The 72,089-nt window shown below is 44.8% G+C and overlaps 2 pseudogenes; one reads left to right on the top strand and one right to left on the bottom strand.

Annotated features, from left to right (window-relative positions):
- Positions 1-34,998: 34,998 nt before the first annotated feature.
- Positions 34,999-36,123, bottom strand: LOC147087305 (uncharacterized; annotated as a pseudogene).
- A 2,286-nt stretch (positions 36,124-38,409) lies between these two features.
- LOC147087306 (uncharacterized) lies at positions 38,410-39,300 on the top strand (annotated as a pseudogene).
- Positions 39,301-72,089: the final 32,789 nt, after the last annotated feature.

Consider the following 72,089-nt stretch of genomic DNA (forward strand, 5'->3'; position numbering starts at 1 on the left):
GACTTCTCACAACTTGCTCTTAACTATTCTAGCTTATTCTAATTTATTGGCCCGTCTCCCCATCCATTTGATTAGGTGCCGTAGTTAGCCTACCAGGAATGTCATTGTGGATCCTTTCGCTACTACTGAGAGCAAGGGTTAGCAGCCTTAACCAAGGAGTTTGGCTAACATTGTAGACTGATTCATACCACTTCCGTTCCCCCATCTTTTGGATTTCTGATTCCATCTCCTTATTCCACTGTGTCCTTTGAACTAAGTGAGCTTCCGAGGTGCTAGTTCTTTCTAAGATTGATTTGAGGTATAGAGACACTGGGGGAAGCAGGTGGCCGAACTGGGTTACAGCATCGAGCGCTTCGTTCTGTATGGAGACGTTAACTCTCAGTTCTGTGATGTTATGAGCTGAGATGTGGAGTAGCAAATACTATCAAGAATAGATAATAATAATAACATATGGACTTTACTTCTGTAAATGAAATGTATTCTGTGATTTGAGTGGAGTGGAATATAATGAATGGAAAGATCCCACAGTAGCATTTGCTCTGAAAACACTCCAGAAACATTCCCCAATAGAGCCCAGTCCAGAAAAACATCAAATGGATTATTCTGAAAAAGCAATGAAATAAATATAATATATATATACTTTGTTTTTACAAAAGTCTTGTCTTGTCTGGGTTGGGAATTAAAGGGAGAGCAACGTCCCAAAGCAGGATATGCTGTGACACTTCCCACAAACATTCCCCGATAAAGTCCAGTCCAGCAAAACATCATTTGGCCTGTTGTATATATGTTGCTTTGATTTTTACAAGTCTTGAAAGAAAGGCAGAGTAAGATCCCACAGCAGTGCGGTCTGGAATTAAATCAGTGTGATCTAATGGCGTACACTTTCTGCTTTAACAGACATGAGATGCAGTACCAATGCACACGGCAGGTAACTTGACCACAGACAATCCCTGCATACACACCAGCTCTTGCTCTCCGTCTCTCTCTCTCTCTCACACACACACACAGGCCAGTCTTAAAATTTCCACACAACACTGTCAGCAATGAAATCAAGTTGATTTCCCTCATTGCTCTGCTTTGTTTGGCAGTTTAAAAGTAAAAAAAACACTTTTCAGTTTCTTATCTTTCATGGTGCAGCCTACAGAATTAGGCTTTCTATTCTGCATCGAAAGCCAAATACTGTGGATGTTGGAAATCTGAAATTAAAACAGGAAATGCTGCAAACACTCAACAGGTCAGGCAGCTTCTGTGGAGAGAGAGAGCGAAACAGAGTTAATTCAGCTCGATGACCTTTTGTCAGATTCTGGCAAGGTTGTGACGACAGGTCATCGAACTGAAACGTTAACCATGTTTCTCCCTCTCCCCACAGACGCTGCCTGACCTGCTGAGTGTTTCCAGCATTTTCTGTTTTGATTTGTGTTCTGCTTGTTTGGCCTAGAAATTCAGTCTAGCCACTTTTGGGGCGGTAAAGTCGGGTGGGCGGTAAAGTTAGCGCCCGCCGGAAAGTGTAGGCCACTTCGCCGAAATTCAGTAGCTTTGGCCAAGGAGTTTGGGCGAGCGCTGAAACTGGCGTTGCACCCCTATCTTTAGGCGCTAAGCCGGCGGTGCAGACTGATAACGCCGAGGCCGGGCGCAGCACAGGTGCGGTCATGTTTTCATTGACAGCAGACACCCTGACGCCGGCCAGCTCTTAAAGGGGGAAGGGTCGACTTTGTCTGCTGCCACGCCCTGGATAGTGGAGCCCTGCAGCTAGGCCTGAACACTGCTGGTGGACCCAAATAGCGCCTGAAGCCATGCAGAAGGCCCGTGAACGAGTGCAGCGTTTTGCAGAGCCTGCTTTGAGGGTGCTGCTTAGGGGGTTGGAAAAGAAAAGAGAGATCTTGTGCCCGGACAGTGGCAGTACAGGAGAGCCTGGAGGGAAATCACCCTGAGGGTGTCAGCCAACAGCGATGTCCCCAGGACTGGTGAGCAATGCCGCAAGAAGTACAACGACCTCACTCGGTTGGTCAGGGTGAGTACCCTTTCCAGTGTCCTCCTCATCCTTGCATGTGCACCTCACATTATGGGCAAAGGGACCTCAAAGGCCTAATGGCCAGCCCTCCTCCAGCAGCTATGGCACTGGCATGATCATCAATAGCACTTTCTGCACTTCACACACTGGCCAAGCTATTCGACCATGGGAGGCAGTGCACACAACAACAGGGCACCACACTGGCCAAGCTATTCGACCATGGGAGGCAGTGCACACAACAACAGGGCACCATACTGTACTTAGAGGCCATCCTTTCTCTTGCAGGCCAAGCTGGCACAGAATCTGAGGAGCCGGACTGTCACCGGGGGAGGCCGTGCCCAGTTCCAGGAGCTCAGTGACCTGCAGGAGCGTGTGGCTCGACTCATGCCTGCCCGGGTGGTTGGCCCCGTTGCTGTTGGAGATGCCGACACTGTGCTGGGCCCCAATGGTAAGGACATGAACGTTTGCACCTCTCTCGTTCCCCTTGCGCTTTAGATCTACATCCTTTGCCACTGTCCGACCAATGCCCATAATGCCACCAATCATGCCTCCCTCGCTGATGCCCTGTCCTCACTCTAAAGCTAGTCTTGTGCCTTCCTGCTTTCAGCTGGTGAGGAGGAGGTCCCTGAAGCTGAGAGTGCCAGTCCCTCGGAAGAGGAGGACGACGAGGACCAAGAGGACGGCGGCACATCGGGGGAACCCTCATCCGCGCCAGGGGATGGCAATGGAGGGGACACGTCTTGCCTGGAGGAGAGCCAGGGGGAAGTGTTGCAGGGGGTTGTAGCTCCTGGGCCCAGTGGCGTCCAGGCACGCGGGAAGGGTCGGGCAGCATGGCTGCCTTCTCCCCAGAGGGGGGAAGTGTTGCAGGGGGGTGTAGTTGCTGGGCGCAGTGGCGACCAGGCACGCGGGAAGGGTCGGTCAGCACGGCGGCCTTCTCCCCAGAGGGGGGAAGTGTTGCAGGGGAGGGCAGTTGCTGGACCCAGTGGCGTCCAGACACGGGGGAAGGGTCGGGCAGCTCGGCGGCCTTCTCCCCAGAGGGAGAGTCCGGCCTCCAGTCCGGAGACGGTCCTCGCCCAGGAGGTGCGCCTCCTTGATGAACTGTCCGCGGCCTCGGAGCGGCGCCACAACGAGTTCATGGGGGTTGTGGGACAGTTGCCTCAGGCCATTGAGCCCCTGGCTCATAGTGTGGCCGATTTCGGGGACTCACAGGCCAGGGGTGTTGACCAACTCGCGGTAGCACAGGACGCGAGTCGAGAGTTCATGAGTGGTGCCGTGCAGACACTTGCTGATCTGATGCGGGCACAGACCAGGGCAGCTCGGGCACTCACTTCTGCCACACTCACAGTGTCACGGAAGCATCACCGGGGCACCCGCCGCCCTGCTGCGGCACAGCGGTCTGACCTTCACCAGATTGCTGCGCTTGCTGCAGTGCCAGCCCGGCAGAGTGCCAGTGTCTCTAGCGACCAGCGAGCACCTGGCATCAGCCAGCTTGCCCTCATTGATGCAGCCGCCACTGCCACTCCCCCAGCCAAGCTGCGACGAGCTGCTGGAGAGACTGATGCTGCCCAGCCACAGCTGCAGCAGGCTGCAGCCGGCCCCTCCAGGGCCGGACCTCATCTAGGCCGACCCCCAAGGGCATCTGCCGTCACGCATTGTGCCCCTCAGGAGCCTTCCCCCAGCCTTGCAACACCCACAGGGCCCAGGTTGAGGTGGAGCAACAGGTCGGGCAGGGGCCGAAGAAGCCTGCACAAGGACTCCCCCTGTCGGCACACCAAGTAGAGTGTGTTGCCAACTGTTTATTTATATGGGGGTGTTTGTGTTCTGTATGGGGGGGGGCTTATTTTGCTAACGCCGAAGATGAAGGCTACTGTTTTTTTATATGGGGGTGTTTGTATTCTGTATGGGGGTGTTTGTCTTGGTTAGGCCGAGGATGAAGACCAATTGGATGGACAAGTTTTGTCATTCCTCCCCAGGTTGTGGGAGTGAGATATGTTTTTGACTGTTTTTTGGGGGTATTGTCTGTTTTTCTGTTTCATGTGGGAAGGGCCCTGAGTTTGTTAAATAAAGCTTTTTATTTATTCAGCTTGTCCAGGTGTCATGTTTCAAGTGGTTGTTGCGTTAACCGGCTGAGGGCTTGCGGAGCAGCTGCGTTCAGGTGCGTTCATTGCCACAAGCCATTCCCTGACAGGGGGCCTAGAAGTGTCCTTCAATAAGCCGCCGGCGGACGGCCCTTGGACCTTGTGGCTCCCTCCTGGGCTGGTACTCCTCCTCCTCCTCATGGTCCTCCTGCTCGTCCTCCTGAGGTGGTGGTCCAACGTGAGGTGGCAGTGCCTGAGTCCTGCGGATAGCCAGGTTGTGCAGCATGCAGCAAACGACGACGAACTGGGAGACTCTATCCGGCGAATACTGTAGAGATCCGCCGGATCGATCCAGGCAGCGGAACCGTTGCTTGAGGATGCCAATCGCTTGCTCTATGATGTTCCTTGTGGCTTGATGGCTTTCGTTGTATGCCTCCTCCGCAGGGGTCCTGGGTGCGCGGAGCGGGGTCATGAGCCGTGTACACAAAGGGTAGCCCTTGTCCCCAATAAGCCATCCCCTTGGTGGAGGCTGTGCCTCGAACATGTCAGCCACAGTAGTCTGGCGCAGGATAAATGCATCGTGGAAGCTTCCTGGAAAGCGGGCATTCACAGCTAGGATGCACTGCCTGTGGTCACACACCAGCTGTACATTGAGGGAATGGTAGCCCTTCCAGTTGCGGTAATCCTCGGCATTGTCGATAGATGCCCGCATAGCCACATGCATGCAGTCAATGGCGCCCTGCACCATGGGGAAGTCGGCGATCCTGGCAAATCCGACTGCACGCTGCTCCTGCCTCTCTAGGGTCATGGGGAAGGAGATGAATTGGTGTCTCCTTGCGAAAAGGGCATCGGTGACCTGCCGGATGCAGCGATGCACGGCGAACTGGGAAATGTTCGCTATGTCCCCAGCAGCGGCTTGGAATGAGCCACTTGCATAAAAGTTCAGAGCCACCGTGACCTTCACTTCCACCGACAGAGACGTCCTGCACATCAGCTGTGGACGCAGATCTCTGTGAAGCAGCTGGCAGATCTCTGCAACCACCTCCCTTCTGAAGCGCAGCCTCTTAACACAATGCGCGGCAGTCATGGTGAGATAGGACACCTGCTGCCGGTATTCCCTGAGTGGGTAAGGCCTACGTTGCCGACGCCTGATGGCCGCTCTGTGTCTAGGCATGGCTGGCCCTCTCACACAGCGTCTGCGAGCCCTTCGCACATAATGCTGGAACTGAGGGTTGGAACCCCATGCAGCCCCCATAATAAACTTGCAAACAGTGAAATCAAAATGAGTGAAATTTCCAAGCTCTGGCCACAAGCCAAAAATACCTCTCCTATGTTGTCCCAAATCAGGAAGGTCTGTTCCTTGGTCTCTGTCCAGAAATGCAAAGCACTAAAGTCATTGCAGCAAAATGGCTGGCCTTTATAGTTCAGTCTAAGTGCCCTTTAATTAGCGCTCCCCGAGGCCCGCAGGGCCTCTGCTGCGTTCCACTTCACAGTTCTTAACAGCGCCACGCCCACATTGGGCGGGCGCCACTGAATTTCCGGTTTGGGGCGCACAAACAGCGTTGCACGATGAAATGACGTCATAAGCTGCGTGCGCAGCTGAGCGGGCGCAAACACTTTGCGCCGGCGCTAAATGTCAACTGAAGTTGGGCGTAGGCGCAGATCGGCCTGCGCCCGGGCACTATGTGCCTAATGCTGGAAATCTACCCCTCTTATGGCGCTAACGGCTGGCGGACGCAACTGAATTTCTCGGCCCATGTGTCTCTTGTAATGATCAATAAAATGTCATTCTATATTGGACACTAGGTGGAGCAGTAGAGCTGTGTATAGCTGTATGTATAAGACTACACTACCCAGCTGTATGTATATTAAGACTACATTACCCATGAGGCACTAGGCTACCCACAAGGCAACAGTCAAGATGGAAGCCTCTACAGATACTGTACCTTGTCCACATGTGCTCAATAAAGTAACTAGCAAAAGCTAGCTGTGTTCAGAATAAGAATGTCTATTTATTAATGAACATAAGATCTCTCATTGCCTCCCTGCCTTGTCTTGATTTGAGTGGAGTGGAATAAATAGAATGAAAAGATCGCAGAGCAGCTTTTACTGACAGAGAGTCCACAAAGACATTTTTCAGTATCTCACTAACTGACTACCTGTCTTGAAGTGAAGTGAAATGAAATAAAATGCAATAAAGTGATACACAGCAGCATTACATGTGGACCAGGCCATAATGAAATCAATAAGGTTTAATACAACAACAGCAGGTAATAAGACAGCAGACCACATCTCACACAAACACCAGCTTTAGCCCTCTCTCTCTCACACACACACACACACACACTCACAGCCTGGCCAGCCTCCAGAGAGATGACTGCTGTGTTGGAAGATTAAAACGAAAAAGACACTTTTCAGTGTCTTATCATTTCACTTTGTGGCCTACAGAAACAGGCTTTCTATTCAGCAATTTGCCTGTTGATTGCATGTCTCACTCACTCTCACTGACTTTCGGTCTGTCTCTCTCTCACTCACAGTCTCCCTCCCACCCACGTTGAACTAAAATTTACAGTAACATGACAACACACACTCACACAGACTCTGCAATTTGAAGACTTCTTCTTCATAGGCAGTCCCTCAGAACCGAGGATGGCTTGCTTCCACATTAAAAATGAGTTCTCAGGTGACTGATTAGTCCAATGTGGGACCTACAGTCTCTGTCGCAGATGGGGCAGGCGGTGGTTGAAGGGGCGTGTGGGTGGGGTGCTTGTGTTGAAGGGGCGGGTGGGTGAGGACTACTTGGATTGAAGGTGTTAAATCTGTGAATCTTAAGGTATGGTGTCCGTTAGTAAATAGACAGAGACTGCAGAGGAACAATCAACAGGTGTTTACTGGATGAGGGTTGCTCGAAAACTAACAGTACAGATCCCTACTCAGGGTTTATATACAGGTGTGGTCACTGCCGGTACTACAGTATACAGGAGCTGTAAAAGTAGTTCTCCCCTTAAACGTACATACACAACAGAAGGGGCGGGTGGGTGGGGCAGATGATGGTTGAAGGGGCGGGTGGGTGGGGTTCTTGGGTTGATGTGCGCCCCTTGCACTGCCTGTGCTTGGCTTCCACTTGCGCCCGGTGAAGAGACTCGAGGTGTTCGGCATCTTCCCGGATGCATCTCCTCCACCTTGTGCGGTCTTGGGCCAGGGATTCCCAGGTTTCGGTGGTGATGTTACATTTTTTCAAGGAGGTTTTGAGGGTGTCCTTGAAGCGTTTCCTCTGCCCACCTGGGGCTCTCTTGCAATGCCGGTGCTCCAAGTAGAGCACTTGTTCTGGGAGTCTCGTATCGGGCATGCGGACAATGTGGCCCATCCATCGGAGCTGATCGAGTGTGGTCAAAGCTTCGATGCCAGGGATGTTGGCCTGAGCAAGACCACTGATGTTGGTTCACCTATCCTTCCAATGGATTTGCAGGATCTTGCGGAGGCAGCATTGGTGGTACCTCTCCAGTGCTTTGAGGTGCCTGCTGTACATGGTACATGTCTCTGAGGCATACAGCAGTGCGGGTATCACTGCTGCTCTGTAGGCCATGAGGTTAGTGCTGGGTTTGAGGTCCTGATCTTGAAACACTCTCTTCCTCAGTTGACCACAGGCTGCACTGGCACACTGAAGGCGGTGTTGGACTTCGTCGTCAACGTCTGCCCTTGTTGACAGTAGGCTCCTGAGGTATGGAAAGTGGTCCACATTGTCCAAGGCCTTGTCATGGATTTTGATAATCGGGGGGCAGTGCTGTGTGGCGGGGGCAGGTTGGTAGAGGACCTCCGTCTTACTGATGTTTAGTGTAAGGCCCATGCTATCGTATGCTTTGGTGAAGGTGTTGACGATGGTTTGGAGTTCGACCTTAGAGTGTGTGCAGACACAAGCGTTGACTGCATACTGTAATTCGACGACAGTGAATGAGATGACCTTGGACCTGGACTGGAGGTGACGGAGATTGAACAGTTTCCCGTTTGTTCTCTAAATTCGCTCCACTCCAGTGGGGAGCTTACATCAGGGTGAGATGGAGCATTGCAGCTAGGGAGATCGAGAAAAGCATTGGTGCCGTAACCCAAACACGCACTCACTTAGAGACACACTCAGACAAACTCTGCAATTTGCAGAAACTCACATCCATTTTGGAAATGGTGCAGCCTGGGAGTGGCTGAGTCTCGTGACCCTGTGTCTGGGCCTCTGACCTCACAATGGGAGATGACGCAATCAGCTCGAGCTGGAAACCCTTAAATTAAATTAAAATCAAATCATCAGCTGGAAATGGTGACACAATGAGGGCAGTGACATCATCACTTGGAATGGTCACACAATGGGAGCAGTGACGTCATCACTTGGAGTGGTCACACAATGGGAGCAGTGACGTCATCACTTGGAATGGTCACACAATGGGAGCAGTGACGTCACCACTTGAAATGGTATCACAATGGGAGCAGTGACATCATCACTTGGGATGTTCACACAATGGGAGCAGTGACGTCATCACTTGGAATGGTCACACAAAGGGAGCAGTGACGCCATCACTTGGAATGATCAAACAATGGGAGCAGTGATGTCATCACTTGGAATGGTCACACAATGGGAGCAGTGACATCATCACTTGGAATGGTCACACAATGGGAGCAGTGATGTCATCACTTGGAATGTTCACACAATGGGAGCAGTGATGTCATCACTTGGAATGTTCACACAATGGGAACAGTGACGTCATCACTTGGAATGTTCACACAATGGGAGCAGTGATGTCATCACTTGGAATGTTCACACAATGGGAGCAGTGATGTCATCACTTGGAATGTTCACACAATGGGAGCAGTGACCTCATCACTTGGAATGGTCACACAATGGGAGCAGTGACGTCACCACTTGGAATGGTCACACAATGGGAGCAGTGACGTCATCACTTGGAATGGTCACACAATGGGAGCAGTGACAGCATCACTTGGAATGGACACACAATGGGAGCAGTGACATCATCACTTGGAATGGTCACACAATGGGAGCAGTGATGTCATCACTTGGAATGGCCACACAATGGGAGCAGTGATGTCATCACTTGGAATGGTCACACAATGGGAGCAGTGACATCATCACTTGGAATGGTCACACAATGGGAGCAGTGATGTCATCACTTGGAATGTTCACACAATGGGAGCAGTGATGTCATCACTTGGAATGGTCCCACAATGGGAGCAGTGACGTCACCACTTGGAATGGTCACACAATGGGAGCAGTGACATCATCACTTGGAATGGTCACACAATGGGAGCAGTGACGTCATCACTTGGAATGGTCACACAATGGGAGCAGTGACAGCATCACTTGGAATGGTCACACAATGGGAGCAGTGACATCATCACTTGGAATGGTCACACAATGGGATCAGTGATGTCATCACTTGGAATGGTCACACAATGGGAGCAGTGATGTCATCACTTGGAATGGTCGCACAATGGGAGCAGTGACAGCATCACTTGGAATGGTCACACTGTCACACTCAGTCTGGGTCTTGTTCCCTGCAGTAACTCCAGCTGTTTCCTTCCGTTTAAACGGAACTGATTCTCCCCCAGCCTGAAACAGATTAAAGATTAAACAGGAATTAAGAGATTGAACATCAGTGTAAATAACCGCGAGACTGGGGTTAATATTTCAATATTAATTACAGACAAATATTACCCAGAAAAGTGACTGAATCCCATTGATATTTAATTGATTATATTAAACATTAACACAACCACTCACCAGATGTACTCCAGACTCTGGCAGGTCAGTGTGAGGCGGCGGATAGCGGGGACAGATCGGTCTGTGAAGGAGTTTGATCCCAGGTTCAGAATCATCAGTGAGCGGTTTGTACTGAGAGCGGAGGAGAGATTCTCAGCACTAGAATCTGTGAGACCGACACCATCCAGGCTGGGGATCAGAGAGAGAAATAACAGGAATCAGAGTAAATCCCCAGAGTTTATTAATAACACTGTTACTGATACTGATAATAATGTCCAGTATCAGACATCCAGTTATTATAAACACAATCTCACACAGACTGGTACTTACCGCAGTCTCTGTATTTTACAGTCTGGGTTCCTCAGAGCCACAGACAGTTGTTTCACTCCTGAATCTCCCAGTTTATTATTACTCAGGATCAGGTCCGTCAGTGAGTGGTTTGTACTGAGAGCGGAGGCGAGATCCTCGGCACAAGAATCTGTGAGACCGACACCATCCAGCCTGGGGATCAGAGAGAGAAATAACAGGAATCAGAGTAAATCCCCAAAGTTTAATAATAACACTATTACTGATGCAAATAATGTTCAGTGTCAGACATCCAGTTATTATAAACACAATCTCACACAATCTGGTACTCACCGCAGGTTCTGTATTTTAGAGTCCGGGTTCCTCAGAGCCACAGACAGTAGTTTCACTCCTGAATCTCCCAGTTTATTATAACCCATGTTCAGATCCGTCAGTGAGCAGTTTGTACAGAGAGCGGAGGCGAGATCCTCGGCACAAGAATCTGTGAGACCGATACCAAACAGACTGGGGATCATAGAGAGAAATAACAGGAATCAGAGTAAATCCCCAGAGTTTATTAATAACACTATTACTGATACAAATAACAATGTAGAGTGTCAGACATCCAGTTATTATAAACACAATCTCACACAGTCTGGTACTTACCCCAGTGTCTGTATTTTACAGTCCGGGTTTCCCAGAGCCACAGACACTAGCTCCACTCCTGAATCTCCCAGTTTATTATTACCCAGGTTCAGATCCGTCAGTGAGCGGTTTGTACTGAGAGCGGAGGCGAGATCCTGGGAACAAGAATCTGTGAGACCGACAGCCCACAGCCTGTGGATCAGAGAGAGAAATAACAGGAATCAGAGTAAATCCCCAGATTTTATTAATAACTCTATTACTGATACTAATAACAATGTACAGTGTCAGGCATCCAATTATTACAAACACAATTTCACACAGTCTGGTACTTACCGCAGTCTCTGTATTTTACAGTCCGCATTCCCCAGAGCCACAGACAGTAGTTTCACTCCTGAATCTCCCAATTTACTGTCACTCAGTCTAAACACAAACAGAGAGAGAGAAACAAACTGAATTGGAGCCCGGAGTTTAATGATATCAGCAAATAGAGATGGTATTTGCCTGTTCGATTATGATGCCTTAATAGCATGTTTGCAGGTATTGATTGCTTGCGCCTGACCAGCAGAGGTCATGTGATCGAGACAAGCAAGGCAGTGGAGTTTAGTTTCAGTTTCGTTCTAAATGCATCACAAGCATAATGTCTCCTGGAAATGGTATATAAAGAGTGGAACAGACTTTAGATTAAAAGTCATTCTCTTTCATAAATGTCTCGTCATTGAACCCACAAAGAAATCAATACACGGAGCTGATGTAATTTTCTCTCTGGGATATTGCAGCAATCACTGAAAGTATTCAGGACATTAATCACCCGGTTTCCCCCCGCGATTTCCCACATGGGCGGGTAGGGGTCGGTTCGGGTGGGACTGGGGTCGGTGGCGGGTCGGGGTCGGGTGGAGGGAGGTGCAGGGGTTGGTGGTGGGTGGCGGGTCGGGTGGAGGGAGGGGCCGGGGTTGGTGGTGGGTGGCGGGTCGGGTGGAGGGAGGGACCGGGGTCGGTGGTGGGTCGGGGGGTCGAGGTCGGGTGGAGGAAGGTGCCGGGGTCGGTGGTGGGTCGGGGGGTCGAGGTCGGGTGGAGGGAGGGGCCGGGGTCGGTGGTGGGTCGGGGGGTCGAGGTCGGGTGGAGGGAGGTGCCGGGGTCGGTGGTGGGTCGGGGGGTCGAGGTCGGGTGGAGGGAGGTGCCGGGGTCGGTGGTGGGTCGGGGGGTCGAGGTCGGGTGGAGGGAGGTGCCGGGGTCGGTGGTGGGTCGGGGGGTCGAGGTCGGGTGGAGGGAGGGGCCGGGGTCGGTGGTGGGTCGGGGGGTCGAGGTCGGGTGGAGGGAGGGGCCGGGGTCGGTGGTGGGTCGGGGGGGCGGGGAAGGGTATGGTCGTGTCGGGTGGGGTCGGGTGAGGTCGGGGTCGGCTGAGGGCCGGATGGGGCTGGGAGAGGTCGGGTGGGACCGGGGTCGGGTAAGGTCGGGGACCCACTCGACCCACCACGGATGGTGCCCGCTGACCCCTGTGAAATTCCCCCCTCACTGGAAATGTATCTCACTCTGTCCAACAGCCCATATATTCAGGGACTGTCCATTAATGTATTTATTAAATAAAGTGCTGTCTGTGTGAAGCCTTTAAATGTCCCTCAGTCTGTCTCAATCCCTGATGATCGGAATTACCTTCCTGGAGCTCAGTGACCCGCCTCGTCATGTTTGGAGAAACTTATCTCATTTCTGCTGCACCTTAGATCCCGGGCTTTATGGGAATAAAGTGATTTTCCCAGAATTAAATGATAAAGCGGTGATTCCCTGTACTTTATACTCTGAGCAATATATTAATCTGTATAATATCCCGGGGTGAGTAATATTGTGAAACGCTAACTGCTGCTGTAAAATCTGTCCCCCAGGATTTTATATAACAAGGAGAATTTATTCTGAATTAAAACAGGAAATGCTGGAAATACCCAGCAGGTCAGGCAGCATCTATAGAGAGAGAAACAGAGTTAATGTTTCAGGTCAAGGACCCTTCATCAGAACTGGAACAAGTTACAGATGTAACGGATGTTTAAGCAAGTGTAGGGGCCGGGAAAGGTGGGGGGAGCGGAGGAAAGATCAAAAGGGAAGGTCGGTGATAGGGTGGAAGACAGGAGAGATTGAAAGACAAAAGGGATGATGGTGCAAGCAAAAGGAGATGGTAATGGGACAAGTTAAGTAACAAAAGATGAATCTAGTTGAGGTGTAAATGTCAATGACAGAATCATCAACAGCTGTCATACGAGAGAAAAACAAGGAAAAGGAAAAACAATAATGAAACAAATAAACTAGGGGCTGAGTTTATAGTCTGAAATTGTTGAACTCGATGTTGAGTCCAGAAGGTTGTAAAGTGCCTAATTGAAAGATGAGGTGCTGATCCTCGATCTTATGTTGTACTTTGTTGGAAGAGTGTAAGAGGCCGAGAATGGAGAGATCAGAGTGGGAGTTGAGCAGAGAATTAAAGCGATAGGTGACCAGAAGCTCGGGGTCACACTTACAGACTGAGCGAAGGTGTTCCACAAAGCAATCACCCAATCTGCATATTTCTGCCCAATGTAGAGGAGACTGCATCGTGAGCAGTGAATACAGTATATTAAATTGCAAGAGGTACAATAAATCGCTGTTTTACCTGGAAGGAGAGTTTTGGGCATTGGACAATGAGAAGGGAAGAGGTAAAAGGGCAGGTGTTGCATCTCCTGTGCTTGCACAGGAATGTGCTCTGGGAAGGGGAATGTGTGTTGGGGTGATTGAGGAGTGGACCAGGTTGTCGTGGAGGGAGCGGTCCCTTCGGAATGCTGAAAGGGGAGGTGAGGGGAAGATGTGTTTGGTGGTGGGATCACGCTGGACATGATGGAAATGGCGGAGGATGATCCGTTGAATGCAGAGGCTGGTGGGTGAAAGGTGAGGACAAGGTGAACCCTATCATAGTTCTGGGTGGGCTGGGAAGGGGAGAGAGCAGAAGTGCAGGAAATAGAAAGGACATGGTCAAGAGCCATGTCAACCACGGTAGAGGGGAGTACTCAGTTGAGGAAAAAGGAAGACATGTCGGAAGCACTGGTGTGGAAGGTGGCATCATCGGAGCAGATGCGACAGGGACAGAAAACCTGGGAGAATGGACCAGCATCCTTACAGGAAGCGAGTTGGGAGGAAGTGTATTCCAGGTAGTTGTGGGAGTCAGAGGGCTTAGAGTGAATGTTTGTCAATAGCAGCAATAGAGTATATCCTGCCCCGTTACAAGTTTTAAATCTCCTTGCACACCTAGTTTATAGGGGAGGGGAGTCTCTCACTTTATTCCCATTAACTGGCTCTACATTTATTTCAGGTGTAACTGACCCGACAGTTTTTTGGGGGAATTTTCGGAAGTTCCCTCCCCTAGTGTGGCCTCACACAGGGGGTGGATTATGGGGAATTCCCGGGTTCACTTCCCCCGGTTTACCCAGGAGCTGCCCGCTGTGTGAGTGGCCCCACCGCTGGCCGGTGTGTGTCTGCACTCTGGTTAGATTGGAACATTTTCACCGGCAGGTTTAAGATCCTGAATATTAATCTTTACTCAATGTTCAGGACTGTGAATAATTGTAAACATTTACAGCTGAAAGAATTCCCGATTCCCCAATATTCCCAATCCAGGAAACTACCCCCTCGACAGGACACAGCCTGCACGGTATTGGAGTAAATATCGAACTGTTAGTGATTTAAACTTGGGTTTCTCTCCTGTTTCCAGTTGAAATGGTGGATGTGGAAAACATTTTAAATTAATTTAATCTTTACTGCCGGATTATATTCTGTGTTTACATTCTGCTGTCCAGCTTTATTAAAGATGACTTATTGTAATTAAATTATCAGACTCTCAGTCACCTGTATCTGCTGATCCGATAAATGCTGTAAAATCCCTACTTGTTCACAAGGATCCATTTTAGATTCTCCAGTCCTTAGGGAACAACTGACCGATCCTCTTATTATTGGTCACATTTGTGTTGAATCCGCTTCTCTCTGGTTTAACTGAACTGTTTGTTTCCCTACATTATGGAGCAACAGCACAATCCATGACTGTTCTACAATTCACCCAACAGTTAGAGACAAATAAACAGTTAACTTAGCTCCCGGCATTTGTGCAGTACGGGTCCCAGCCGCTGGAGTCCTTCACACTGAATGTTGCAGTTCTGTAGATCGAGTGTTTTTATTGTATCACAGAGTCCAATGACGTGAGACAGGACCGCACAGTCAATCGGGGTCAATGTCAATCCATTAAATGTAAGTGTTTCCACAGATCCCACTGTGGTCCGAGTCAGTGCTTTATTCTGAGACTCAAACAGGTAGTGGAATGTGTTCAGGAGGTTCCTTTTACCAATATTACTCCCTATGTTTCCAATCTGTCCTTCAATCTTCTCCTTCACCCAGTCAATCACTCGGCAGGTGGTTTGATGAAGAAATGGACCCAGAAACTCCTCCAGGGGCCGAGCTGCCTGTGGGGAGGAGAGACCAGCAACAAAACGGAGAAATATCTGAAATCGCCCATCTTCCTTGCTGTGGGCTTCTCTGAGGAGTTTCAGGATGTCCCCAGGATCTGGAATCAGGAATTGTGAGAGTGCGGCTACAAACTCTTGGATGGTGAGGTGCGGGAATGTGTACACCACGCTCTGGGCAGATTCATCTCTCTCCAAAAGTTCTATCATGAACCCAGATAGGAACTGGGAAGGTTGTAGATTGTACTTGATCAAATCTCCATTTCTAAACGCAATCTTCTTCTCGGAGACTCCTGTGAAGGCCATCTCACCAAGATTCAGTAACACATCACGGGGGCTTTCAATCTCTCGGCCATGGTTTTTCAAAATGTTGTAAATATAGTAGGAATATAGTTGGGTGATGGTCTTGGGAACTCGCTGCTGATTCCTGTCTCTTTGTTGAAAGAAGGAGCCTAGTGACAGACCGAGGATCAAGCAGTAGGAAGGGTTGTAGCACATGGTGTACAGGATCTCGTTCTCTTCCACGTGTTTGAAAACAGCTGCTGCCACCGTCTGATCTTCAAAAAACTTGTTGAAATATTCCTTCCGCTCTTCACCAACAAATCCCAGGATTTCAGCCCAGACACTGATCGAAGCCTTTTCCAATAAATGTAATGCAGTGGGATGGCTGGTCACTAGCACTGAACATCCTGGGAGCAGCTTGTGCTGTATTAAACTGTACACAATGTCAGACACTTCACACCAGTCTTCAGGATCTGTGCACATGTGCTGAGGTTCAGTATTTCTCCGATTGTCAGCAAAATCGATACTGTCCTTGAATTCATCCAAACCATCGAATATAAACAGCAATACCTCTGGGTTCTTCCAGAGCTCCCTATGAATATTCCCAAAGTAAGGATACAGATCCAGTATCAGATTCCTCAGGTTTATTCTACAGTTAATAGCGTTCAAATCCCAGAATTTAAAACTGAAAACAAATTGAAATTCTGGGTATATTTTCCCAGTGGCCCAGTCATGAACAATCTTTTGTACCATTGTTGATTTTCCAATCCCCGAGACTCCGCTCACTGCTGCTGAACTCACAGACTTGGATCGCCAGAAGATACCCTCGATTTTCTGGAACAAACCGCCTCTCTGGGAAAAACAGCTCTGGAACAACTGATCAGTTCGAATTTTGTCCAGTTCTCTCCGGAGGTGTTTTTCTCTCCACTCTTCATGGTCTCGGCCTCTTACCAGCAGTTCATGTTCTACAAGAGTCCGATCTCGAACAGTAGAAATGAGCGTTAGCTCAGCATATCGATCAAACAGCTGGAAAATCTTAACCTTCTCCTTTATTAGGATAGTGTTCACTCTCAGTATATCAGTTTGTACCCGGAGTGTTTCCTTGTGTTTCTGCTGAACATCTTCAATAAGAATAGAGAGAAAGTGGTTCTCAGTATTATTTGTATTGACATAAAAACAACTTCTCAATGCCATTTCACTATTCAGTAAAATAATGCAAGATTTAATTGGCAATTTCGATAGAGGTGTGTGTAGAAATTCAAACTCAGTTAGTAGCTGAGAACTGTTTCAAATCCTCACGTGATTCTAATAATTACTGGAAAATAGGGCACAGGATATTAGTGGGATATGGACAGAGTGTGAATGATCAAATGTCTGACAGTTTTGTATCAGATTTTGGGCAGGTTATTTGGGGCATTGTGTGAATTGGGAGTGGCACAGACTGTGAATGGTCAAGTGTCCCACTGTTACTGTAGCAGACTGTGGGCAGGTTATCTGGGGCATATTGTGAATTGGGAGTGGGACAGACTGTGAATGGTCAAGTGACCCACTGATACTGTATCAGACCATGGGCAGGTTATCAGGGGCATTGTGTGATTTGGGAGTGGGACAGATAGTGAATGGACGGATGATCCACTGTTACTGTATCAGACCTTGGGCAGGTTATCTGGGGCATTGTGTGAATTGGGAGTGGGACAGACTGTGAATGATCAAGTGTCCCACTGTTACTGCATCAGACCTTGGGCAGGTTATTTGTGGCAGTGTGTGAATTGGGAGTGGGGTAGACTGTGAATGGCCCAGTGTCCCACTGTTATTGTATCAGTCCTTGGGCAGGTTATCTGGGGCATTGTGTGAATTGGGAGTGGGACAGACTGTGAATGGACGGATGTTCCACTGTTACTGTATCAGACCTTGGGCAGGATATCTGGGGCATTGTGTGAATTGGAAGTGGGACAGACTGTGAATGATCAAGTGTCCCAATGTAACTGTATCAGACATTGGGCAGGTTATCTGGGGCATTGTGTGAATTGGGAGTGGGACAGACTGTGAATGGTCAAGTGTCCCAATGTTACTGTATCAGACCTTGGGCAGGTTATCTGGGGTATTGTGTGAATTGGGACTGGGATAGACTGTGAATGGTCAAGTGTCCCACTGTTACTGTCTCAGACCTTGAGCATGTTATCTGGGGCATTGTGTGAATTGGGAGTGGGACAGACTGTGAATGGTCAAGTGTCCCACTGTTACTGTATCAGACCAGGGGCAGGTTATCTGGGGCATTGTGTGAATTGGGAGTGGGACATACTGAGAATGGTCAAGTGTCCCACGGTTAATGTTTGAGACCTTGGGCAGGTTATCTGGGGCATTGTGTGAATTGGGAGTGGGACAAACTGTGAGTGGTCATGTGTCCCACTGTTACTGTATCAGACCTTGGGCAGGTTATCTGGGGCATTGTGTGAATTGGCAGTGGGACAGACTGTGAATTGTCAAGTGTCCCACTTTTATTGTATCAGTCCTTGGGCAGATTATCTGGGGCATTGTGTGAATTGGGAGGGGGACAGCCTGTGAATGGTCAAGTCTCCTACAGTTACTGTATCAGAACTTGGGCAGGTTATCTGGGGAATTGTGTGAATTGGGAGTGGGACAGACTGTGAATGGTCATGTGTCCCACTGTTATTGTATCAGAACTTGGGCAGGTTATCTGGGGCATTGTGTGAATTGGGAGTGGGACAGATTGTGAATGGTCAAGTGTCCCACGTTTATTGTATCAGACCTTGGGCAGGCTATCTGGGGCATTGTGTGAATTGGGAGTGGGACAGCCTGTGAATGGGCCAGTGTCACACAGTTATTCTACCAGACATTGGGCAGGATATCTGGGGCACTGTGTGAATTGGGAGTGGGACAGACTGTGAATGGCCCAGTGTCCCACAGTTATTCTATCAGACCTTGGGCAGCTTATCTGGGGCATTGTGTGAATTGTGAGTGGGACAGACTGTGAATGGTCAAGTGTCCCACTGTTACTGTATCAGACCAAGGGCAGGTTATCTGGGGCAGTGTGTGAATTGGGAGTGAAACAGACTGTGAATGGTCAAGTATCCCACTGTTACTCTATCAGACCAGGGGCAGGTTATCTGGGGCAGTGTGTTAATTGGCAGTGGGACAGCCTGTGAATGGTCACGTGTACCACGGTTACTGTATCAGAACAGGGGCAGGTTATCAGGGGCAGTCTGTGAATTGGGAGTGTGACACACTGTGAATGGTCAAGTGTCCCAGTATTATTGTATCAGACCAGGGGCAGGTTACCTGGGGCATTGTGTGAATTGGGAGTGGGACAGACTGTGAATGGTCAAGTGTCCCACTGTTGCTCTATCAGACCTTGGGCAGGCTATCTGGGGCATTATGTGAATTGGGAGTGGGACAGACTATGAATGGTCAAGTGTCCCACTGTTACTGTATCATACCTTGGGCAGGTTATCTGAGGCAGTGTGTGAATTGGGAGAGGGAAAGATTGTGAATGGTCAAGTGTCCCACTGTTATTGTATCAGACCGTGGGCAACTTATCTGGTGCAGTGTGTGAATTGGGAGAGGGAAAGATTGTGAATGGTCAAGTGTCCCACTATTATTGTATCAGACCGTGGGCAGGTTATCTGGGGCAGGCTGTGAATGGTCAAATGTCCCACTGCTATTGTTTCAGATCTTGGGCAGTTTATCTGGGGCATTGTGTGAATTGGGATTTGAACAGGCTGTGAATAGTCAAGTGTCCCAAGGTTATTCTATCAGACCTTGGGCAGGTTATCTGGGGCAGTGTGTGAATTGGGAGTGGGACAGATTGTGAGTGGTCAAGTGTCCCAATGCTACTGTATCAGAACTTGGGCAGGATATCTGGGGCATTGTGTGAATTGGGAGTGGGACAGATTGTGAATTGTCAAGTGTCCCACTGTTACTCTATCAGACCTTGGGCATGTTATCTGGGGCATTGTGCGAATTGGGAGTTGGACAGACTGTGAATGGTCAAGTGTCCCAATGTTACAGTATCAGACCTTGGGCAGGTTATCTGGGCCATTGTGTGAATTGGGACTGGGATAGACTGTGAATGGTCAAGTGTCCCATTGTTACTGTATCAGACCTTGAGCATGTTATCTGAGGCATTGTGTGAATTGGGAGTGTGACAGACGTTGAATGGTCAAGTGTTCCACTGTTACCGTATCAGACCAGGGGCAGGTTATCTGGGGCATTGTGTGAATTGGGAGTGGGACAGACTGTGAATGGTCAAGTGTCCGACTGCTACTGTATCAGACCTTGGGCAGGTTATCTGGGGCATTGTGTGAATTGGGAGTGGGACAGACTGTGAATGGTCAAGTGTCCCACTGTTACTGTATCAGACCTTGGGCAGGTTATCTGGGGCATTGTGTGAATTGGGAGTGGGACAGACTGTGAATGGTCAAGTGTCCCACTGTTACTGTATCAGACCAGGGGCAGGTTATCTGGGGCATTGTGTGAATTGGGAGTGGGTCAGACTGTGAATGGTCAAGTGTCCCACTGTTACTGTATCAGACCAGGGGCAGGTTATCTGGGGCAGTGTGTTAATTGGGAGTGGGACAGACTGTGAATGGTCAAGTGTCCCACTGTTGCTGTATCAGACCAGGGGCAGGTTATCTGGGGCAGTGTGTGAATTGGGAGTGTGACAGACGGTGAATGGTCAAGTGTCACACTATTATTGTATCAGACCAGGGGCAGGTTATCTGGGGCATTATGTGAATTGGGAGTGGGACAGACTGTGAATGGTCAAGTGTGCCACTGTTGCTGTATCAGACCTTGGGCAAGCTATCTGGGGCATTGTGTGAATTGGGAGTGGGACAAAATGTGAATGGCCAAGTGTCCCACTGTTACTGTATCAGACCTTGGGCAGGTTATCTGGGGCATTGTGTGAATTGGGAGTGGGAAAGACTGTTAAAGGTCAAGTGTCCCACTGTTAATGTATCAGACCAGGGGCAGGTTATCTGGGGCATTGTGTGAATTGGGAGTGGGTCAGAATGTGAATGGTCAAGTGTCCCACTGTTACTGTATCAGACCAGGGGCAGGTTATCTGGGGCAGTGTGTTAATTGGGAGTGGGACAGACTGTGAATTGTCAAGTGTCCCACTGTTACTGTATCAGACCAGGGGCAGGTTATCTGGGGCAGTGTGTGAATTGGGAGTGGGACAGACTGTGAATGGTCAAGTGTCCCACTATAATTGTATCAGACCAGGGGCAGGTTATCTGGGGCATTGTGTGAATTGGGAGTGGGACAGACTGTGAATGGTCAAGTGTCCCACTGTTGCTGTATCAGACCTTGGGCAGGTTATCTGGGGCATTGTGTGAATTGGGAGTGGGACAGACTGTGAATGGTCAAGTGTCCCACTGTTACTGTATGAGACCTCGGGCAGGTTATCTGAAGCAGTGAGTGAATTGGGAGAGGGAAAGATAGTGAATGGTCAAGTGTCCCACTGTTATTGTATCAGACCGTGGGCAGGTTATCTGGGGCAGTGTGTGAATTGGAAGTGGGACAGATTGGGAAAGGTCAAGTGTCCCATTGTTATTGTATTAGACCGTGGGCAGGTTATCTGGGGCGGTGTGTGAATAGGGAGAGGGACAGATTGTGAATGATCAAGTGCCCCACTGTTTTTTATCAGACCGTGGGCAGGTTATCTGGGGCAGTGTGTGAATTGATAGTGGGACAGACTATGAATGGTCAAGCGTCCCACTGTTATTGTATCAGACCTTGGGCAGGTTATCTGGGGCTTTGTGTGAATTGGGAGTGGGACAGGCTGTGAATAGTCAAGTGTCCCATGGTTATTGTATCAGAGCTTGGGCAGGTTATCTGGGGCAGTGTGTGAATTGGGAGTGGGACAGGTTGTGAATGGTCAAGTGTCCCAATGTTACTGTATCAGACCTTGGGCAGGATATCTCGGGCATTGTGTGAATTGGGAGTGGGACAGACTGTGAATTGTCAAGTGTCCCACTGTTACTGTATCAGACCTTGGGCAGGTTTCTGGGGCATTGTGTGAATTGGCTTTTGGACAGACTGTGAATGGTCAAGTGTCCCACTGTTACTGTATCAGACCTTGGGCAAGTTATCTGGGGCATTGTGTGAATTGGGAGTGTGACAGACTTTGAATGGGCAAGTGTTCCGCTGTTACTGTATCAGACCAGGGGCAGGTTATCTGGGGCATTGTGTGAATTGGGATTGGGACAGACTGTGAATGGTCAAGTATCCGACTGTTACTGTATCAGACCAGGAGCAGGTTATCTGGGGCATTGTGTGAATTTGGAGAGGGACAGACTGTGAATGGTCAAGTGTCCCACTGTTATTGTATCAGACCTTGGGCACGTTATCTGGGGCATTGTGTGAATTGGGAGTGGGACAGACTGTGAATGGTCAAGTGTCCCACTGTTATTGTATCAGACCTTGGGCAGGTTATCTGTGGCATTGTGTGAATTGGGAGTGGGACAGACTGTGAATGGTCAAGTGTCCCACTGTTACTGTATCAGACCTTGCGCAGGTTATCTGGGGCATTGTGTGAATTGGGAGTGGGACAGACTGTGAATGGTCAAGTGTCCCACTGTTACTGTATCAGACCTTGGGCAGGTTATCTGGGGCATTGTGTGAATTGGGAGTGGGACAGACTGTGAATGGTCAAGTGTCCCACTGTTGCTGTATCAGAAATTGGGCAGTTTATCTGGGGCATTGTGTGAATTGGGAGTGGGACAGACTGTGAATGGTCATGTGTCCCACTGTTATTGTATCAGACCTTGGGCAGGTTATCTGGGGCATTGTGTGAATTGTGAGTGGGACAGACTGTGAATGGTCATGTGTCCCACTGTTATTGTATCAGACCTTGGGCAGGTTATCTGGGGCATTGTGTGAATTGGGAGTGGGACAGACTGTGAATGGTCAAGTGTCCCACTGTTACTGTATCAGACCAGGGGCAGGCTATCTGGGGCATTGTGTGAATTGGGAGTGGGACAGACTGTGAATGGCCCAGTGTCCCAAAGTTATTCTATTAGACCTTGGGCAGATTATCTGGGGCATTGTGTGAATTGGGAGTGGGACAGACTGTGAATGGTCAAGTGTCCCACTGTTGCTGTATCAGACCAGGGGCAGGTTACCTGGGGCAGTGTGTGAATTGGGAGTGGGACAGACTGTGAATGGTCAAGTATCCCACTGTTACTCTATCAGACCAGGGACAGGTTATCTGGGGCAGTGTGTTAATTGGCAGTGGGACGGACTGTGAATGGACAAGTGTCCCACTGTTACTGTATCAGACCAGGGGCAGGTTATCTGGGGCAGTGTGTGAATTGGGAGTGTGACAGACTGTGAATGGTCAAGTGTCCCACTATTATTGTATCAGACCAGGGGCAGGTTATCTGGGGCATTGTGTGAATTGGGAGTGGGACAGACTGTGAATGGTCAAGTGTCCCACTGTTGCTGTATCAGACCTTGGGCAGGCTATCTGGGGCATTGTGTGAATTGGGAGTGGGACAGACTGTGAATGGTCAAGTGTCCCACTGTTACTGTACCAGACCTTGGGCGGGTTATCTGGGGCATTCTGTGAATTGGGAGTGGGACAGACTGTGAATGGTCAAGTGTCCCACTGTTACTGTATCAGACCTTGGGCAGGTTATCTGAGGCAGTGTGTGAATTGGGAGAGGGAAAGATTGTGAATGGTCAAGTGTCCCACTGTTATTGTATCAGACCGTGGGCAGGTTATCTGGGGCAGTGTGTGAATTGGAAGTGGGACAGATTGTGAATGGTCAAGTGTCCCATTGTTATTGTATCAGACCGTGGGCATGTTATCTGGGGCAGTGTGTGAATTGGGAGAGGGACAGACTGTGAATGGTCAATGTCCCACTGTTATTGTATCAGACCTTGGGCAGGTTATCTGGGGCATTGTGTGAATTGGGAGTAGGACAGACTGTGAATGGTCAAGTGTCCCACTGTTATTGTATCAGACCTTGGGCAGGTTATCTGGGGCATTGTGTGAATTGGGAGTGGGACAGACTGTGAATGGTCAAGTGTCCCGCGATTATTGTATCAGACCGTGGGCAGGTTATTTGGGGCATTGTGCGAATTGGGAGTGGGACAGACTGTGAATGGTCAAGTGTCCCACTGTTATTGTATCAGACCTTGTGCAGGTTATCTGGGGCATTGTGTGAATTGGGAGTGGGACAGGCTGTGAATAGTCAAGTGTCCCACAGTTAGTTTATCAGACCTTAGGCAGGTTATCTGGGGCAGTGTGTGAATTGGGAGTGGGACAGATTGTGAATGGTCAAGTGTCCCACGGTTATTGTATCAGACCTTGGGCAGGTTATCTGGGGCAGTGTGTGAATTGGGAGGGAGACAGACTGTGAATGGACAGATGTTCAAATCGGCGTTCCATTTAACCATTAACTGAGCTTAGGACCCCATATCCTCCCAATCACAAAGTTTGCCTACTTCCACCTCTGCCATATTCTCAGTCTCCACCCTTGCCTCAGCTCAGCTGCTGCTGCAACCCTCATTCGTGCTCTTCATTACATCCGGACTCGACTATTCCAATGGTCTCCTGGCTGGCCTCCCACCTTGTACCCTCCATAAGCAAGCTCATTTAAAACTCTGCTGCCCATATCCAAATTCGCATCAATCCTGTTTACCCATTAGCCATGGGTTACATTGGCTCCCGGTCAGGCAACATCTGGACTTAAGCATTCTCATTCTTATTTGCGAATTCCTCAATGTCCTAGCCCCCTTGTTGTTTCTGTAACCTCCTCCAGCCACAAAATCCGCCGAGATAATGGTGCTCCTCCAATTCATGCCCCTTTCACATACAAGGTTTACACGGTTCCAGCATTGGCGGCCGTGCTTCAGCTGCCTGGACACTGAGCTCAGGAATCAGCACCCTTATCCTTTCCCTCCCTTAACAAAAGATTCACTGCAAATGTCTCAGTGTCTGGGCAGGTTATCTGGGGTATTGTGTGACTGAGAGAGGGCCAGACTGTGAATAGACCGGAGGTAGATTGCTATTGTTTCATGAATTGTGCAGATTATCTGGGGTATTGTGTGCACTGAGAGGAACAGAATGTGAATAGACAGGGGGTAGATTGCTATTGTTTCATGAATTGTGCAGGTTAACTGGGGTATTGTGTGCATTGAGAGGGACAGACTGTGAATAGACAGGAGGTAGATTGCTATTGTTTCATGAATTGTGCAGTTTTCTAGGGTATTGTCCACACTGAGAGAGGGACAGACTGTGAATAGACCGGAGGTAGATTGCTATTGTTTCATGAATTGTGCAGGTTATCTGAGGTATTGTGTGCACTGAGAGAGGGACAGACTGTGAATAGACAGGAGGTAGATTGCTCTTGTTTCATGAATTCTGCAGGTTAACTGGGGTATTGCGTGCACTGAGAGGGACAGACTGTGAATAGACAGGAGGTAGATTGCTATTGTTTCATGAATTGTGCAGGTTAACCGGGGTATTGTGTGCACTGAAAGAGGGACAGGATGTGAATAGAGAGGAGGTAGATTGCTATTGTTTCATGAATTGTGCAGGTTATCTTGGGTATTGTGTGCACTGAGATGGACAGACTGTGAATAGACAGGAGGTAGATTGCTATTTTTTCATGAATTGTGCAAGTTATCTGGGGTATTGTTTGCACTGAGTGGGACAGACTGTGAATAGACAGGAGGCAGATTACTATTGTTTCATGAATTGTGCAGGTTATCTGGGGTATTGTGTGCACTGAGAGGGACAGACTGTGAATAGTCAGGAGGTAGATTGCTCTTGTTTCATGAATTGTGCAGGTTATCTGGGGTATTGTGTGCACTGAGAGGGACAGACTGAATATACAGGAGGTAAATTGCTATTGTTTCATGAATTGTGCAGATTATCTGGGGTATTGTGTGCACTGAGAGGGACAGACTGTGAATAGTCAGGAGGTAGATTGCTATTGTTTCATGAATTGTGCAGGTTATCTGGGTTATTGTGTGCACTGAGAGAGTGACAGACTGTGAATAGACAGGAGGTAGATTGTTATTGTTTCATGAATTGTCCAGGTTATCTGGGGTATTGTGCGCACTGAGAGTGGGACAGACTGTGAATAGACAAAAGGTAGATTGCTATTGTTTCATGAATTGTGCAGGTTATCTGGAGAATTGTGTGCGCTGAGAGAGGGACAGACTGTGAATAGACAGGAGGTAGATTGCTATTGTTTCATGAATTGTGCAGGTTATCTGGGGTATTGTGTGCACTGAGAGGGACAGACTGTGAGTAGACAGGAGGTAGATTGCTATTGTTTCATCAATTGTGCAGGTTATCTGGAGTATTGCGTGCACTGAGAGAGTGACAGACTGTGAATAGACAGGAGGTAGATTGTTATTGTTTCATGAATTGTCCAGGTTATCTGGGGTATTGTGCGCACTGAGAGTGGGACAGACTGTGAATAGACAGGAGGCAGATTGCTATTGTTTCATGAATTGTGCAGGTTATCTGGGGTATTGTGTGCACTGAGAGAGGGACAGACTGTGAATAGACAGGAGGTAGATTGCTATTGTTTCATGAATTGTGCCCGTTATCTGGGGTATTGTGTGCACTGAGAGAGGGACAGACTGTGAATAGACAGGAGGTAGATTGCTATTGTTTCATGAATTGTGCAGGTTATCTGGGGTATTGTGTTCACTGAGAGGGACAGACGGTGAATCGACAGGAGGCAGATTGCTAATGTTTCATGAGTTGTGCAGGTTATCTGGGGTATTGTGTTCACTGAGAGAGGGACAGACTGTGAATAGACAAAAGGTAGATTGCTATTGTTTCATGAATTGTGCAGGTTATCTGGAGTATTTTGTGCGCTGAGAGAGGGACAGACTGTGAATAGACAGGAGGTAGGTTGCTATTGTATCATGAATTGTGCAGGTTATCTGAGGTATTGTGTGCACTGAGAGAGGGACAGACTGTGAATAGACAGGAGGTAGATTGCTTTTGTTTCATGAATTTTGCAGGTTATCTGGGGTATTGTGTGCACTGAGCGGGACAGACTGTGAATAGACACGTGGTAGATTGCTATTGTTTCATGAATTGTGCAGGTTATCTGGGGTGTTGTGTGCACTGAGAGGGACAGACTGTGAATAGAGTCATAGAGTCATAGAGTTTTACAGCACAGAAAGAGGCCCTTCGGCCCATCGTGTCTGCGCCGTCCATCAATCCCTGTCCAGTCTAATCCCATTTTCCAGCATTTGGTCCATAGCCTTGTATGTAATGGCATTTCAAGTGCTCATCCAAATGCTTCTTGAATGTTGTGAGGGTTCCTGCCTCTACCACCCTTTCAGGCAGTGAGTTCCAGATTCCAACCACCCTCTGGGTGAAAAAGTTCCTCCTCAAATCCCCTCTAAATCTCCTGCACCTTACCCTGAATCTATGCCCCCTTGTTATTGACCCCACTACTAAGGGGAAAAGTTCCTCTGTATCTACCCTATCTATGCCCCTCATCATTTTGTACACATCAAACAGGTCCCCCCTCAGCCTTCTTTGCTCCAAGGAAAACAACCTCAGCCTGTTTAGCCTTTCTGCATAGCTGAGGCGCTCCATCCCAGGTAACATCCTGGTGAATCTTCTCTGCACCCTCTCCAAAGCAATCACATCCTTCCTATAGTGAGGCGACCAGAACTGCACACAATACTCCAACTGTGGCCTCACCAGCGTTTTGTACAGCTCCATCATAACCTCCCTGCTCTTATATTCTATGCCTCGGCGAATGAAGGCAAGTATCCCATATGCCTTTTTAACCACCTTATCTACCTGTTCCCCTGCCTTCAGGGATCTATGTACATGTACACCAAGGTCCCTCTGACCCTGTGTACTTCCTAGTGTCCTACCACACATTGTGTATTCCCTTGCCTTATTTGTCCGTCCAAAATGCATCACCTCGCACTTTTCAGAGTTAAATTCCATTTGCCACTTTTCTGTCCATCTGACCAACCCGTTTATATCGTCCTGTAGCCTGAGGCGTTCCTCCTCGCAATTTACCACCCCACCAATTTTCGTGTCATCTGCGAACTTACTGATCATACCTTTTACATTCTCATCCAAATCATTTATGCAGATCACAAACAGCAAGGAACCCAGCACCGATCCCTGAGGTACCCCACTGGACACAGGCTTCCAGTCACAAAAGCAACCTTCGACCATCACCCTCTGCGTCCTGCCACTCATCCAGTTTAGGATCCAACGCGCCAAGGCACCCTGGAGCCCATGGGCTCTTACATTCTTGACCAGTCTCCTATGCAGGACTTTGTCAAAAGCTTTACTGAAGTCCATGTAAACCACATCCACAGCATTTCCCTCATCCACACACCTAGTCACCCCCTCGAAAAATTCAATCAGATTGGTCAGACATGATTTACCCTTGACAAAGCCATGCTGACTATCCCCGATTAAACCTTGCCTCTCCAAGTGGTGACTAATTTTGTCCCTCAGAATTTTTTCCAATAATTTCCCTACCACAGATGTAAGGCTCACTGGCCTGTAATTCCCTGGTTTATCCCTGCTACCCTTCTTGAATAATGGTACTACGTTAGCTGTTCTCCAGTCCTCTGGTACATCCCCTGTGGCCAGAGTGGTTCTGAAAATTTGTGTCAGAGCCCCTGCAATCTCCTCCTTTGCCTCACACAACAGCCTGGGATACATCTCGTCCGGGCCTGGGGATTTATCCACTTTTTTGGCCTGCTAAAACCGCTAGTACCTCCTCCCTCTCGATGCTAATATGTTCAAGTATGTCACAGTCCCCTTGCCAGATTTCTATGTCTGCATCGTCTCTCTCCATAGTGAACACAGATGCAAAAAATTCATTTAAAACCCCGCCTACATCCTCTGGCTCTGCACACAGATTGCCACTTTGGTCCCTAATGGTCCCTACCCTTTCCCTGGTTATCCTTTTGCCCTTAATATACTTATAAAACATCTTAGGATTTTCCTTTATTTTGCTCGCCAGTGTTATTTCATGGCCCCTCCTCGCCCTCCTAATTTCTTTTTTAAGTATGCCCCTGCACTTTTTATACTCCACTAGGGCTTCCTCCGTCTTTAGTCTTTTGTAACTGCCAAAAGCCTCCCTTTTATTTCTAATGTATTTTTGTATATCCCTTGTCATCCAAGGATCCCTTTGCTTGTTGGTCCCACCCTTGACCTTTACAGTAACATGTTGGCGTTGTACTCTCTCTATTTCCCTTCTGAAAGTCTCCCACTGTTTGATGTGGATTTTCCTATAAGTAGCTGCTCCCAGTCCACTTTGGCCAGATCCTGCCTTATCATATTAAAATCGGCCTTCCCCCAATTTAGAACATTTATTTCCGGGCCGTCTTTGTCTTTTTCCATGACCACCTTAAATCTCACCGAATTATGGTCACTGTCGCCAAAATGCTCTCCTACTGACACTTCCACCACTTGCCCGGCTACATTCCCCAGAATTAGGTCCAGTACCGCCCCCTCTCTTGTACGGCTTTCTACATGTTGGCTCAAAAAGCTCTCCTGGATGCACTTTAAGAATTCTGCACCCTCTAAGCCTTTTATACTCTGACTATCCCAATTAATATTGGGGAAGTTGAAATCCCCCACTATTATTACCCTATTATTTTCGCACTTTTCTGAGATTTGCCTACATATCTGTTCCTCTGTCTCCCCCTGACTGTTTGGGGGCCTATAGTAAACTCCCAGCAAAGTGCTTGCCCCCTTTTTGTTTTTAAGTTCTACCCATATGGCCTCATTAGAGGAACCCGCTAATATATCATCCCTCCTTACAGCAGTAATTGACTCCTTAATTAATATTGCAACACCCCCTCCCCTTTTACACCCCCCTCTGTCTTGCCTGAAGATTCTATACCCCGGAATATTGAGCTGCCAGTCCTGACCCTCCCTCAACCATGTCTCCGTGATGGCAACAATATCGTACTCCCATGTGTTCAACAACAACTTCAGTTCATCCACCTTATTAGCAAGACTCCTTGCATTAAAATAATTGCCTTCCAGCCCTGCCATATTCCCTTTTGCTTTCACATATTTGCTCTGCCTTGCTTTTTCCTCTGTATTTGGCTGTAAATCACCCCCTGCTATAGCTCCACTCTGTACCCCTTCCCCCTGTCAAGTTAGCTTAAACCCCCCCCAGCAGTGCTAGCAAACCTCCCCGTAAGGATATTGGTTCCCCTCTGGTTCAGGTGTAATCCCGAAAGTTTGTCATCTCTCTACGGTAGGCATACATAAGGGGTCCGAACGCCCCGCATTATTCTGGCAACCTATCCTGTCCTTCCTTCCTGTGATTTTACTGGTACAGACCCCCTTGTGTGTTTACACTGGACCAGTGGCCAACTCACAGAAAAAGGGGGCTCCCAGCCAGTCAGCGCAGAACCACAGCGCTGTGGTAGGTGTCGTTTGTTCGCTGAACAGTAACCCTATCATTCCCAAGATAAGCCACCCCATCGTTATCCTATACCACCACCAGGCATAAGGAGTCCAGTCCATTTAGCAATCTCGGCACTAGCTTGTGCTAACTAGCAGGATTTCTCTCTCTCTCCCTCTGACCCTCTGTCTGTCTCCAGCCCTCTTTCGGTCTGTCCTATTATTAGCCGTGGGCACAAGGGTCGGAGCGGGGTTAAAGCTACATCATACGTGACGTTGAGGCGGAGGTGGTGGCCTTGTGACAGTGGCTCAATGTAACTTACCTGATTATCGAAATTCGGTGATGGTTAGCAGCTGTCGGACGGGAATGTTTGAAGTCATTTTGCACTGTCCTCCTTCAGAGGCAGGAGGGTCTATAAAAGGGACTGGATATCCCCTCGTGAAGCTCCTCCAGTCCCGAAACCAGCGGTTCCCAAAGAGCAGCTGTGTCTCGCAACCAGCCTACCTCCTCTGTGCGTGGTAGGGTAAATAAAAGATTCTGAGTTCTGTTGGGATGTAGAACGAGGGCTCCAGTAATCTTACCAGAAAAGGGAGATAATCGGAACTCTAGAGTCAAGGGTTGAGTTCCGAGGAAGGTTGGAGTCGTATAGTAGTGAGAGTTCACGGTTAAGTCGATAAACTGGATCGTCGAAAGGTCGAGATCCCTGGAATGGTGGCCGTAAATAGGTTACACCCGCACATCTGTAAGAAAGATATAGGTAAAATAGCGACCCGAAGAATCGATTAGTCCTTCGAAATCCGGCCCTGATCAAATATAGGGGAGAGAAGACAAGTCAATACTCGTTATTATTTCCTTTTAATCATAATGTCCCCAAGAGATGGGGAAATCTCTTCCCCGGGCTCTATCACTGGCTTGATCTGGCTCCAGTGTTTCCATATTTCATTCAATTTTTCCTGTAGGCAAACGAGGTTCCTGTACTTAGGAGGATCTGGAAGGGCCCATCCCACCGTAGCTCAAAGGTACCTCGAACCGGTCGCTGAACCACCAGTCACTGTCCTACCCGAGGAGGCACATCCCAAATTCCCCTTTGTCTCTTGGCATCATCTGCCTCCTGTAAGTGTTGAACCTGAAAGTGTTTGGCCTGATTGTCCTCACTGATCAGGCATAGATATGTCTGGAGAGTTGTCTGGAATTGGGAAGTGTCCCCCGTACCCTGAGGGGGTGCGTCTTGGGGTAACACCATAGCTCGTCCTGGCATTAGTTCGAAAGGGGTTAAGCCAGTGCCTGTGGCTGGCGTGGCTCGTATGCCCCAAAGAATGGTGGGGAGGACTGCATGCCACCCTTCTCCGGTCTGTAAAATGGCCTTAGTCACAGACTGTTTTACAGTACGGCTCATCCGTTGCACCATTCCTGAGAATTGTGGATGGTAAGGGATGTTGAACCGTTGTCGTAACCCCAGGAGGGCTAAAGCCTGCTTCATGGCCTTGCTGGTGAAGTGGGTTCCCTGGTCGGAATCTATCTGGTAAGGCACCCCCCAACGGGGAATGACTTCCATCGCTAGGATTTTTGCAGCTACTTCGGCTGTATTCTTCCTAGTGGGGAAGGCCTCGACCCAAAAGGTAAAAGGTCGATGATTACTAAGACATGGTTATACCCGCCGCTGCGGGGTAGGGGTCCTGCGAAATCCATTTGTAAGTGCGTCCAGCTTCACCTGAGCCGCCGGACATGCCACATATATACTCGAATGTTACCCCCGATTCCTGTTTGGAGGCAAGGTAGACATAGTCGCCCATACTCGTGGATCTCTCTGGCCATGCTGGGCCACCACCAGGTGGCAGCTATAATGTAATATAACTTATACCCTCCCAAATGCGCAGGCTCATGGTAAGATTGTATCAGGGCACGGCGAATCGATGTTGGAACCACGTACTCGGTCGTGTGATGACAAAACACACTAGGGTCTTTGTACGCTCCTTCACGCACCCAACACTGTATATTCTCAGCGGACTCAGAAAAGTATCCGGTTAGGAGCATATCATTCATTAAATCGTCGGCCGGGGAAGCCTCTTTAGTTCGTAATACTTCCTTGGGACTAAGGGCCATCACAGGGAGAGCCAACACGGCCCGTCAGGCGCGCAAATCAGTGGCTCGGTTACCCTGGATTTCTGGGGTCTCCCCTGCCTGCTGGGCGTGAATCTTGACTACCGCCCCCAGCGTGGGGCCGTCCACTGCCCGAAGGAGTTCGACGATCGTGGAAGCATGTTAAATAGTGTTGCCTAAAGTAGTCAAATATCTCCGCCGCTGCCACAGGCGGTGGTGGTCGTGGATGACCGAGTAGGCATATTTGCTGCCTTTATAGATATTGGCGGTTGTTCCTTCTGCCAATTGAATGGTCTAGTGAGGGCGGTGATTTCAGCCAGCTGGGCTCCTCCCATCCCCAGGGCCCCTTGGGTGAGGGTCTGTCCTGACGGACCTACTACTGCCCATCCGGTGACCCGTCGACCTTCGTGGTAATAGCTGGACCCATTCCCGTATATCTCTAGGCAGGTCTCGGCTATGGGTCCCTGACAATCGATATGTAAGATAGTGGTGCAGTCATGGGGGGTCCCTTCGTCGATTAGGAAGGATGCTGGGTTCGCTCGAGGCTCGGTTAGCACCTCGATCCGAACCTCCCTACCTCATATACAAGCCTCCCAGCTCGCACATTTCTGGTTGGAAATAGTATTCAGGCTACCTGCAAGCAGTGTCATGAGGCTCTGGCGGTTGTGAAGGATTACCTTCCCGGGACCTACCATAGACTCTATTGCTTCTACCGCCCAGGCTGCACAATCAGTGGCCACCAGACATGAGGCCTGTCCCATCATGGAGGATGGTATCGGGCAGGAGTAATATCCTATCGGTCGTATTCATTCGTTCCGGGATTATCCCACTACCGCATTATACAGAATGGTTTAGCTGGGTCCGGGAGACCCAGGGCAGATGTGTTGGCCAAACTGATTTTGACCATCTCAAAGCTTTCAATTGCCTCTGGTGTCCAATTCAGCCTTGCCTCTCCCTGGAGCCCTCCCTTTAGGAGGTCGTTTACAGGGCTTGCCAATTAGGTGAAGTCGGCTAGGTAGGTCCGTCAATAGTTAAACAATCCCATCACGCTTCACAGGACAGAGACGGTGATGGGTCGCGGCATCTGCAAGAGCGCTGGAAAACTTTCGGGGGTCACTGTCCCTCCCTCAGGGGAGATGATCTGACCAAGTTAGGAACCCGAGGAATCCCAATTTGAGCTTTGATCAGATTCAGTTTGAACCCCCCTAGAACTAAAGCCATATCAGAGACACATCAGGGCGTCCAGATGAGCTGAGGGTGAGGGGCTACGAATGAGAATGTCATCTATATATTGAATACAGGCAGAATCTTGCTTTCGGGTATGTGCTAATGCTTGCATGGGGAGCCTTCTCCAGGCTCTCGTGAAAAATAGTAGGGGCACTGTGAAATCCCTGAGGCAACCAGGTCCAAATACATTGGGTGGACTCGACAGTGAAAGCGAAACGCTCTTCGGACCCGGGATTCAAAGGACATGTCCAAAATCCATTTTGGATGTCCAGTGCCGTGAATATGGACAGGGCTGGGTGGAGGCAGTTTAGAATAGTGGCGGGATTCGCCACTAAGTCATGGAGCTTGAGAGTGACCCGATTCAGAGCCGTATAAACAATGATCATTCTCCAGGATCCATCTGGTTTCAGCACTGGCCATACCAGCGAGTTGGTACGGGAACAGGTCTTTGTCACAAACCGGTTTCTAATAAGTCTACTACTATGGACTCGATGGCCCGTTGGGCTTCTGCTCGGAGGGGGTATTGCTGGTGGTCCTCGTGGTAGGGACCGTGGACCTTAATTGGGTTCTTATCCGTTCTACCACAGTCTAATTTGTGGGTGGCCCATGTGAGATGTTAAGTCTAAGAAACACTCACCCATGGTCCTTCCTCGGCCCATGTGAGAGGGTAAGTCTCACAACCTCTCCACCATGGTCTTTCCTCCGCCCATGTGAGAGGGTAAGTCTCACAAAATCTCCCCCATGGTCCTTCCTCCGCCCATGTAAGAGAGCAAATCTCACAAACTCTCCCGCATGTTCCTTCCTGCGCCGATGCATGCTTTAGCAGGCGGAGGGCTTTTACTCTACATTGTCGGGCTTTATATTCCTGGAATGGAAATCTCCACCCTTGGGTCCCCCCACTTCCAATAGATGAGCCCTTAGGACAAAGTTTGCCTCTATCTGATGGAGGATGTCCATACCTAAGAGCTGTCCCTCACCGTTGGGACCTACCCACAGGGTAACCCAACAGGTATGACCTCCTGGCGACAGTTGCAGGGGAAGTGGAACACTCCGATGGGGGACCACACTTTCTCCACTAACCTGAATGCTTTGATCTAAGGTGGGAAATCCTGTGTCGGTTATCGACACCGAGGCTCCCGTGTCTAAAAGGACACAGTGCTGCCGGCCTCCTAACAGTATATTTAGACACGGGCGTGTGGACCCCGGCTCCAAGACCAGGGAGACCGGCTCGTCCTGGTAGCTGACGAGGAGGGCTCGGTGCGCCTCCAACTCTTGGTTTGACAAGCCTCTCTTGGTTGGTCCTTGAGGGCCTGAAGCGGGTCGGTCGGTCTCAGCCCCGGTTACAGTCGGCCTGTTGATGCCCTGTCCGCCCACAATTGGTGCACTTCACTCCCGGCTGGGTGCAATCCTTAACCAAGTGGCCTGGTGCGTTACAACTGTAGCAGAGTTGAGCCTCTTGTATGACTGCTATAGGCTCTGTTATAATGCCCATGGTCGCTTTCGTGGACCAGGGCAGAGAAGTTGGGGTGGGACCTTGACGGGTGGCATAAAGATCCGCCTGGTGGAGCCCAAAATGTCGACCAGCCCACTCCCGGATTCCAGCTTCTGTGACCTGAGGGTTGGCCCCCATTCGGAGGGCGGTTTGGTAGGGCCTTTCCAGTCCCCGGATAGATTATCTATAATCCGTGGCACATCGTGATTAGCAGGAATGTCATTTGTCTGGCCCCAGTGTACATACTGCTCAATTAATGGAACAATGTACATCGGGGTTTTCTGCAGGACTCTAGCACAGGGCGGTGAGCCCCATCCAGGTAGCGGTGCCATTGCCCAGTGCGGTCTGAACCCAAGTTTTCAAACCATCGAATTGGATCTTAAACTCCACCGCCATGGCTGGGGATTTTAGGACATGCTGTCACAACGCCCGATAAAACATAGAGGGATATTTCACCTCGATATTATATTTTATGTCTTGTATGGACAAATTAAAGTGCCGAGCAGCGCTTCGTATTCTTGCCCATATTTCGACGTTAGGATTGTGTCATTTGAGTTCGGGAATGAGAAGGATGACGCTGGATCTCTCCTGGGGCGTAAAAGCCTGTGCCTCGCCCATCGTACCCTGTCCACCTATCTCTGGGTTTTGTGCCCCTACTGCCTGGTTAACTCGGACGGGGGCCACGGGATTGGATTTTTCAGCACCAGACGGAAGCGGTAAAGGGGGGCATAGATACGAGTGTATTCGGGGGGGCACGTGGGTTGGGTGGTCTCGACTCGTTGAACCTCTATGTTCCCCGAACGGGGCCGAGATTTAAGTTCGACGTATCTCGAGTCTCTTTTTGTAGAGCCTCGACAATGTCACCCCAGCTACCTAAGTCGTCTAGATTCTCAGTCTCTGCTGGCCTTATATTCAGGAGAGTACTGACTTCGACTTTAGCCTCCTGCCCATGTCTAAAAAATCCTTGTAATGAGGCCGGTCTGCCCCCCTTGTCCCCAATTATGGGTCCCATCTGATCCATCCAACTAGCACACAAAACCGCTCCATAATTAGCTTGATAGCAAAATACTGCAGATGATGGATATCCGAAATAAAACAGAAACTGCTGGAAAAACTCAGCAGGCCATGCAACATCGGTGGAGAGAAAATACAGTCAACGTTTCGGGTGATCCCTTTGTCATAATTAGATTGTTTGACATCCTTTTGTTCCGCCCACCACTTTATTTGGTCAACTACTGGGCTTGTTCCTTTCCACCCCTTTTCAATCATCTCACTTTGAAATTTCAAATTAACTTCTCGGACCCGTTGAATGACAGTAACACTGGTGGCCAAAGCCAGAACGCCCGGTGAAAGAGGTCTCCCCTCTTCACCCATGTGACCGGTATTAACTGTTACCTATATTCTTATATTCTATCTTAGCCTTTATCGGCACAAATGTATCACCTTATGCTCTAAATCAGAATTTTACATTTATGTCTAATCAAATCCGTCAGTCCGTGGTCTCCAGGAGGAATAATTTACTATGTGGGTAATTTAATACTGACTGGCTCAAACATGGTTTTAAGCCCCGATGGCGGACGAGCGAGTCTGTGTTCCTCCTAGAAGCCTTACTCTGACGTCTTTCCTTAGGACACGACGCGGTTCTCGCTTCAACCGTCAATTCCAGTGTCTTTTAACTCTTATGGTTCTTACCTGCAGTGTCCCACTTCTGACACCAACTGTTAGATTCGAAATTGGAGAAACCACAGACGGAGACAGAATTGAGGACAAGTTCAGCATTTATTAAAGCAATTAAAAGACTTATGCACAAGGGAGCGCCTCAGCTTCCTCAATCGAGTGGTGCACTCTCAAAGGCCAATTAATTGGTTAATTCAAGTTATACAATACTATAAGCAATGCCCACCTACTACAGAATGGGGGCGCACACGTACAAACAGCATCACAACAATTACTCTTAAATGGTTTATGTGGTTGGTCACTCAACTCTCGGGCCCACCCCTTGAAATCAGGGGTGACTATGCTAGGCACAGATGTTAGCGTTTCATCCTACTCACCTTATTCCTGCTGTTATCTCTTCCCCATTGTAGGCATAGTTTATTGCTTGAGAAAAAATATCTTATCCTGAACTGTCGAACAAGCAGGGTGCATACAAAGCCCACAGTGATTCATCTATTCTGCGATTAGTACAATGTTAGTTGTTAATTTGTACCCTTATTTCCTGTGAGGACCGACCGTGCTTAGACAATGGTTCTACTGAGGGCTGTGAACACACATTCCGAAGTTTAATTCGTGAAGTGGCGTCTCGCAGTCTGCAAATGTGCAGGTTTCCTTGCATTTTACGATTCTCTTATCACTTCTATTTGTCTTTGATGCTTGAAATTCGACCTTGCTTGCCTTTCTGCTATCTGTTCCCAGCAGCATGTTGTCAGTCTTTGTTCTCAGCATTAATTAAAACCCATCCTTGAATCTAAAAGCTATTTCTTACAATCCCGTTCTTTGAGAGGGTTAACATCTTCAAGTATCCCAGAATTCATTGGGAACAAGCTGGATCTTTCACTAGTATCAGAATCGCAGCATAGTTATGTGCTAGCGTGGCCGTCCGGTCTAAGCCGCTAGATTCATGTTTCCAGCCTCTGTAAAGCCGCCGGTTTAAATCCCAACGTTGACAAATATTGTGGCTTTCATCAATTTCGCCGCTTTATCAACAACAATAAATCACTCAGTCAAGGCGGTTTGTTTTGTATTTTCTTCATGGGTCCCTATTAAACTTTCCCTTCAGTTGTTATTAAGATAGATTTGCAGAATTTCCTCTGGTCCATAATTGTCCTGAACCCAGCACCGAGCGCTGCCAACACCGTCACCCAACCAACTGAATTCAGCCGGTTCATTCACTCTTCTCCACACCTGCTGCGTCTCACTTATTCAGATATCCACCACTTTTACATTTTTGTTTCTTACATTTTTTACAATCTATCGACCGTGACCCCCTGTGCTGCCATTGTCGACCCACCATCCCTCCGCCGTTTCACCGTTCGCCCATCCAAACTTGCGGTGAAACAGCAGCTCCCATCTGCTCCTGTGCTCCAATCCGAATAACATAAAACGAATATTTTTTTCGTTCCAACCTATCCAGACAGTGAAAGTTTCATACAGGCAAGGATAAGAGAAGGTCCATTCTGTATATGCAGGTGGTGAGCTGGGCTCTGTGTTCAGGATGAGGATCACTTGTGATTTTCATTCCATTAGTCTGAGAACGTGTGATCAGGAGGGCAAAACTTTCCCTATTGTTCTCTCCTCTTATCATTATGGTAAATGTCAGGCTCAATGCGGCAGGAATAGTTCAAATGAGTGAGCGATAGAAGGAAGATCAAAATGTGCCGGCTATGCTCTGAATTTTATTCCCACAATTGGCTGATTTCTCACATATTCTCGTTTGAAACGATTATCCTTCTTTTTTCTACCGTTGTTTCTTTCTTTCTTCCCTCAGGCTCTCTTTCTCCGCTCTCACTGACTCGCTAGCACCGGTTCTCCCGATTTTATTTGTTGTCCTCTTGCACTGTTTCCCCTCAGGCTCGCACGCTTTTCTCAGACTTGCATTGCCTGAGTGCCTTTCTCCACCTCAGGACGACCTATGCACTTTAGAAACAATGAAAGCCCACGGACAACCTCAGGATGCTCCAGTTCTCCAGCTTCAACCCTAACCACATTAATGAACCCATCACCTATGGACAAACCCTGCAAATACACAGGATCTGCTCAGCCGAGGAGGAACGTGATGGACACCTACAGACGCTGAAAGACACCCTCGTAAGAACAGGATATGACGCTCGACTCGTCGATCGACAGTTCCCACTGGCCACAGCAAAAAATAGCATAGAACTACTCAGAAGACAAACATGGGACACAACCAACAGGGTACCCTTCATCGTCCAGTACTTCCCCGGAGCGGAGAAACTACGCCATGCACTTTGCAGCCTTCAACATGTCATTGATGATGATGAACACCTCGCTAAGGCCATCCCCACGCCTGCACTACTCACTTTCAAAGAGCCACCTAATCTCAAACAGACCATCGTTCGCAGCAAATTACCCAGCTTTCAGGAGAACAGTGACCAAGACACCACACAACACTGCCCCAGCAAACTCTGCAAGACATGCCAGAGCATCAACACAGATACCATCATCACACGTGAGGACACCACCCACCAGGTACATGGTACATGCTCATGTGACTCGGCCAACATTGTCTACCTCATACGTTGCAGTAAAGGTTGCCCCGGAGCATGGTACATCGGCCAGACCATGCAGACACTGCGACAACGGATGAATGGACACCACACAACAATCACCAGGCAGGAGTGTTTCCTACCAGTCGGGGAACACTTCAGCAGTCAAGGACATTCAGCCTCCGATCTTCGGGTAAGCATTCTCCAAGGCGGCCTTCGAGACACATGAAAATGCAAAATCCTAGAGCAGAAACTGATAGACAAGTTCTGCACTCATGAGGACGTCCTCAACTGGGATCTTGGGTTCCTCTCACACTACATGTAACTCCACCTGACATAGGGTCATCCAGACTCGAGTCGTCGTTGACTTGTTCTCTCTACACAGGTGCGGCTGGACCTGCTGTGATTTCTAGCAAATAAAAATGTTTTTTTGTCTGTTTTTTGTTTTTCTTACAGACCCCAGCATCTGCAACATTTGAACCCTTGTGACCCCACCACATTGTTCTTTGATATAATGTTTTCCTGACTGACCTGTTTGGACACCACTCACATCTTTGATTGCTGTCATTATCTCTCTGCCAAGGTGTGATAAATGGCAGTTAGAAAGATTACCTGTAATCATCTGGCATTATTCTCTGACTATATAAGCTGTGCCTTTATGCATCTCTCCACTTCACCTGATGAAGGAGCAGCGCTCCAAAAGCTTGTGATTTCAAATAAAACTGTTGGACTATAACCTGGTGTTGTGTGACTTCTTACATATATTCAAGAAGGAGTTGGATATATTGCTTAAGGCTAAAGGGATCAAGGGTTTTGGGGAGAAAGCAGGGACAGGGTACTGAATTTGGATGATCAGCCATGATCGCATTGAATGCCGGAGCAGGCTCGAGGGGCCGAATGGCCTACTCCTGCTCCTTTCTTCTATGTTTCTATGTTTATCGCTTTCACTTCTGATCATTATTTGCAATGCAATAAGACATTGCAATTGCACCTCACTTCACATTGTAGCTGTCATTTGCAATTCAATTGCACATTGGAATTGAATATCGCTGCAACATAATCGTAATTTGTAATGCAATAGTACATTGCAGTGGAATATCACTTTGCAATATAATAGTAATTTGCTATGCAATATCACATTGCAATGGAATATCAATTTGCAATATAATTGACATTTGTAATGCAGTAGAACATTGCAATGGAGTATCACTTTGCAATATAACCGTCACTTGCAATGAAATAGGAATTTGCAAGGGAATATCGCTTTGTAGTATGATCGTCATTTGCAATGCAATAGAACATGGCAATGGAATATCACTTTGCAATATAAAAGTCATTTGCAATGCAATCAAACATTGCAATGGAACATAACCTTTCAATATAATAGTCATTGCAATGCAATGGAACTTTGCAAAGGAATATCACTTTGCTATATAATAGCAATTTGCAATGTAACTTAAAAATAAAATGGAATATCGCTTTGCCTCCTGACCATCATTACAGTGCAATAGGACTTTGCAATTGAACCTCATTTTGCATTGTAGCAGGCATTTGCAATGCAAATGCTCATTGCCATGGAATATCACTTTGCAAAATAATAGTAATTTGCAATACAATAGAATATTGCAATGGAATATCACTTTGCAATATGACAGTCATTTGCAATGCAATAGCACAATGCAATGGAATATCACGTTCCAATATAATTGACATTTGCAATGCAATAGAAAATTGCAAGGATTATCACTTTGCAATATAATCGTAATTTGCAATTCAAAAGAACTTTGGAATGAAATATCACTTTGCAATATAATAGTCATGGCAAAGCAATGGAACATAGCAATGGAATATTACTTCGTAATATACTAGTAACTGCAATGCAATGGAACATTGCACTGGAATATCAGTTGGCCTTATAATCATCATTTGCAATGCAATAGAACATTGCAATGTAATATCGCTTTCTAATAAGATCGTCATTTGCAAAGCAATAGAAAATTGCAGTGGAATATCACTTTGCAATATAATCGTCATTTGCAATGCAATAGCACATTGCAATGGAATATCACTTAGCAGTATAATAGTCATTTGTAATGAAGTATGACATTGCAATGGATTATTAACTTGCAACATAATAGTCATTTGCAAAACAATATCACATTACAATATAATATCAGTTTGCAATATGATTGTCAATTGCAATGCTGTAGAACATTACAATGGATTAGCACTTTGCAAAATAATAGTTATCTGCAATGCAATAGCACATTGCAATGGAATATCACTTTTCAATATAATTGTCTTTTGAAATGCAATAGAGCATTGCAATGTAATTTTAACTTGCAATATTATATTAATTGCCTATGCAATAGGACGTTGCAATGGAATATCACTTTGCAACATAGTAGACATTTGCAATGCAACAGAACATTTTAATGGATTATCACAGCACTATAATTGTCATTTGCACTGCAATAGACCATTGCAATGGAAGATCACTTTGCAATATAATCTTCATTTGCGATGCAATCAAACATAGCAATGGAATATAAATTTGCAATATAATTGTCATTGCAATGCAATGGAACATTGCAATGGAATATCAGTTTGCAATATAATACTCATTTGCAATTTAAGAGAAAATTACAATTTAATACCGCTTTGACTTCTGATCGTCATTTGCAATGCAATAGGACTATATAAATGAACCTCACTTTGCATTGTAGCAGTCATTTCCAATGCAATTGCACATTGCAATGGAATATCACTGCAATATGATCGTCATTTGCAATGCAATAGAACATTGCAGTGGAATATCAATTTGCAAGGTAACAGTAATTTGCAATGCAATGGCACATTGCAATGGAATATCGCTTTGCAATAGAATTGATATTTGCAATGCAATAGAACATTGCACTGGAGTCTCACTGCAATATATTCGTCATTTGCAATGCAATAGAAGTTTGGAATGAAGTATCACTTTGCAACATAATAGACATTGCAATGCAATGGAACATTGCAATGGAATATTAATTTGCAATATACTAGTCACTGCAATGCAATGGAACACTGCACTGGAATATCGGTTTGAATTATAATAGTTATTAACAATGCAATAGAACATTGCAATGGAATATCACTTTGGAATATGATCGTCATTTGCAATGCAGTAGAATATTGCAATGGAACATTATTTTGCAATATAATCGTCATTTGCAATGCAATAGCACACTGCAATGGAATATCACTTTGCAGTATAATAGTCATTTGCAAAAAAATATCACGTCAATATAATATCGCTTTTCAATATTATCGTCATTTGCAATGCAGTTGAACATTGCAATGGATTAGCGTGTTGCAAAATAATAGTAATTTGCAATGCAATAGCACGTTGCAATGGAGTATCACTTTACAATATAATTGTCATTTGAAATACCATGGAATTTTGCAATGTAATATCAGTTTGCTAGATAATAGTCATGTTCAATGCAATAGAGCTTTGCAATGGAATATTACTTTGCAACATTACATTTTTTGCAATGCAATGAAATATTGCAATGAAATATCAATTTAAGGGAATAGTCATTTGCAATGCAACAGAACAATGCAATGGAATAAGACATTGCAATGGAATATCACATTGCAACGTGGTGTTCATTGGCAATGTAACAGAACATTGCAAAGGAAAAGCACTGCAATATAATCGTCATTTTCAATGCAATAAAGCATTGGAATGGAATTTCATTTTGCAATATAATAGTCATTTGCAATGCAATATGACATTGCAATGGATTATTAACTTACAACATAATAATCAATTGCAGAACAAAGTCACATTGCAATACAATATCGCTTTGCAATAGTATCGTCATTTGCAATGCAGAACATTGCAATAGATTAGCGCGTTGCAAAATAATAGTAATCTGCAATGCAATAGCACATTGCAATGGAGTATCACTTTACAATATAATTGTCTTTTGAAATGCAATAGAACATTGCAATGGAATTTTAACTTGCAATATTATATTTCATTGCAATGCAATAGGACATTGCAATGGAATGTCACTTTGCAACAAAGTAGTCATTTGCAATGCAACAGTACATTGTAATGGATTATCACTGCAATATAATCGTCATTTGCAAAGCAATAGAACATTGCAATGGAATAACACTTTGCAATACAATCGTCATTTGCAATGCAAACAATCATTGCAATGAAATATACATTTGCAATATAATAGTCATTTGCAATGTAATAGAAATTACAATGGAATATTGCTTTGACTCTGATCATCATTTGCAATGCAATAGGACTTTGCAATTGAACCTCACTCTGCATTGAAGCAGTCATTTGCAATGCAATTGCACATTGCAATGGAATATCACTGCAATATATTCGTCATTTGCAATGCAATAGAACATTGCAATGTAATATCACTGCAGTATATTCGTCATTTGCAATGTAATAGAACACTAAAATGAGTATCACTTTGCAATATAACAGTCGTTGCAATGCAATGGAACCTGGCAATGAATTTATAATTTGAAATATATATTAGTCATTGCAATGCAGTGGAAAATTGCAGTGCCATATCAGTTTGCAATATAATAGTCATTTGCAATGCAATAGCACTTTGCATTGGAATATCACTTTGCAATATAGCAATGAATATCACTGCCATATATTCGTCAGTTGCAATGCAATAGAACATTGCAATGGAATATCACATTGCAATAACATGATCATTTGCAATGCAAGACAGCATTGCAATGGAATATTAACTTACAGTGTTATGTTCATTGGCAATGCAATAGCACATTGCAATGGAATTTCGCTTTGCAATATGATCATCATTTGCAATTCAATGGAACATTTGAATGGGGTATCACTTTGCAATATAATAGTTATTGTAATGCAATGGAACACTCTAATGGAATATTACTCTGCAATATAACAATCATTGCAATACAATGGGATATGGCAATGAAATATTACTTTGAAATATATGTTAGTCATTGCAATGCAATGGAACATTGCAATGCAATAGCACTTTGCAATGGAATATCACTTTGCAATGTTGTATTCATTTTCAATGCCATTGCGCATTGCAGTGGAATTTCACGGCTATATAACCATCATTGGCAATGCAATATAATATTTCAATGGAATATTGCTTGGCAATATAATTGTCATTTTCAATGAAATAGGACATTGCAATGGATTATTAAATTGCAATATTATATTCATTTGCACTGCAATAACACATTGCAATGGAATATCGTTTTGCAATATGATCATCATTTGCAGAACAATAGGACATTGCAATGGAATATCACTTTGCAATAAAATAGGCATTGCAATGCAATGGAACATTGCAATGTAATAATTCTTTGCAACACAACAATCATTGCAATGCAATGAAACATTGCAATGGAATAACAGTTGGCAAGTGGTTAGCACTGTTGCCTCACAGCACCAGGGACCCGGCTTCGAATCCGGCCTCGGTTGACTGTCTGTGTGGAGTTTGCACATTCTCCCTGTGTTTGCGTGGATATTCTCCGGGTGCTCCGGTTTCCTCCCACAGTCCAAAGATGTGCGGGTAGGTTGATTGGCTATGATAAATTGACCCTTAGTGTTAGGGGGATTAAATACATGTGGTTATGTGGATAGGGTGGGATATGTGTTGGTGTAGGGGTTACGGGGATCGGGTGGGATATGTGTCGGTGCAGGCTCGATGGGCCGAAATGGCCTCTATCTGCACTGTGGGGTTTCTGTGATTCTGTGATTCTGTGAATATAATAGTCATTTGAAATACAATAGCACATTGCAATGGAATATCACTTTTCAATGTAATAGTCATTTGCAATGAAATACGACATTGCAATGGACTATTACCTTGCATTTTAAAAGTCATATGCAATACCAAAGCACCTTGCAATGGCATATCGCTTTGCAATATGATCGTCATTTGCAATACAATAGAACATTGCAATGAAATATCGCTTTGCAATATAATAGTCATTTGCAATTCAGCAGCGCATTGAAGTGGAATATCAGTGCAGGATAATCGTCATTTGCAATGCAATAGAACATTAGAATGGAATATCACTTCAAAATATTATAGTCATTTGCAATGCAATACAACATTGCAATGGAGTATTAACTTGCAATAAAATAGTCATTTGCAGAACAAAATCACATTGCAATATAAAATTGCTTTGCAATATGATCACCATTTGCAATGCAGTGGAACATTCCAATGGATTAGCGCATTGCAAAATAATAGTAATCTGCAATGTAATCGTACATTGCAATGGAGTATCACTTTACAATATAATTGTCATTTGAAATTCAATAGAACATTGCAATGGAATATCACTTTGCAGCAAAATAGTCATTTGCAATGTAATAGAAAATTACAATGAATATCGCTTTGACTCTGATCGTCATTTGCAATGCAATAGGGCATTGCAATTGAACCTCACTTTACATTGAAACAGTCATTTGCAATTCAATTACACATTGCAATGGAATATCACTGCAATACAATCATCATTTGCAATTCAATAGAACATTGCAGTGGAATATCACTTTGCAATATAATAGTAATTTGCAATGCAATAGCACATTCCAATGGAATATCTCTTTGCAATATGATAATCATTTGCAATGCAATAGCACGTTGCCATGGAATATCCCATTGCAATATAATTGACATTTGCAATGCAATAGAGCATTGCAATGGTGTATCACTTTGCAATATAATTGTCATTGGCAATGCAATAGATCTTTGGAAAGAAATACCAATTTGCAACATAATAGTCATTGCAATGCGATGGAACATTGCAGTGGAATGTTACTTTGTAATGTAATAGTCATTGCAATGCAATGGATTATTGCACTGGAATATCGGTTTGCAATATAGTAGTCATTTGCAATGCAACAGAACATTGCAATGGAATAAGACATTGCAATGGAATATCACTTTGCAACATAGTATTCATTGGCAATGCAAAAGCACCTTGCAATGGAATAGCTCTGCATAATAATCGTCCTTTGCAATGCAATAGAGCATGGTAATGGAATATGACTTTGCAATATAATTGTCATTGCAATGCATTGGAACCTTGCAATGGAATATCGCTTTGCAATATGATCATCATTTGCAATGCAATAGATCATTGAAATGGAATATCACTTTGCAATATTATATTCATTTGCAATGCAATAGAACATTGCAATGGAGTATCACTTTGCAATATAATAGTCATTACAATGCAATGGAACACTCTAATGGAATAATATCCTTCATTGCAATGTAATACAACAAGCAATGGAATATCCGTTAGCAATAAATAGTCATTTTCAATGCAATAGAACATTACAGTGGAATATCACTGCAATATAATCGTCATTTGCAATGCAATAGAACATTGCAATGGAAAATCACTTTGCAATATCATTGTCATTGCAATGCAATGGAACATTGCAGTGGAATATCATTTTGCAATACCATAGCTAATTGCAATGCAATAGCATATTTTAATAGAATTTCACTTTGCAATATAATTGTCATTGCAATGCAATGGAACATTGCAATGGAATATCATTTAGCAATACCATTGCTATTTGCAATGCAATAGCATATTTTAATGGAATATTACTTTGCAATATAATAGTCATTTGCAATGCAATAGAACATTGAAATATATGTTAGGCATTTCAATGCAACGGAGCATTGCAATGCAATAGCACTTTGCAATGGTATATCACTTTGCAACATAGTATTCATTTTCAATAGCATAGCACATTGCAGTGGAATTTCACTGCAGTATAACCATCTTTGGCAATGCAAAATAACATTGGAATGGAATATCGCTTTGCAATATAATGGTCATTTGCAATGTAATAGGACATTGCAATGGATTATTGAATTGCAATATTATATTCATTTGCAAAATAATAGCACATTGCAATGGAATATTGTTTTGCTTAATGATCGTCATTTGCAAAACAATAGGACATTGCAATGGAATGCCACTTTGCAATAAAATAGTGATTGCAATGCAATGGAACATTGCAATGGAATATTACTTTGCAACATATCAGTCGTTGCAATGCAATGAAACATTGCAATGGAATAACAGTTGGCAATATAATAATCATTTGAAAAGCAATAGCACATTGCAAAGGAATATCACTTTGCAATATAATAGTCATTTGCAATGCAATACCACATTGCAATGGACTATTACCTTGTAATTTAAAAGTCATATGCAAGAGAAAAGCACATTGCAATGTTATATTGCTTTCCAATATGATCGTCATTTGCAATGCAATAGAATATTGCAATGAAATATCGCTTTGCAATATAATAGTCATTTGCAATGCAACAGGGCATTGAAGTGGAATATCACTGCAGTATAATCGTCATTTCCAATTGCAATAGAATATTGCAGTGGAATATCACTTCGAAATATAATAGTCATTGCAATGCAAAAGAACATTGCAATGGAATATCACTTTGCAATATAATAGTCAATTGCAATGCAATAGCAAAATTGCAAAGGAATATCACTTTGCAATATAATAGTCATTTGCAATGCAATAGGAAAATTGCAATGGAATATCACTTTGCAATAAAATAGTCATTTGCAATGCAATAGAGCATTGCAATGGGATGTCAGTTTGCAATATAATAATGATTTGCAATTCAACAGAACATTGCAATGAAATATCGCATTGCAATATGATCATCATTTGCAAAGCAGTAGGACTTTGCAATGTAATATCGCTTTGCAATAAAGTAGTACTTTGCAGTGGAATTACACATTGCAATGGAATATCACTGCAATATAATCGTCATTTGCAATGCAATAGAACATTGCAATAGAATATCGCCTTGCAATATAATAGTCAGTTGCAATGCAATGGAACATTGCAATGCAAGTGAACATTGCAATGTAATATCACTTTGCAATACCGTAGTCACTTGCAGTGCAGTAGCACATTGAAAAGGAATATCTTTTCGAAATATTACAGTCATTTCAATGGAATGGAATATCGCTTTGCAATACGTTCGGCATCTAAAATATTCATTGATGGGATGTGGGCATCGCTGGCTGGCTAGGTCTGCATTTAATGCCCATCACTAATTGTCCTTGAGAAGATGGTGGTGAGCCGCCTTCTTGAACCGCTGCAGTCCATATGGTGTAGGTACACCCACAATGCTGTTAGGAAGGGATTTCCAGGATTTTGGCCCAGCGACAGTGAAGGAATGGCGATACAGGCCCAAGTCAGGACGGTGTGTGGCTTGGAGGGGAAGTTGTAGGTGGTGAAGTTCCCATGCGTCTGCTGCCCTTGTCCTTCTAAATGGTAGAGGTCATGTGTTTCGAAGGTGCTGTTGAAGGAGCTTTGGCGAGTTGCTGCAGTGCATCTTGTAGATTGTACACACTGCAGCCACAGTGTGCCGGTGGTGGAGGGAGTGAATGTTGAAGGTGGTGGATGGAGTGCCAATCAAGTGGGCTGCTTTTTCCTTAATGGTGTCTAGCTTCTTGAGTGTTGTTGGAGCTGCACTCATCCAGGCAAGTCGGGAGTATTCCATCACATTCCTGACTTGTGCCTTGTAGATGGAGGAAAGGCTATGGGGAGTCAGGAGGTGAGACACTCACCACAGAATTCCCAGCCTCTGGCCTGCTCTTGTAGCCATAGTATTTATATGGCTGGACCAGTTCAGTTTCTGATCAATGGTAACCCCCAGGATGTTGATAGTGGGGGATTCTGCGATGATAATGCCATTGAATGTCAAGGGGAGATGGTTAGAGTCTCGCGTGTTGGAGGTCGTCATTGCCTGGCACTTGTGTGGTGTGAATGTTACTTGCCACTTCTCAGCCCAAGCCTGAATATTGTCCAGGTCTTGTTGCATATGGACACAGACTGCATCAGTATCTGATGAGTCTTGAATGGTGCTGAACAGTGTGCAATCATCAGCGAACATCCCCACTTCTGACCTTAAGATGGAGGGAAGGTCATTGATGAAAAAGCTGAAGATGGTTGGACCTAGGACACTGCCCTGAGGAACTCCTGCCATTATGTCATGTGATTGAGATGAATGACCTGCAACAACCACAGCCAACTTCCTTCGTGCTAGGTATGATTCCAACCAATGGAGAGTTTTCCCCTTGATTCCCATTGACTTCAATTTTGCTAGGGCTCCTTGCTACTACACTTGATCAAATGCTGCCTTGATGTCCAGGGCAGTCACACTCACCTCACCTCACCTCACAATATTACATTGCAATGGAATATCACTTTGCAATATAGTATTCATTTGCAATGCAATAGAAAATTGCAATGGGATATCAGTTTGCAATATATTAATGATTTACAATGCAATAAAACATTGCAATGAAATATCACATTGCAATATGTTCATCATTTGCAAAGCAGTCGGACTTTGCAATGGAACATCACTTTGCAATACAGCAGTCATTTGCAATGCAATTGCATATTGCCATGGAATATCACTGCAATATAATCGTCATTTGCAATGCAATACAACATTGCAATATAATATCACCTTGCAATATAATAGTCGGTTGCAATGCAATAGCACATTGCAATGGAATATTACCATGCTGTTTGATCGTCATTTGCAATGCAATAGAACATTGCAATGGAATATCACTTTGCAGTATAAAAGTCATTGCAATGCAATGGAACTTTGCTTTGGAATATCAGTTTGCAGCATAATCGTCATTTGCAATGCAATAGAAAATTTCAATGGAATGTCACTGCTGTATAATCATCATTTTTAATGCAATAGAGCATTGCAATTAAATATCAATCTGCAATATAATAGTCATCTGCTTTGCAATTGTACATTGCAATGGAATATCACTGAAAAATAATAGTCATTTTCAATGCAATAGAACATTGCAATGTAATATTGCCCTGCAATGTGCTCATCATTTGCAATGCAGCAGAACATTGCAATGCATTATCACTGCAATTTATTTGACAATTGTAGTGAAGTAGCAGATTGCAATGGAAGATTGCTTTGCAATATGACCATCATTTGCAATGCAAAATACATTGCAATGGAATACCACTTTGCAATACAATAACCATTTGCATTGCAGTAGCAGGTTGCAATGGAAGATCACTTTGCAAAATAACAGTCATTTGAAATGCAATAGAACATTGCAATGAAATATTACTTTGCAATATAATAGTCATTTGCAATGCAATAGAACATTACAATGGAATATCACTGCAAAATATTCATCACTTGTATTGCAACTGCACATTGCAATGGAATACAGCTTTGCAATATGATCGTCATTTGCAATGCAACATAATTTGCAAAGGAATATCACTTTGCAATATAATAGCCATTTGCAATGCAATAGAACATTGCAATGCAAGTGAACATTGCAATGTAATATCACTTTGCAATACAGTAGTCACTTGCAGTGCAGTAGCACATTGAAAAGGAATATCTCTTGGAAATATCATAGTCATTTCAAATGCATTAGCACACTGCAATGGAATATCGCTTTGCAATACTTTCGGCATTAAAAAAAAAATATTCTTTGATGGGATGTGGGCATCGCTGGCTGCCTAGGTCTGCATTTAATGCCCATCCCTAATTGCCCTTGAGAAGATGGTGGTGAGCAGCCTTCTTGAACCGCTGCAGTCCATATGGTGTAGGTACACCCACAATGCTGTTAGGAAGGGAGTTCCAGGATTTTGGTCCAGCGACAGTGAAGGAATGGCGATACAGGTCCATGTCAGGACGGTGTGTGGCTTGGAGGGGAAGTTGTAGGTGGTGAAGTTCCCATGCGTCTGCTGCCCTTGTCCTTCTAAGTGGTAGAGGTCATGTGTTTGGAAGGTGCTGTTGAAGGAGCTTTGGCGAGTTGCTGCAGTGCATCTTGTAGATGGTACACACTGCAGCCACAGTGTGCCAGTGGTAGAGGGAGTGAATGTTGAAGGTGGTGGATGGAGTGCCAATCAAGTGGGATGCTTTTTCCTGAATGTTGTCCAGCTTCTTGAGTGTTGTTGGAGCTGCACTCATCCAGGCAAGTGGAGAATATTCCATCACATTCCTGACTTGTGCCTTGTAGATGGTGGAAAGGCTTTGGGGAGTCAGGAGGTGAGACACTCGCCACAGTATTCCCAACCTCTGGCCTGCTCTTGTAGCCACAGTATTTATATGGCTGGTCCAGTTCAGTTTCTGCTCAATGGTAACCCCCAGGATGTTGATAGTGGGGGATTCTGCGATGATAATGCCATTGAATGTCAAGGGGAGATGGTTAGACTCTCACCTGTTGGAGATGGTCATTGCCTGGCACTTGTGTGGTGCGAATGTTACTTGCCACTTGTCAGCCCAAGTCTGAATATTGTACAGGTCTTGTTGCATATGGACACGGATTGCGTCAGTATCTGACGAGTCTTGCATGGTGCTGAACAGTGTGCAATCATCAGCAAACATCCCCACTTCTGACCTTCTGATGGAGGGAAGGTCATTGATGAAACAGCTGAAGATGGTTGGGCCTAGGACACTGCCCTAATGACCTCCTGCAATTATGTCATGTGATTGAGATGAATGACCTGCAACAATCACAGCCAACTTCCTTTGTGCTAGGTATGATTCCAACCAATGGAGAGTTTTCCCCTTGATTCTCATTGACTTCACTTTTGCTAGGGCTCCTTGCTACCACACTTGATCAAATGCTGCCTTGATGTCAAGGGCAGTCACTCTCACCTTACCTCACCTCAAAATATTACATTGCAATGGAATATCACTTTGCATTATAGTATTCATTTGCAATGCAATAGAACATTGCAATAGGATATCAGTTTGCAATATATTAATGATTTACAATGCAATAGAACATTGCAATGAAATATCGCATTGCAATATGTTCATCATTTGCAAAGCAGTCGGACTTTGCAATGGAACATCACTTTGCAATACATTAGTCATTTGCAATGCAATATAACATTGCAATGGAATATCGCTTTGCAATATAATAGTCATTTGCAATGTAATAGGACATTGCAATGGATTATTGAATTGCAATATTATATTCATTTGCACTGCAATAACACATTGCAATGGAATATTATTTTGCAATATGATCGTCATTTGCAAAACAATAGGACATTGCAATGGAATATCACTTTGCAATAAAATAGTGATTGCAATGCAATGGAACATTGCAATGGAATATTACTTTGCAACATAACAGTCATTGCAATGCAATGAAACTTTGCAATGGAATATCAGTTGGCAGTATAACAATCATTTGAAAAGCAATAGCACATTGCAATGGAATATCACTTTGCAATATAATAGTCACTTGCAATGCAATACGACATTGCAATGGACTATTACCTTGCAATTTAAAAGTCATATGCAAGAAAAAACACATTGCAACGGTATATCGCTTTCCAATATGATCGTCATTTGCAATGCAATAGAATATTGCAATGAAATATCGCTTTGCAATATAATAGTCATTTGCAATGCAACAGTGCATTGAAGTGGAATATCACGGCAGTATAATCGTCATTTCCAATTGCAATAGAATATTGCAGTGGAATATCACTTCGAAATATAATAGTCATTGCAATGGAATATCAATTTGCATTATAATAGTCATTTGCAATGCAATAGAACAAGCAATGGAATATCACTTTGCAATATAAGAGTCAATTGCAATGCAATAGCAAAATTGCAATGGAATATCACTTTGCAATAAAATAGTCATTTGCAATGCAACAGAGCATTGCAATGGGATATCAGTTTGCAATATAATAATGATTTGCAATTCAACAGAACATTGCAATGAAATATCGCATTGCAATATGATCATCATTTGCAAAGCAGTAGGACTTTGCAATGTAATATCGCTTTGCAATAAAGTAGCCATTTGCAGTGGAATTACATATTGCAATGGAATATCACTGCAATATAATTGTCATTTGCAATGCAATAGAACATTGCAATAGAATATCACCTTGCAATATAATAGACAGTTGCAATGCAAAAGCACATTGCATGGGATTATTGCCTTGCAATTTGGTCATTTGCAATACAATGGAACATTGCAATGGAATATCACTTTGCATTTTAATAGCAATTTGTAATGTTAATGCACATTGAAATGGAATATCAGTGCAGTATAATCGTCATTTGCAATGCAATAGAATATTGCAATGGAATATCACTTTGCAAAAAACAGTCATTTGAAATGCAATAGAACATTGCAATGAAATATCACTTTGCAATATAATAGTCATTTGCAATGCAATAGAACATTGCAATGGAAAATCACTGCAAAATATTCGTCATTTGTAATGCAACTGCACATTGCAATGGGATAGAGCATTGCAATATGATCATCATTTGCAATACAACATAACTTTGCAAATGAATATCACTTTGCAATATAATATCCATTTGCAATGCAATAGGACATTGCAAAGCAAGAGAACATTGCAATGTAATATCACTTTGCAATATAGTAGTCACTTGCAGTGCAGTAGCACATTGAAATGGAATATCTCTTCGAAATATAATAGTCATTTCAAATGCATTAGCACACTGCAATGGATTATCGCTTTGCAAAATTATCGGCATTTAAAAAAAAAAATTCCTTGATGGGATGTGGGCGTCGCTGGCTGGCTAGGTCTGCATTTAATGCCCATCCCTAATTGCCCTTGAGAAGATGGTGGTGAGCTGCCTTCTTGAACCGCTGCAGTCCATGTGGTGTAGGTACACCCACAATGCTGTTAGGAAGGGAGTTCCAGGATTTTGGCCCAGCGACAGTGAAGGAATGGCGATACAGGCCAATGTCAGGACGGTGTGTGGCTTGGAGGGGAAGTTGTAGGTGGTGATGTTCCAATGTGTCTGCTGCCCTTGTCCTTCTAAGTGGTAGAGGTCATGTGTTTGGAAGGTGTTGTTGAAGGAGCTTTGGCAAGTTGCTGCAGTGCATCTTGTAGATGGTACACACTGCAGCCACAGTGCGCCAGTGGTGGAGGGAGTGAATGTTGAAGGTGGTGGATGGAGTGCCAATCAAGCTTTATCCTGAATGGTGTCGAGATTCTTGAGTGTTCTCGGAGCTGCACTCATCCAGGCAAGTGGAGTATATTCCATCACACTCCTGACTTGAGCCTTGTAGATGGTGGAAAGGCTTTGGGGAGTCAGGAGGTGAGACACTCGCCGCAGAATTCCCAGCCTCTGGCCTGCTCTTGTAGCCACAGTATTTATATGGCTGGTCCAGTTCAGTTTCTGATCAATGGTAACCCTCAGGATATTGATAGTGGAGGATTCTGCGATGATAATGCCATTGAATGTCAAGGGGAGATGGTTAGAGTCTCGCTTGTTGGAGATGGTCGTTGCCTGGCTCTTGCGTGGTGCGAATGTTACTTGCCACTTGTCAGCCCAAGTCTGAATATTATCCAGGTCTTGCTGCATATGGTCACGGACTGCATCAGTATCTGATGAGTCTTGAATAGTGCTGAACAGTGTGCAATCATCAGCGAACATCCCCACTCCTGACCTTATGATGGAGGGAAGGTCATTGATGAAACAGCTGAAGATGGTAGGGCCTAGGACACTGCCCTGAGGAACTCCTGCAATGATGTCATGTGATTGAGATGAATGACGTGCAACAACCACAGCCAACTTCCTTTGTGCTAGGTATGATTCCAACCAATGGAGAGTTTTCCCCTTGATTCCCATTGACTTCAGTTTTGCTCGGGCTCCTTGCTACCACACTTGATCAAATGCTGCCTTGATGTCAAGGGCAATCACTCTCACCTCACCTCACCTCACAATATTACATTGCAATGGAATATCACTTTGCAATATAGTATTCATTTGCAATGCAATAGAACATTGCAATCGGATATCAGTTTGCAATATATTAATGATTTACAATGCAATAGAACATTGCAATGAAATATTGCATTGCAATATGATCATCATTTGCAAAGCAGTAGGACTTTGCAATGGAACCTCACTTTGCAATACAGTAGTCATTTGCAATGCAATTGCACATTGCCATGGAATATCACTGCAATATAATCGTCATTTGCAATGCAATACAACATTGCAATATAATATCACCTTGCAATATAAAAGTAGGTTGCAATGCAATACCAAATTGCAATGGAATATTGCCTTGCTGTTTGATCATCATTTGCAATGAAATATCACTTTGCAGTATAAAAGTCATTGCAATGCAATGGATTTATGCTTTGGAATATCAGTTTGCAGCATTATCGTCATTTGCAATGCAATAGAAAATTTCAATGGAATGTCACTGCTGTATAATCGTCACTTTTAATGCAATAGAGCATTGCAATTAAACATCAATCTGCAATATAATTGTCATCTGCTTTGCATTTGTACATTGCAATGGAATATCACTGAAAAATAATTGTCATTTTCAATGCAATAGAACATTGCAATGGGTATCACCTTGCAATATAATAGTTAGTGGCAATGCAATAGCACATTGCAATGGAATATTGCCCTGCAATGTGCTCGTCATTTGCAATGCAACAGAACATTGCAATGCATTATCACTGCAATTTATTTGACAATTGTAGTGAAGTAGCAGATTGCAATGGAACATTGCTTTGCAATATGACCATCATTTGCAATGCAAAAGACATTGCAATGGAATACCACTTTGCAATACAGTAACCATTTGCATTGCAGTAGCAGATTGCAATGGAATATCAATTCGCAATATAATAGTCATTTGAATTGCAATAGTGAATTGCAATGGAATATCACTTTGCAAAATGATTGTCATTTGCATTGCACTAAAACATTGCAACGGAATATCACTTTGCAATAAAGTATTCATTTGCAATGCAATATAAAATTGCAATGGAATATCACTCCAATATGATCGTCATTTACAATGCAGTAGGATATTGCAATGTCATATTATTTTGCAATATAATCATTGCAATGCAATTGTGCATTGCAATGGACTATTAACATCCAATATAATAGTCACTTGAAATGCAAAAGAACATTGCAATTGAATATAGCTTTGCGATATAGTAGACCTTGCAATGAATTAGAGCATTGCAATGGAATATTACTGCAATACAATCATGGTTTGCAATGCAATAGAACAATGCAATTGAATATTGCTTTGTAATATGATCGTCATTTGCAATGCGATAGAGCATTGAAGTGGAATAACACTTTGCAATATAATAGTCATTTGCAATGCAATATCACTTTGCTATGGAATATCAGTTTGCAATATGAGAGTCATTTGCAATGCAATAGCACATTGAAATGCAATATCATCTTGTAATATGATCGTCATTTGCAATACAATATAAAATTGCATTGGAATATCACTTTTCGATACAATAGTCATTTGCAATGTAATGGAACATTGCGGTGGAATATTAGCTCGAAATATAAAATTCATTTGCCATGCAATAGCACATTGAAAAGGATAATGGACTTACAATAAGATCGTCATTTGCAATGCACTTTAAAATTGCATTGGCCTATAATTTTACAACATACTAGTCATTTCCAATGCAATAGAGCATTGCAAAGAAATGTCGCTTTGCAATATCAACTTGCAATATTATTTTAATTTGCAATGCAATAACACATTGCAATAGAATATCGCTGCAACATAATCATCATTTGCAATGCAATAGAACATTGCAATGAAATATCACTCTGCAATATAATAGTCATTTGCCATGCAATTGTACATTGCAATGGAATATGACTGCAAAATAATCATCAGTTTCAATACAATAGTAAGAAATCACACAACACCAGGTTATAGTCCAAAAGATTTATTTGAAATCACAAGCTTTCGGAGCGCTGCTCCTTCATCAGGTGAAGTGGAGAGATGCATAGAAACACAGCTTATATAGTCAGAGAATAATGTCAGATGTTTACAGGTAATCTTTCTAACTGCCATTTATCACACCTAGTCAGAGAGATAATCACAGCAATCAAAGGTGTAAATGGTGTCCAAACAGGTCAGTCAGGAAAACATTACATCAAAGAACAATGAGGTGGGGTCGCAAGGGGTCAAATGTTGCAGATGCTGGGGTCTGTATGAAAAACAAAAAAACAGACAAAAAACATTTTTTTTGCTGGAAGTCACAGCAGGTCCGGCCGCATCTGTGTGGAGAGAACAAGCCAATGATGATTAGAGTCTGGACCACCATCAATACAATAGAACATTGCAATCGAATATCACCTTGCAATATAATAGTCAGATGAAATGCAATAGCACATTGCAATAGGAATATTGCCCTGCAATGTGATCGTCATTTGCAATGCAATAGAACAATGCAATGGATTATTACTGCAATACATTTGACATTTGAAGTGCAATAGCGCATTGCAATGGAATATTGATTTGCAATATGATCATCATTTGCAATGCAAAAGACACTGCAAAGGAATATCACTTTGCAACATAGCAGTCATTTTCATTGCAACAGAACATTGCAAAGGATAAATGCTTTGCAATACAATAGTCAATTGCAATGCAATAGAAAATGGCAATGCAATAGAACATTGCAATGGAATATCACTTCACATTATATTAGTCATTTGAATTGCAATAGCGAATTGCAATGAAATATCGCGTTGCAAAATGCTCTTCATTTGCATTGCAATAAGATATTGCAACGGAATAACACTTTGCAATATAGTACTCATTTGCAATGCAATAGAAAAATGCAATGGAATATCACTCCAATATAATCATCATTTGCAATGCAATAGGATATTGCAATGGAATATTAGTTTGCTATATAAACATAGAAACATAGAAGATAGCAGCAGCAGAAGGCTATACGGCCCCTCGAGCACGCTCCGCCATTCAAAGTGATCATGGCTGATCATCCAAATTGAGTACCTGGTCCCTGCTTTCTCCCCATACCCCTTGATCCCTTTAGCCTTAAGAAATATATCCAACTCCTTCTTGAATATATTTAATGAATTGGCCTCTACTGCCTTCTGTGCTAGAGCATTCCACTGGTTCACCACTGTCTGAGTGAAGAAATTCCTCCTCAATTCTGTCCTAAATGGCATATCCTTTATCCTTAGACCGGGACCCCTGGTTCTGGACTCCCCGACCATCAGGAACATCCTTCCTGCATCTAGTCTGTCCAGCCCTGTCAGAATTTTATAAGTTTCAATGAGATCTCCTCCCAGTCTTCTAAACTCCAGCGAGTACAGGCCCAATCGACTCAATCTCTCCTCATACGTCATTCCTCCCATCCCTGGTATCAGCCTGGTGAATCTTCACTGAACTCCTACCATGGCAAGAACATCCTTCCTCATATAAGGTGACAAAAATTGCACACAATACTCCAGATGTGGTCTCACCAAGGCCCTGTACAACTGCAGCAAGACATCCGTGTTCCTGTACTCAAAGCCTCTCACTACAAAGGCCAACCTAACATTTGCCTTCTTAACTGCCTGCTGCACCTGCATGCTTACGTTCAGTGACTGGTGCACAAGGACACCCAGGTCTCTTTGCACTTCCCCTTCACCCAATCTATTGCCATTCAGGTAATAATCTGCCTTTCTGTTTTTGCCACCAAAGTGGATAACCTCACATTTATCCATGTTATATTGCATCTGCCATGATTCTGCCCAATCACCCAACCTGTCCAAATCATCCTGGAGTTCTCAGCATCCTCCTCGCAGCACACATGCCCACCCAGCTTTGTGTCATCTGCAAATTTGGAGATATTACATCTAATCCCCTTGTCTAGATCATTAATATATATTGTGAATAGCTGGATTCCAAGCACCGATCCCTGCGGTACCCGACTAGTCACTGCCTGCCACTCATAAAAAGATTGTGCACTGTAATGGATTATAACTTTGCAACATGATATTCATTTTCAATGTAATAGCACATTGGAATGGACTATTTACATCCAGTATAATATTCACTTGAAATGCAATAGAACATTGCAGCTGAATATAGCTTTGCAATACAGTACTTCGTGCAATGCAGTAGAGCACTGCAATGGAATATTGCTGCAAAACCATCGTGGTTTGCAATGCAATAGAACATTGCAATGGAATATCGCTTTGCAATATGATCATCATTTGCAATGCGATAGAACATTGAAGTGGAATATCACTTTGCAATGTAATAGTCATTTGCAATGCAATAGCACTTTGCAATGGAATATCAGTTTGCAATATGATAGTGATCTGCAATGCAATAGCAAATTGAAATGGAATGTCACCTTGTAAGATGATCGTTATCTGCAATACAATATAAAATTGCATTGGAATCTCACTTTGCGATACAATAGTCATTTGCAATTTAATGGAACATGCAGTGGAATATTACCTCGAAATATAATACTCATTTGCAATGGATAATCGACTTGCTATAAAACCGTCATTTGCATTGCACTTTAAAATTGCATTGGCATATAACTTTGCAATATACTAGTCATTTCCAATGGAATAGAACATTGCAAAGGAATGTCGCTTTGCAATGTCAACTTGCAATATTAATTTAATTTGCAATGCAATACCACATTGCAGTAGAATAATGCTAAAATGTAAACGTCATTTGCAATGCAATAGAACATTGCAATGGAACATCACTTTGCAATATTGTAGTCTGTTGCAATGCAATTGCACATTGCAATCGAGTTTTACCTTGAAATGTGATCGTTATTTGCATTGCAATAGAACATTGCAATGCAATATCACTTTGTAATATGATTGTCATTTGGAATGCAATAGAACATTGCAATGGAATTTTAAGTTGCAATAATATATTCATTTGCAATGCAATAGCATTTTGTGTTGGAATAGCACTTTGCAACATAGTAGGTACTTGCACTGCAGCAGAATATTTCAATTAAATATCAATGCAAAAGAATCGGCATTTGAAATGCAGTAGGACATTAGAATAGAATATTTCTTTACAACAGAATAATCATTGCAGTGCAATGGAACATTGCAATGGAATATCAGTTTGCAACAAGAATGTAATTTGCAATGAAATTGCACGTTGCAATAGAAAAATACTTTGCAATATAATAGTCATTTACAGTGCACTAGTACAATGAAATGGAATATCGCCTTGCAATGTGATCGTCATTTACAATGAACAAAACATTGCAGTGGAATATCACTTTGCAACATAATAGGAATTTGCAATGCAATTGCATAATGCAATGGAATATCGTTTTGCAATATAATAGTCATTTGCAATGCAGTAGAACATGGCAATGGGATATCACTTTCCAATATAATATTCATTTACAATGCATTAGACATTGCAATGGAATTTTAACTTGCAACATTATTGACATAATAAAACTCACTACGCAGTTGGTTTGAGCATAAAGCAAGGCTTTAATCAATTTGTTTCAGAACATGGAAATCTAGTTGTATTCCACCAGCTCCTTGTATTACTAAATGTCGCTGGAATGCTGGGGCCAACGACCGAGTATTTATACTTCTTGGACGGCTCCAGCAGCTGGCCATCCTGCATTATTTCATAAGTAGTTGCTTCATGATGAGATTTATAACATTCTTCCTGCCGAAAAGATTTGGAAGTCCGAAGACTTCCTGTTAATGGAGTAGGTGGACCACGAATAGCCGCAGTCTTTTAGATTTTTGTTTATGGCCAGAAGGCACATCTCCTCAGACTGTGTCTTGGTCCCTGGGCCACTTGATACATGCCGCTGGATCGACAGGGCCCGTGTTGCTCTGATTGACCCGAGGGAGGCTGGGGAGATCGTGACTCTGGGTGTGGGTCCCCACAGGCACAGAAATGGCTTCGTCCCATTGGTTAGCTGGAGATGGACCAGCATCCTGGCCCGGGATGGCCAGCCCACGGGGAATGCTCAGCTTCCCGCGTGGATCCAGCGGGGCAGCTGGCAGAAACCTCGATGTCCCAGGTAGGGCATCATCCTCGGGGGTGCACAGAGTGTCGGCCTCATCCCTGCAGGACCCTCCATCAGTCAGGTCTGCAGAACTGGCCGGACAGGGCGCCAGGTCCCAGAGTGACACGGTGAATACCCAGCAATCCAGATACCACACGTGGGCTTACGTGGGGTTTACATCTGTAAGTTCTATCTCGTCGACTAGCGGATCATTTTCCAATGATCATACGAATCTTCAGAGCAGCACGGGGCCAGGAGCTGCCAAACCTGACGTTAGAGACGTCCCATGGGTGGAGCGATGATTGAAGCTGAATAATCGCTCACGAGGTGAGACATTGGTAGAAGTAGAAAGGAGAGACCTGATGGAATGCAACGCGTCTGGGAGCATAGTTTCCCACTGCTGGTCTGGTAGATTGCGTGACCTCAGCACAAGTCGGACAGCATTCCAAATGACAGCGTTGTATCTCTCAACTAGTCCGTTAACAATGGGATAGTACGGTGTTGTTTTACTTGTGGCAATTCCTCGTTGGTAGAGATTAATTCTGAGTTCACTTGACATGAAGGAGGGACCCCGATCAGAGTGGATGAAATTGCCTGAACCGCAAAGGGAACAGACTTGATCAAGGCATTTGATCACTGTGGAAGTACCTCATGTTGGTACAGGGGAAAGCAAAGGGAAAGCGTGAATATTCGTCCACCATAGTCAGTAAGTAGGTGTTCCACGTCGTGGAAGGCAATGGCCCTTTAAAGTGAATGCTGAGTCGCTGCATAGGCTGCATAGTGTGTATGAGTGAGCGATCAGATGGACGGAAGAATTGCTGTTTTAACTCCGCACAAATTTTACAGCAGGTGCACGTTCTTTTCACATCTTCTGTAGAAAATGGGAGATTTTTAGATTACACAAAGTGCAACATACGGGTAACGCCAGGATGGCATAAGTCAGTATGAAAATCTGCCAGATTCGAAGTTGAAAGAGAAGAGCAGAATGCCCGCGTGAGGGTATCCGGGGCCACATTCTCTTTTCCGGGTCGATAATGTATGGTGTATCCAAAGACAGCCAATTCCATCCTCCAGAGTTGTATTTTGTTATTCTTGATCTTAGTGCATTTCCGGTTATCCAGCATAAAGGCCATGGAGCGCTGATCGGTTATAAGTGAGAAATGGCGACGTGCGAGAAAATGACTCCATTTACATACCGCTTCGATAATGGCCGTAGCCTCCTTCTCGGCAGGAGGATAATGGAGATCGCTACCCTGCAAAGTTCTGGACAGAAATGCAACGGGTCAACCACCTTCATTCAAGGTAGCCGAGATCGCCACATATGATGCATCGCACTCGAACACAAAAGGAAGATTTTCGTCAATGGAACGAAGCATGGCTTTTTCCAATTGCCGCTTGAGGAGGTTGAAAGCTGAAATAGCCATTGCCTCCAATGGAAACGACTTTGCGTGAAGCAGGGGCTGGATCTTTTTGGAGAAGTGGGGCATCCATTTTGCATAATAGGCGAACATGCCGAGTGCCCGACGAAGAGAGTCGAGATTCTTAGGGGGAGGGAGCTCCAGAAGCGGACGAAGTCGCTCCGGATCTGGTTTGATGACACCATTGCCCACCCAGTAGCCAAGGATGTGGACTGATGGTACTGATTTCACAGATTTGGACGCACTTAAGGTTAAGTTGCGACGACGGAGAACGTCAAAAAATTTCTGGAGGTTGGCATCTTTCTCCTTCTGGTCATGACAAGCAATGGTGATATTATCCAGATATGGAAAAGTCTCCGTTAAGTTCTCCTGTTTGACTAGGCTATCCATTGCCCGTTGAAAGACGGCCACCCCATTGGTCACCTCAAATGGAAGGTGACAATTTGGTTAAAGACAACCATTGGCCTCAAAGGCTGTATACATTTTGTCAGAGTCCTTTAACGGTACTTGATGATATGCGCTCTTTAAATCAAAAGTTGAAATACCTTGTAGTTGGCAATATTATTGACCATGTCATCGATGCGTGGTAGTGGGTAGGCATGCAGGTCGGTACATTGGTTAATATTTTGCGAGTAATCAATGCAAAGATTGTTCTTGTGTTGCTTCAGAGGATTTTTAACAATGATGACTTGAGCCCACCAGGAAGATAAACATGGCTCAATTATACCGTCAGCTAGAAGGCGAGAGATTTCTGCCTCGATAAAGGCTCGATCATCTTGGCTGAAACGTCGTGATTTAGTGACTATGGGCTTACATCGGGGGGAAAGATGAGCAAAGAAGGAGGGCTCATCGAGCGAAGCTGCCGAAAGTGCAGAATACGGTACTTTGGAAATAGTAAGCTCCGCATTTGACCCGCCAAACTCGAAAGTGAGTCTTTTGTGTTGTTTCTGGAAATCCTGCCCCAGGAGCACATCACTGCATAGATTCTTGAGCACCCCGAGCTGGGTGGAGAAATAAGTGCAGCCATTGAGAATAAGGTGGACAAGACAAAAGCCGGAAGAATTGGTGGTCAGAGTCGGCAGAGCCATTGCAATTTCCCTGTCTGAGGGGTAAATACGCAGTTTTAACTTACTGACAGCCCGCTCACTAATAAAGCTGTCAGATCTGCATGAGTGGCTTAGTGCTCTCAAAATGTTTCCATTTACCGAAACCTTCGTGGCTGCATGGGGCAAACTTTGGGGAAAAACAGCTGTGATGGGAGGAGGGGCAGTTTTACCCTTGACAGCTGTAACCTTAGTAGTGATTCTTGGGGTGGAGCAGTTTTATAGATTGCAGCTGTAACCATAGTAGTGGCTCTTGGGGGAGGAGCAGTTTTATAGATAGTAGCTGCAAAACTAACAGGAGCTCTCGACCTGTATACCTTAGAAAAGTGGCCTTTCTTACTAACAGCGGCTCTTGACTAGGCAAAACTTAGAAAAGTGACCTTTCTTGCTGCAATGATTGCAGGTCGCATTATGAGCAGGACAATATTTGCTATAATGGAACACACCTCTACAGAAGGAACACTTCCTTCCAGATTGCCAAGATGCTGCTAGGGCAGGGTCCTCATCAGTGTAGGTGTCTAGGGTAGGGTTGTCATCAGCCGGGTTGAAGTCGTCATCCGTGAGGGCTTCTGCCCGAGGCCTATTGAAAGAGTCACTAAAAGAGATAGCAGCAGCCCATGCACGTGGTGAAGGATAGGTGTCTGCATTCCTCTTTGTTAAGTCCAGAGAACATGCCTGGTCATAGGCAACCTGTAATTGCGGGTTTTATTCTCCAACAGATGCTGACGTATGAAGGGAGACACAATCCCATTAACAAAGGAATCACAAATTAACTCCTCCTGGTACTGCTCAGCTGTAACAGCTTTAAGATTACAATCCTTGCTGGGCCTGCAAAGTTTCTGAAGGAATTCATCAAGTGATTCCCCGGGTTGTTGTTGAGTTGTGGCCAGTAGATGCCCAGAAACAATTTCATTTGGGGACTTGACAAATAGCTGCTGTAGTATTTGTATAGCGGCATCATAGTTGACACAGTCTTCGATATAGTCAAACACATGAGGGGATACATAATTAGCAAGTATCTCTAATTTATCAGGAACATTTTCACCACACACCCTGAGGAAGTTTCTGAAAGTACGATACCAATGTTTCGATACCTTAGCAGCTGTAAGTGAATTCGGGTCCAGGTCAAGATGGGCGGGGCTGATTAGTTCCTCCATGATGGACCGATTACTTGTCTGTGTTCCCTTTTACGGTTCGAGTCGTAGCTGGCTGATCCCAAAATCACCCAAAGCGTGGAGTCGATATCAAGTTGATTAAATTGAGGTAATGAAACTCACTACGCACTTGGTTTGTGCATAAAGCGAGGCTTTAATCAACTTGTTTCAGAACATGGAAGTCTAGTTGTATCCAGTAGCTCCTTGTCTTTACAAAATGTCCCCGGCAAGCTGGGTCCAACGACCGAGTATTTATACTCCTTGGATGGCGCCACCAGCTGGCCGTCCAGCGTTATTTCATAAGTAGTTTCTTGAGGATGAGATTTATAACAATTATATTCATTTGCAATGCAACAGCACATTGCAATGAAATTGCAGTTTGCAACATAGTAGTCATTTGCACTGAAACAGAACATTGCAATGGAATATCATTGCAATACAATCATCATGTGCAATGCAATAGAACATTGCAATAGAATATTTCTTTGTAACAGAATAGCCATTGCAGTGAAATGGAACATTGCAATGGAATATCAGTTTGCAATATGAATGTGATTTGCAATTCAATAGAACATTGCAATGAAATATCACTTTGCAATATAATAGTCAATTGCAATGCAATTGCACATTGCAATGGAATAACACTTAGCACTAAAATAGACATTTGCAATACAACAGCAGATAACAATTGAATATCGCTTTGCAATATGATCGTCATTTGCAATGCAAAAGCACATTGCAATGGAATATCACTTGGAAATATGATCGTCATTTGCAATGCAATACGACTTTGCAATGGAACATCACTTTGCAACACAATAGTGATTTGCAATACAATAGAACATTGAAATGGAATATCGTCTTGCAATATGATCGTCATTTGCAATGAAGAAAACATTGCAATGGAATTTCACTTTGCAATGTAATAGGAATTTGCAATGCAATAGAGCATTGCAATGAAATTTCCCTGCAATATTATCGTCAGTTGCAGTGCAATAGCTCATTGCAATGGTGTGAGATTCGAATTTGGAGGAACCCGAGACAGAGACCGAATTGAGATCAAGTTGAGAATTTATGAAAACAACCAAATGACGTGTGCACAAGGGAGAGCCACCCAGCATCCTCAAGCTAGGTGTGCACTCTCGAGGGACAAGTTGCGGTTCATTCAAGTTATGCAATTCTATAAGCAACACCCACCTACTAAAGAATGGGGGCATACATATACAAACAGTGTCACAGCAGTTACTCTTTATTGGTTTATGTGGTTAGTCACTCAAATGTTGGGCCCACCCCTTGAACTCGGGTACCCTCTGACCAACATCCGCAGTATGTTGCTATTACACAGTGTCAGGGTTGCTGTTGCGGGGCCGTGTAAACACGGGGCCGTGCTGTCCGGGCGAGGCTGGTTCTGGACCCAAGTGCAGATAGACAAGGCAAGAAGCAGGTATGCAGTCTTACATAACAGTACGTTGCTAGAATCAAACAGGTGATATAGTGGTATGGATACCCAAGGGGGGAAAATACTTAAAAGGCTCAAACTTGATGAATCCGAAGTCCCAGTCACATGTGTACAACAGTAGCCAGCCATACACCCTCCTGGGCATTTAGAACTAGAAGTCAAACATGAAAAAGTCTGCATTAGTACACATAGCGAATTTTCTTGGCTTTTCAAGCAATGATCTTTCCCATTTCGACTGATCATGAACTGCAGATGTTCAGAAATCTCAAGACAAAATCATCCTCCTCATCCACTAGCGGCAGGTGCATGTCATGGCGATCATATGATCATAACCTTTGTAAGCGACAGAGCCATCGTTTTCCAGAGTTAGCACACTCAATGGATTATATTCCAAAGGGATGCAAGAAGGGCGAGGAAAGCACCTTAATGGACGAGAATAGAACGAAATTCCTCCATCGCTGCTATGTCCATACTGGCTCAGTCCTACTGTCAGTGTTGCTGTTGCGGGGCCGTGTAAACATCGGGCCGTGCTGTCCGGGCAAGGCTGATTCTGGACCCAAGTGCAGACAGATGAGGCGAGAAGCAGATATGCAGTCTTAAATAACAGTACTTTACTAAAATCACACAGGTAAACAGTTACGAAACATCGGAGCTCAAGACAAGCTATCACATAGGCAAACGGCTTGTCAAGATAGGAACTCAGGACAAGCTACCATGAGGCAACTGGCTTGTCAAGACTGAGCTCAAGACAGGCTACCACAGGGCAACCGGCTTGTCCAAACTGAGCATCTTGTCAAGATTAAGCAACCTGTCAGCACCTTGTCAAGACCGAAAACAAAGGGAAGAACCACAGAAATTAAATGCAAGCAAAAACATAACACAGATAAACAGTTATAGACTTAGGAGCTCAAGACAAGCAACCACTAAGGTAAACGGCTTGTCAAGACTTAGCCCAAGACAAGCTACCCCTAGGCAACCAGCTTATCAAGGCAAGCTACCACAGGGCAACCGGCTTGTCCAAACTGCGCTCAAGACAAGCTACCACGGCAACCGGCGTGTCAAAACTGAGCACCTAGTCAAGACAGAGCACCTTGTCAAGACTCACTCCCTTGTCAGGACTGAGCCCAGAGGGTAGAAACCACAGAACTTAAATACAAGCAAAAACAGGTGAAACCAATTAACCAGATGAAAGACAGTTAAGTAATAAACAGGAGAAACAAGTAACAATTAACAAAGGGAAACAAACAAGTGAAGGTGCCATCTAGGCATTACTGAAGGAACTGACCGTCACCCTCACACAGATGTTACTAGTTTCATCCTACTCCCCACAGTCCTGCTGTTATCTCTTCCCCGCTTTCGGCACAGTTTATAGTTTGAGAAAGCATATTTTAGCCTTAACTGTCGAACAAGCAGGATGGCTACAAGGCCGCAGTAATGCGTGTACCCTGTGACTGGAATAATGTTCGATGTTAATTGTACCATTATCTCCTGGGAAGACAGGCCGTGTTCAGACAATGGCTCTACTGAGGCTGTGAACACACACATTCCGAAGTTTGATAAGTAAATGGCGTCTTCCAGTCTGCCAATGTGCTTCAGTCAGCTAAACCTAAACTATGGCTAAATAGGGTGTTAACACAGTCAAGTATCCCAGCATTCATTGGGAACAAGCTGGACCTTTCAGTCCCCCCTTCCAAACCCCGGAAAGAACCCTTAAAGCGGGGTTGGAGGGTGTGATCTCTATGATAGGACAGTGTGATAAGCTGGTGGGTTTATAGTATGTCAGAAATACATATACGATTTCCCAAATCAAATAGCACGAATGATGAAGGTTTTCCAATAATCCCCCCATTTGTTCTATACTACCACCCCCCAGGCCTTTGGCTATTCCAAGTAGGCCGCACAATTGTTGCATATGGTCTGGTGTGAATCCTATCGGGGTGGCCACCCGTCGAAGCACCAGATCTGCATAAGATGAGTAAAGCGAATATTTAGGCAATCCCTGATTGATTATACGATTGCTTCATTATTCATACAAATGATTTTTCCAACAACTTGTTAAAGTCACCACCTGAAACGCTTGGAGTCATAGAGTCATAGAGTTATACAGCACAGAAAGAGGCCTTAGGCCCATCGCGTCCATGCCGTCCATCCAGCCCTGTCTAATCTAATCCCATTTTCCAGCATTTGGTCCGTAGCCTTGTAAACCTCCTGCCCCTTACCTTTAATCTATGCCCCCTTGTTAGTGACCCCACTACTAAGGGTAAATGTTCCTTTCTATCTACCATATCTATGCCGCTCATAATTTTGTACACCTCAATCAGGTCCCCGCTCAGCCTTCTCTGCTCCAAGGAAAACAACCCCAGCCTGTACAGACTTTCTTCATAGCTGAAGCGCTCCAGGCCAGGTAACATCCTGGTGAATCTCATCTGCACCCTCTGCAAAGCAATCACATCCTTCCTATAGTGTGGCAACCAGAACTGCACACAATATTCCAGCTCTGACCTAACCAGCGTTTTGCATAGCTCCATCATAACCTCCCTGCTCTTATATTCTATGCCTCAGCTAATGAAGGAAAGTATCCCATAAGCCTTTTTAACCACCTTATCCCCCTGTTCTGCTGCCTTCAGAGATCTATGTACATGCACACCAAGGTCCGTCTGATCCTCTGCCTTTCCTAGGGTCTTACCATTCATTGTGTATCCCTTGCCTTGTTAGTACCTCCAAAATGCATCACCTCACACTTTTCATGGATAATTCCATTTGCCACTGTTCCGCCCATCTGAACAACCCACCTATATCATCCTGCAGGCCGAGGCTACCCTCCTCGCTATTTACCACACCACAAATTTTCGTGTCAGCTGCGAACTTACAGATCATTCATTTTACATTCACATCCAAATCATTAATGTAGACAAAAACAGCAAGGGACCCAGCACCAATTCCTGCGGTACCCCACTGGACACAGGCTTCCAGTCACAAAAACCACCTTCGACCATCACCCTCTGCCTTTTGCCACTAAGCCAGTTTTGGATCCAATGTGCCAAGGCAGCCGGGATCCCATGGGCTCTTACCTTCTTGATCAGTCTCCTATGCGGGACTTTATCGAAAGCCTTACTGAAATCCATGTATTCCACATCCACTGCACTACCGTCATCCACACACCTAGTCACCCCATCGTAAAATTCAATCAAATTGGTCAGACATGATATTTCCTTAACAAAGCCATGCTGACTATCCCTGACTAATCCTTGCCTCTCCAAGTGGAGACTAATTCTGTCCCTCAGAATTTTTTCCAATAATTTCCCTACCACTGATGTTAGGCTCACTGGCCTGTAATTCCCAGGTTTATCCCTACTACCCTTCTTGAATAATGGTGCTACGTTAGCTGTTCTCCAGTCCTCTGGCACGTCCCCTGTGCCCAGAGAGGTTCTGAAAATTTGTGTCAGAGCATGTGCAATCTCCTCCTTTGCCTCACAAAGCAGCCTGGGATACATCACGTCCGGGCCTGGGGATTTATCCAATTTTAAGCCTGCTAAAACCGCTAGTACCTCCTCCCTCTGGATGCTAATTTGTTCAAGTATATCACGGTCCCCCTGCCTGATTTCTATGTCTATATCGTCCTTCTCCATAGTGAAAACAGATGCAAAAAATTCATTTAAAACCCTACCTACATCTTCTGGCTCCACACACAGATTGCCACTTTGGTCCCTAATGGGCCCTTCTCTTTCCCTAGTTATCTTATTGCCCTTAATATAATTATAAAACACCTTAGGATTTTCCTTTACTTTGCTCGCCAGTGTTATTTCATGGCTCCTCCTCGCTCTCCTAATTTATTTTTTAAGTATCCTCCCGCACTTTTTATACTCCTCTAGGGCTTCCTCTGTCTTTAGTCCTTTGTATCTGCCAAAAGCCCCCCTTTTTCCGAATGCATTCTCGTATATCCCTTGACATCCATGGTTCCCTGGGCTTGTTGGTCCCACCCTTGACCTTTACGGGAACATGTTGCCATTGTACTCTCTCAATTTCCTTTCTGAAAGGCTCCCATTGCTCCGATGTGGATTTTCCTACAAGTAGCTGATCCCAGTCCGCTTTGGCCAGATCCTGCCTTATCATATTAAAATCGGCCTTCCCCCAATTTAGAACCTTTATTTCTGGTCCATCTCTGTCCTTTTCCATGACTACCTTAAATCTCACCGAATTATGGAGTAGGAGCAGTACAAACATTAGCAGTTGTAACTTTTGGTTTAGCAATTTGTTTCACCTGATTCCATTTACATTTCCTGCGTGTCATAAATAACAAGGTCAGGACAATTACGAACTGCACCAGGACTAATACATATGATTTCAGTCGGATCCATGGATGCATCTGTAAATTTATTCCCAAATGTCATCTACCCATGTGCTCACTTTGTTCGCAGCGATGTCTTTCTTCATATCCATGTTCCTTTGTTGCAGAATATAGTACACCTTTTGGGAGAGCCGTATCTCTTTCCGTAACTGCCTCAGGTGTTCGGGCAGTGGGGGCATAGAATACTCAAATGTGTTGATGTAGTTCCACAATCCATACTTGATGTCTTGAGACACTTGAAGAGAGGCAATATTAAACTGGTGTATGTCCACCAACTCCTGGTGTCCAATCCGTACCAGAACTGCTGGTGTGAAGCAGAACGCTTACTGGGGATGTTGCAAATTAGATTGGCATGTTCAAATGTCTCCAAATTTGTCATGACACAGTATTCTCTATTACCGGCGTATGTCACCTAGTTGGGCTATGAGGCTGCGTCCAATGCCTCCATGGTGCAGTTAAACTCCATGCCAGTGTTAATGAAACCACATTGAGCTTGCGGGCTTTGGCTGATTGCATGCGAACACATGATGATGGCATGTCTGGTGACACATCCTTCCAGCTTGGTACCCATCCGGTTTCCTTTCACCATCACTGCGTAAGGTAACATATTGTGGTAAGATATATGTATGCCATCTTTTGTATACCTATATTTTGTACCTGATATACCGGCCGCCCTTGTGTCTCCGCTGCCATTACCGGGACGACGAAATCTAAACCCAGGAACTCAACCCCACGCGTCTGTGTTGCATTCGACATGCGTGGGGTATACCCATACCATGGCTCGGAATTGACAAACTGTCATATTGAGGCTACATAAGAGACATTTCGCCATACCTGGCCCAGCATGTCCGTGAGTCAGGGTCCCTTTTAACTGTTGGTTGGTAATCCACAGGGATACCTCCCCCGCCTGTATCTGTTCCAAGTTGTCTCGGGTTTGTTCCACTCTCCAATTCCCATATGTACTGCAAGCATCGTTTGCTGCTGCCTGCTGTGAGGCATTGTATTCCTCTTTAATTATCGCATTTATAGTCTGCGCGTGTGTTTCTAATACAGTAGCTATATCCTGGATGTATACAGTTAATATCTGGTCCTCCTTTAACTCTTGGCCCTCATTCTTATTCTGCCCTTGCAAGATGGCTTTAATGCAGGAACCCAGATCCCAGACCTTCTGATCTATGGTAGCCAGATCAATGGTGTTAACAACCGATGTGCCGGTGTTAAAGACCGTCGCTGCATCGTTAACTAAAGAACTCTTATGTCACCATACCCGCCGGCTTTTCTGTCTGTATCTGCCTCTGCTACGATCTGTGCCTTGTTTCAATACCTGTGTTAGAAGGCGCTGGTGTAACTGTTGAGTTTTTGGTGAACACTAAACAGGCCGGGCGGTGTTGGTCAGGTTCAGCATCACTGACACTAATTCATGACGCACGTTATCATACAATATATCCCCAGTCCGGGTGAACACCAGCCCACTAGCACGTCCCTCCGTCATGGGGGGAGGGGCAGGTCAGTGGTTCTCACTCCGGGGAGGATGGTGTCATGGAAAACACTGGGGGCGTGGGTGTGGTGGGGGCACCACAGTAGCAGCCAATCATAGGTGGCAGCCCGGGCCCCTCGTATTGTTCTGTAATCCGAAAGTTTGACATCTCTCTAGGGTAGGCGTACATAAGGGGTCCCAATGCC

This window comes from Somniosus microcephalus, unplaced genomic scaffold (assembly GCF_052327205.1).
Source record: "Somniosus microcephalus isolate GS21.2 unplaced genomic scaffold, FLI_Smic_1.0 unresolved_chr6, whole genome shotgun sequence".
NCBI lineage: Eukaryota > Metazoa > Chordata > Chondrichthyes > Squaliformes > Somniosidae > Somniosus > Somniosus microcephalus.